The sequence below is a fragment of the Eurosta solidaginis genome, chromosome 1, assembly GCF_040869045.1.
Source record: "Eurosta solidaginis isolate ZX-2024a chromosome 1, ASM4086904v1, whole genome shotgun sequence".
Classification (NCBI taxonomy): Eukaryota; Metazoa; Arthropoda; class Insecta; order Diptera; family Tephritidae; genus Eurosta; species Eurosta solidaginis.
Window position 1 is genome coordinate 304,617,781 of NC_090319.1, and position 72,089 is coordinate 304,689,869.

The following is a 72,089-nucleotide window of genomic DNA, read 5'->3' on the forward strand; positions in this document are numbered from 1 at the left end:
GTAAGTGAAACTATCTTGACATACCTGGATACGGCTTCAACATCCCGTTTCGTATCCGTATTTTAAGATGCACCTGATAATGCTGATATTGGATGTTGTAGTCCCAGGTGTATATCGGTCAAGTTTGTATGCGAGTTAGCTGTGGTTCGAATAGTTCACTTTCGCATGCTTTCTTCCCCTGATGAAATAAGATTATTATGTGGTATCCTATTTTGTATGAGATCTGAAGGATAAATGCATTATAATGGCATTCAAAAATGATTCAAAAATCTCAACCAAAACGATTGAAATATATTCACGAATATGATCACAAAATGACTGTGAAAAGCAGTCAAATATTACTCTAAAACTATTAAAGCTCAATTTTACAATGATATCAAATATGAATAAAAAGCGTTTCGAAATAGGAATCATAAATGATTATTCAAGAATAATCACATTTATAGTACATTTTTCTCCCGACGATACGTTAGTTTTCGAACAGAAAATGCTTTTAAATTTGAAGGTTTTTAATCATCTTGGGGTATGATATTTAAATATTTTTTGATAAAAATTTTCAAAAAATGCTGGCTGGGCGTGTTCTAGATGTCTCGTTGAAAAATAAAATATTGCCAACAAAATTATATGTATAATAAATATGTTTTGAATTAAATGTCATTAAAGCAATATAATCAACAAAAACTCACAAGTAAAAGAACCAAGTGTATAAATACTGTCAATACAGCGATTAAGTAAGAATGTCGAGAGGCTCGCGAGATTTACGAGTACTTCGAGACACGAGAATCTCGCGAGAAGTCGAGTTCTCGATTTCTCAGGTCTCGAAAATCTCGTTTGTGTTCGAGAAGAAATCGCAAGCTCTACTTGGCTCTACTTAGAGAGAAAATCCGGGCTCGGGGGCAAAAAAAATACGGGCTCCCATACTAAAATGAACAAATTCTCAAAATCAAAATTACCACCTTTTACATATTTATGTATATGCATTTTTATATACATGTATGTTTAAGCGTATACATACATGTATATTAACCTGGGTCCATTTGTATGGACGAAAGTTAACCGAAATCGCACCATAGGATTTGGGCTCAGGAAAAAGAAGTTCCACTACGTATACCCAAAAAATAATAATTTTCGAGCCTGCGAAAAAAAAATGGCGAAAGGGTAAAGTTTCCGACCAAAACACTCCCCAAAACACAAAAAGTATTTTTTTTTTTTCAAAAAACTGTTGTAAAAACGTTGGCGATAACAGTTTTTTACAAAAAAAAAAAAAAATTTTTTTGGGTTTTGGGGAGTGTGTTGGTCGAAAAATTGACCCTTTCGTCATTTTTTTTCGCAAGCTCGAAAATTATTTTTTTGGGTATGCTTAGTAGAACTTTTTTTTCCCGAGCCCAAATCCTATCGAAAAATCGATGGCGCGATATCGGTTAATAAATCGCCCCAGTCTAATGTATATCGCTGTATAGGAATTTGCATCATTCCGAATTTTTCTGCTGCAACAGAAAACGAATTCAACTTTATGCTACAAAGCCGACGCCAAAAACCAGCAACACCTTATGCGGGGCCCCCAGCGGGTTAGGGGATCAGAATATACTCGCGGTAGGTATGCCTGTGGTAAGAGGCGACTAAAATACCAGATTGAAGGGGCTGTGTAGCGCAACCCTTCATGTTGCCAGCGCAATATATAGCTTCTCCAAACCCAATTGTCAACCTCACCTATCCGCGGCGAATCCTGTTTCACTAACAGACGAGGCTCTGGCGACCCCAAGCTCCTCATGGAACTTGGGGGTGGGGTGGGAGGGAATGGCCTGAAGGTTTAATGTGGCCACATAAATCGTTCCCGAGATGGTCGGGCTAGCACCTTAATGGTGCTATGGTACCGGAGCGTACCGGATCTGTATCCGGCAAAGGACCATCACATCGATAACACTCCCCAAAGCCTTCGGGGAGCAACCTTATCGCTACAACAACAACAACCTTATGCGGGGTGCAGACCCGTTATGAGATTTATAAAATTTGTTGAAATTTAACATGATTGCTATCTACGAAAGGTGATTAAAGGTGTGGTTTATTTATTGTCTGTACGCAAAAATCGGGGATAGCATTTTGATATACCTGGGCCCCTCCAAGGCCGGGCCCGGGGTAAATGACCCTTCAGCCTCCTCCCCCTCTCGTCGGGCCTGTACAACCGCTCTTTCACGGGCGTTAAAGGGCACTGCTCGCAAACAGCTTTGCAAGGTCCACCCGCTGACCATCGAGCTGTCGGCACATGTACCTCCAATTCTTGGCACATATATGGTATGGTTGTTAGCTAAAAGGCGGATGCGCTGGAAAAGTAGGAAGCAACCATGCTGAAAGAACATCCAAAATTTACCAGTACACCAAGTAGGAAAAAAAATCTACCAGATATTAAATGAGCCAAAAAAGTGGCTACCACACATCCCACACATATATGCACTTATAAAAATATGTTTTTAAGAACTGGTTTCGATAACCCCTCTCATTTTTAGTATTAGTTGTAACTTTCATTATATACATTTTGTTATAGATAATTCAGTCTGAATTAGAAGCCGCTTTAGTACAGTTTGTTTATTTTGAATTAATTTTTTACTTTCCAGTTACTTATTTTTATAATTTCAAAAGTCAAAATGGTCATCAATTTTGCTGCCGGTCCTGCTAAATTACCAGAAGAGGTTAGTTTAAACTGGTTCGGAGTGAACAACATTTTTTTGATGGAGAGACTCAAAGGCCCGCGGTTTATCTCATCAGCGTTTCCTTTGTCAATATTGAATCTGCAAAAGGTGTGCATATTTTGACTTTTTGTGTGATAAGTTTCTAGGCAGCATTAAAATGACTTACTCATCGGAAAGTAACACAGCCTTAGCACTAGAATAGGAGAGGTTAAAAAACCCTCGAAGTGCAGCTTATCAATAAGAATTTAAAATTGAATCGGTCATGGCATTTCAGCGTAAAAGTGTGCAGTTGTAAGCAGTAAAATGGCATTGGGCTAGATCTAGTGCTATAGTCAAATGGTTTAGCTCCCCGCTGGTTTAGAGCTAGTCGAGTTTTTTGTGGGGTATGTGCAAACAATTTGCTTATGTACTTAAGTTATGGAAAACAACAATGTGATAACAACAACGTAGAAATTTAAAAATAAGACCAGAGGTGCACTCCCAAGAAGAGAATTGTTGGAAAAACAATCAGCCCGAAAAACACAATAATAAGTAATTATTTACTTAAGTTAATCGTTATTTGCGTTCAACAATGATATTATGGAAACTGAGGTTTCGGCAGGAAAAACTTTACTTGGCAAGTCCACTTAGCAACCAAGTATAATGCAGTGTTATCGTTCGCTGTGTGAAAACATCAACGTATTCCCAGCGCGAAAATCATGAGATCGCCGCCGCTACCTGGCTAAGGCCCACCAATCTTCCTAAATTATTTTTCCTATAATACTGGCCGGTTATGAGATCCTCATTTCGTACCTCAGGTCAATTACTTGGTCAGATCAAAATTGAGCTGTTGTCAAGAGCTGTTCTGGCTGAGTTTCTATTTTCCAAACTTTGCTTTATGCTGCTTTATCGTCAGATCCAACTTTCGCCCTTCAAATAAGGAACGCAAAACGGGGTGAGTGATAAGCCCGATGTTAGCTATGTTGTTGTTGTAGTTTTTGTTGCAAATTTAAAAACAAATTACGGATATGGGTAGCGCTTTCCTACATATGAATCCGTTGCGAGCGTTTACGATACGGGTATATTCTAGGCCCGTAAGCCACTGGGATAGCGAATATGTCTAATAGCAACTACCAGCAACAGACTTCAGTACCTGTAATAGTATACGTTTTTGAGACTTAACAAAATTTAGGCAACTTCTTTCGTACTATCGAAATGTACGAAAAAAAGTTATACGAGTCAATTCGATCTTACTGGCTTCTGTCCAAGTTTTGGCGTGTTGTGAAAATCTGTTCGTTAGTAAACGAGCCAGGTCTGAAGTCGCACTGACAAGACAGACTACTTGCAGATGCCAACTACCCCCTTTACTTGCTTCTACCCCTCCGGTAAAGATGAATTGAGCGAAGAACTAATTTGTGGTAGTGAATTGATGAACTTGTTGGGAGCTCGAGGTTAGTTGCAAATTCACCTTGCCTGATCACTGTAATGGCTTGCAAGTGGAGGTGGTAGCGTTTAAGGATGCTGTGGATATCATGGTATCCAGTGATCTTACAGTAATTTCGCATTTACTAGGCCAAGCGGTCAGGAACGCTTAAACTGGTAGGTCAATAAAACCCCCTACATAGATGGCAGAGTTAAGTACCAGAACTCATAGTATCAAATCACTAGTTCCTCATCGTAGCACTAGACCTATCAAAAGCTTTTGATACGGTCAACCATGGCTCGTTACTACAAGACCTGGAAGGGTCTACCCTTCCCCCATGTCTTAAAAGGTGGACCGCAAATTATCTGGGTGGTCGGCAGGCATCGGTGCAATTTAGAAACGAAACATCAAAACCAAGGAGAATTAAAAAAGGGGTGCCACAGGGTGGTGTCCTATCTCCACTTCTGTTTAATTTCTACATATATAAGCTACCTTCACCACCGGAAGGAGTCACAATCGTTTCCTACGCCGATGATTGCAGAATAATGGCCACAGGCCCAGACCCAAAGATCGATGCGCTATGCGCTTGTAACAAAATCCTTAAATCCCTCGCTGGCAGTACTTGGAAAAAAGATAAAGAAACGCTCATGACTACATACAAAGTAATTAGCCAGCCGATTACGTGCTACGCGTCACCAATATGGTCGCCAAGCCTAAAAATTACCCACTGGAAGAAACTACAGGCCTGCCAAAATACTGCTCTCAGAATCGCCACGGGCTGTCTTCTTATGTCCCCAGAACACTATCTGCATAATGAGGCGAGAATACTCACCACCAGGGAGAGAAATGAGATGCTGACCAAACAGTTCCTGTTGACTACCCAGAAACCTGGGCATCCCAACAGACATCTGATTGATGAACCAGCACCGCCTAGGGGCTTAAGGAGTCATCTCCGTAAGCATTTTGAAGAAATACGGCACCTGAGAACCCAGCCGTATGAAGCGAAAAAACACAAGCAGGTCCTTGGTGAACTCCATAAACAGGCGTCGGACCTTTATGCCGGGAATTGCCCGGTGAATCCAGTACTTAAAGAAAAGTATCCAAAACTCGCGGAAGAGGAACGCATACTCCCCAGGGAAACGCGTGTCACTCTTGCTCAACTTCGTTCTGGATACTGTAACAGGTTAAACTCTTACCTATCCAAAATCAACCCCGACATACAAAATGTATGCCCCGCTTGCAATGTGTCCCCATATGACACCAACCATCTCTTTCATTGTAATGTGGAACCAACGCCTCTAACACCCCTTTCCTTATCTCCACCCCTGTTAAAACGGCAAGTTTCCTTGGACTCCCGTTAGAGGATATTGATGACAATTTATGATCGGTCGCGGCTATTAGGTGGGGCGAGCATTGCTACAACAACAACAACAACAACTAGTTCCTCTTGGCAATCATAAAAATGTACGACAATAAATATTTTTTAGACCCCTGCAAAGAAAGTGATAAATCCACTCCTCATCCTTTCAGCTTCTGCAGACGGAACTTGTTGGTATTCGCTACCGTCGGGGTATCAAAGCGATAGCACTATATCCTGTCATGAAATTTTCTCACTGTAGATATATTTTGTTTGCTAAAGAAACACGTTCTCTTCCTTTCCGATCATGGCCGCAGGAGTCTTGGGACTTCTCAATAATCCTGGCTGGTCAATTATTCATTAATTTTCGCATGATGTGGGCTATGGTGGTCATACAAAGTTGTCCGTCTCGTTTATTTTCTGTGCATAGCCTTTACGAAGCTCATGGTAAGTTTGTTCCCTTCGATATTGCTATCCCCGCGGAGTTATCAATCAAAAGGTAAAATAGCAGCAATATTCAACACACTCCATACCCTTTCCAATTTTATCAAAGGAAATCCTAGTTCCTTCCATGCATCCTGGCATTCAGCAAAGATCCTTATGATGGCCATTGAGGCCTACTTTCTCTGTACAATCTGCTCTCTCTATGGTTTAGGCTCCCGTTTGACTAACATTGTTAAGTTGTGTGTGCTATTCAGCGATATATCCATCATCCAGTATCCTAAGTTTATTTCCTTCCGCCTTTTGCCCTCTTAATGTGTGTTATACTTGCATTTAAAAGGAATCCTTGTTAGTTACCTGCCTTCTGGAACAATGTCGCTTTGATGCGGATCGCCCGAATTTGAGTACGATAGTAATTGGGGTCACAGTCCTCCCACCACAAATAAAATACCATTTGCGTTCTTTTTTTATAGGACGGTGATTTCAGGCTTACAAAGCAGTCACTACGAATGGGCTCATCTCAAGTTGTATTTACTTTGCATTGGAAGTGGTTTTTATGTGGCAAGTCCTTAAGCGGGAGCAAAGTCCGGGAGTTTATTTTGTTAAACAGACGCTGCGAACTTCAGCAAGACTTGGATACGTACTTATTTTTTAAACTTGATCGGAAAAGCACTAGGGAAATGCTTTCAGGATGATATTATGCTAACTCTCCCGGTGTTACCTCACCAATGACTTTCCTCCGCTAGTTTCTCTCTGGATTTAGCTTTTTGCATATATTTCTAAAATATCGGGATTCTTGATTTTTTGGCACTGCCATGGTTCGCCAAACTGATAAGAGTTATGATGCTCAGAGATACGTTCTAACAGGTTCTCAAACATATTTTTTAACAGGTTCTGAAAGAAGTGCAAGCGAATTTAATCAATTGCAATGGAACTGGTATTTCAGTGATGGAAATGTCACATCGGTCAGCAAATTATGCCGCCATACAGGAGGCGGCTTTGAATGATCTCCGCGATATACTTAACCTGCCAGCAAACTATAAAATATTGTTCATGCAAGGTGGTGGCACCGGACAATTCGCTGCTGTATGCTTTAATCTTTTAGGACGTACGGGAGTAGCAGATTATGTTGTGACAGGTTCTTGGTCTGCCAAAGCAGCCAAAGAAGCGGAACAATATGGCAAAGTTAATTTGGTTATACCAAAAGAAAAGAAATTCACAACAATACCTACAGAAGAAACGTGGAAACTTGATCCGAATGCATCATATCTATATTATTGTGATAATGAGACCGTGGATGGAGTCGAATTCGATTTTGTGCCTGAAATACCAAATGGTGTGCCAGTCGTTTGTGATATGTCTTCGAATTTCCTGTCGCGTCCATTTGATATTACAAAATTTGGTTTGATCTTTGCCGGTGCACAAAAGAATATTGGACCTGCCGGTGTCACGGTGGTCATCGTACGTGAAGATCTCATTGGGCATCATACGAAAGAGACACCGTCCATTTTGAATTTTGCACAAATGGATAAAAATGCTTCGCTACTCAATACGCCACCCACATTTTGGTAAATATTACGTTGTTGGTGTTTTCAATTTTCAAACAATTTTAACATTTTTTTTTACAGTATTTACGTAATGGGTTTGGTATTTAAATGGATTAAGCGTAACGGTGGTGTTGCTAGTATGGCTAAGGCATCTGCGATTAAATCAAGACTCATCTATGATGTTATCGATAAATCGAATGGTTTCTATAGTTGCCCAGTGGAGAAACGCGTGCGCTCCCGCATGAATGTACCCTTCCGTATTGGAAGTAGTGTTGGTGTCGATGCATTGGAAAAAGATTTTCTAGCACAGGCTGAAAGCCAAGGAATGCTTCAGTTGAAGGGACACCGTTCCGTAGGTGGTATAAGAGCTTCGCTGTATAATGCGATTACAGTTGTCGAAACAGAGCAGTTAGCCAAACTCATGACAGAATTTGCTTTAAATAATAAGATTTAAAACTATAAAAAAAGGCTGAATTTAAAATATTTGTTACGAAAAATGATGTATATAGCATGTTCCAATCATTATATTTAACATTAAATATTATTAAGACATTCTTTCCATCATTGTCTTTTAAGTCCTGGCTGACAGAAGCTTTGGTATGTGATTCTTGGGGGAGGCGAGACGATGATATTCTCTACTGATTTTGTTGTAACATCAAAAAGTAAAACCGTTTAAACAATTTTGGCCGTCCAAAAAATCGGGCCCATCGCTTCTTCGTCGCGCCAGTTGAAAACACCAAGGGAACTCAAGTTTACTTTCACTTGGTTCTTCCTGTTTCATTAACTCGAGGTTCTGGCGACCCCAAGCTCCTCATGGAACTTGCGGTGGGGAGGGAGGGATCGCCTGAAGGTTTAATGTGGCCATATAAATCGCTCCCGAGATGGTCGGGCTAGTAACTTGATGGTGCTGTGTTACCGGAGCGTACCGGATCTGTATCCGGCAAAGGGCCAACACATCGATAACACTCCTCAAGGCTTTCTGGGAGTAACCTTATCGCTACAACAACAACAACAACATCAGAGTATTCTATGGAGTACCCAGTATGACACAATTCACATTGCGATGTCCTAGGACTGGGCCATATACTCCAGCTCAGCATGACATAAGAGTAATGGAGAACTCCAGTATGACACAAGTGAACCACATAATCCAACGATTTTTGCAGGGATATGCATATCAGCATAGAGATCGTTCAACTCATTATTAAATCGGATTCGGTACTGGCAGCTGCCAAAGCGTAGCTGATGTTTTCAGTTTTTATGCTTATGCATCGTAATGGATTTTCCTTCTCAATTGCCTGCCTAGTCCGAAGTAGCAATTATTGACAAAAGCAATTCTCCGTTGTAGATATATCTAAGATGATATTGTTATTTGTGTTCATGCTAGTTTTCAAATATTAAAACGAATTACCTTAATATTTTACTATTTTAAAGTTTAGGCTGCCGACAGTAACAGAAGGTACTTCGTTTTGTCCTCGTTCACCATCAAACCCATTTTTCTACTATCTCTATAACTTTGAAGCAAGCAGGGCTTTTGGTGTGAGCGTTAAGTTCCACGCTTGTGCTATATTTTCCAGCATCAAGCTAAGAAATTCTTAAGACAGAAGATCATCCTAAAAGATCCATCTAAACCACGTTCATATTCGAACAGCTCAGAGGGATCCTTTCCAGTTCTAATTAAGCTGGCGGTGTTACTCGACGGCTGTGCAGTATTAATTTTCCAGGAAACTAAATTCAGACAGAACAGCGTGTAGGCAGCTATGTCTTATGCCATGCAAGGCGACCTTATGATCGACAAGAAGATGATATATGTCCTACTTTTTTCCGGACCAAAAGCAGTATACTAACCTCTTGGAAGTGAAAGTTGTTGATATGAGTTTAAGTTGTTTCTGCACTTGATTAAGCTTTTCGTGAGAACGTCATGTAGACTACTGGGAACATTCCGACGCCAACACCAACTTGGCTAAGTTTAGACACACGCATGTCTATGCTATGCGCAAAGTACGCAAGGGATCGTTTGTCATCTAGCAGCTTCTCATGCAACATATATACATATTCCTCATTACTGTACGCTCTGAGGGTACAGGGTAAGGATAGCAGCTCGAAAGAACAACTTAAACAGGTTGAGAGGCTTGGGATACTCCCATTGTACATAAGTTGAAGGTGCTAGTACTAGAACGAACCTGATTCATATCCGGCAAAGGTCCATCCACATCCATAAGCCTTCACTAAATTTTTGGAGAATGTTTTTTCGGTTACAACAACAACTGGTACTTTAATTATTTACCGTGGCATAATCATTTGGGGGGTTCAGACCGAAAAAATCGTGCTTTTGATTTTAAGGAACACCTTAATGTTCAAATATTCATTAGTGTTCTCATATAAACCAATTTACTTATTAAAGTCCATATCTCTCAAATACGCTTTTGCTAAAGTAACCTTGATCTTGTGTGAAAACACTTTTGTATAGGGTGTACCATTTAAAGCTTTTTAAGAACTTAACATTGTATTATCTTACCGTTATAATACTTATATTTTTTTTTGTGCCTTTTAACCTATAACTAATGAGTATATGCCAGCGTCTAACAATCCAAACGATTTTGAGAGAGTCCAATAAAACACGCTATTATCCCATTTCTTCTTGACAATAAGTGATGGTCAAAGGTAACTTCCTTCTCCACTTGATCATTCCAACGCTGGGGTAAGTAAGTGTTGAGAGAATTGTTCTTTATCCTAAGCATTGCCATTGAGCGTATTTATCAAAATGCAAAATTTATGTTTGTTAAGACAATAGCGACCGGTGGGGTAGAAATAAATCTATCGTCGCAAAATGAAGTCGCGTAAATTTCGCTCTTCGCTTTCATTTTGTTCACCTTCATGTAATTACGGGGATTCTATTTTTGACTAGGCGAAGTTCGTCGCGTTTATCGCATTGTGTTTCAAGCATTATAGATAGACACGATCTAAACACCTTATTCTTATCCTTATCTTTAATATTACCGTAAATGAAAAGTAACAGTTTTTGAGACACCCTTTGTTTGGATTTTAGGGCTGATTACATTCAACACGCCGTCTACAGACCACAACCACAATAAAGCAAAGCTTGACGACAACCATAGCCAAGCATTGGATTCTTGATTACTTTGAAAGCGGCAGCCACCAATATAAATTACAGCAAACGGTAGCGAAAAATTTTGAAAAAAACGCCCAAAATAATGATTTTAGCTTTTATTATCTTTTAGTTCCTTTCTATTTTAATTTTTATTTACTGTCGCTTCCCTAAAATAGAATTAGGTTTAATCTGGCTACAACTGCTTTCGTGATTGATTGTCGGCTGCTCTGTCGCGCCGAAAATAACGACAATCATAAGCCGGGGTGAGCGTGAGCTTAGCACCTGCTAAGCGACCATATATGTATACGATAAGCGAGAGCACAATGGCTACTTCGTCAAAATCAACGACAGCCTGTACGGCCATCGAAATCAAACTAAATAAATAATTGATTTTGCTTTCTTGCTCACTACGCGTTCGTGTTTACTAACCCATTCTCAATTTGGTAACCGTGTAAATGTAGTGGTGCCCACCGCTGATCATAAGAACAAGTGTAAAATAATATGACAGATGTAGACGCTACACTGGCGTCGTGAATGTAATCAGCCCTTTTATTACAAAACAAGGTTGGTACACTTTCCATGCGTCTCTCGCTTTGGAAGTTTACTTCTTTTTCCAATTAGTGCTCAAGCAGCTTTTGATCAAAGCGGTTTATTAATCAGTGTTCAGCGGCGACTTATTAAGTGAGATTTTCGTTTATAGATACATATTTCACCATTACATTCCCGGGTTTAACGCGCATTTTTGCCGGTATCATTAGTGAAGCGTTTTTCACATTTAGTGTACTGCATTTATTACTAAATTAAGGTAAATTTTATGTAAAAAAGTTGCAAATAATACCCATATGTATTTGTATAATTCCTTTTACATAAAAACCATTCGATTTCAAAAAGTTTTGTTTCTGTAGTTGGTAAAACTCACCACTGGAAGATGGATCAGTGTATATCAACAAAATTTTATCACTTTGTCGGTGATCTTACATTGGTACTTACATATTTACGTATATCCATACATACATACATACCTAAGTTAAAACGAAATTTTAAAATTTATATTATTTTTGGAGCAACAAATTGAGATAAAGTGAAAACGTGACGCATAAGTTCCTATGCACATACATAATGAATGTCAACGGTACACATAATTTACTACACGCAAAGGTTAAATAAAAGTCATTGTGGAAGTACCCATTGATCAGCTGTGACGATGTCTCCCCTTGCATGGAAACGTAAAAACAAAGTCAGTGTTCAGAGCTTCCAGCGCAGAGAGCAAATATTGCAAAAAAAAATAAAATTTACTTTACCATCACGGTTGCCACACCATGTTTTCATTTGAGACCAAAATTCATCAAAAAAAGGACCAAATTTTTCTATTTTTTTTATTGTGATATAAACAATTCACAAAAGTGTCGTAGTCGTTGTTAAATATAAAATTTCAGGGTATTTTCATGGTTTCTTATACAAAATTTTAATAAACTTAGCGAATAGGAGATTTAATTCAAACTGCACAAATAAACACTACTTTTAGGTATTTTAAAATTTCTTGGATAAGTCTATGCCTTCACTAACAATACGTTTTGAACGTATTTCTACTGACAAAGCTCTTAGTTCCAGCATTATGTTGTTAATTGGAAAGAAATAGAATGTATAGCGCAGTAAGGTTTTTGTAAGAAAAGGCTAAAAAATTTTGCGTTTTGGTGTAGCCAAACTATGAGCAAACTCAGTAAATCATAAATGATGCTTACTTTTTCCCCTGAACGTTGAAATTTCATACCAAAGCGTAGATTTAGTACGTGAGATTTTTGAAAAACTCACATTTACTGAATCTAGCCCCAGGCTTAAATCAAACGTCTTAAAAGTTTCAAATGTGCAATAACGGAACCTGATAACTTCAAATGTGCAATAAAGGAACCTGATAACTTTTAAGTAGGTACTAGAAATTAGTTAACAGCGTTGTTATTGAAGTTTTTGGGGTTCTGTACAAGTTCTTTAAAAGTAAATTTGCTTTATCGCGATTCGTTATTCATTTATAAAGTTACCGCTGTCAAGAAGTATTGCTGCTTTACTTACAGCTAAAATATGCCTTTTGCCAAGATACTTAGTTTTCAAGTATTCGGCGTGCCTTAACACCACAATAATGCTGGAACATCCCAATACTCCTGCAATTTTTACATAATTTTGAAGGTGTTACCAAACAATTAGTTTAATTATTTTACTTAGTTTTCAATTCAAATTTTAACTCAACGGCCATCGTAATTGTTCCATAAGTGGAGCCAATTTCTTAGAGGCACACGGGCATTTGAGAAAAATTTGTTTAGCTCAACTAGTTTTATCACGAAAAGTGTTTGATAACCGACCGAAATATCTGGATACTAAAACAAGATTTTTTTCTGATAAGTCCGTGTAAAGTGTTTGCCCTTAGATCCATGACTTTTCTTATTAATGCCTCGTCTAAAATATCTTCTATGAAATGTCATTGGTCTGCTACATTTTATTGACTGAGCAATTTTTGTCGTAGGATTTCCGTATACATAAGTAAATTGAAAATTATTTGTGGGTTAATGAAAGTGTGCTAAATATTGTGGTCAGAGTTGTGAATTTTAACCTCAGTGAAAAAGGAAGAAAAGTATCAAAATCGTGGCTAATGCCTAAGATGTACCAAAATTGAAAAAAAGGGACCAGGGGAACAAACGGGGTTGGAAGGGACCAAAAGTGGCAACCGCGTTTACAATACACCGAACCAGTGATGCCACAGAAACAAAAATAAAAATTCCACGAAATGAGTTCGATTCCCCTTTTTTCCTTCGTTCCAGCAGAAACTCCCTCATGTTTTCTCATACCGGCAAGACTTTGACAGAAAAACATGGCTAAGCTATAACCGACACTATATCGGGCTCATAAGTCTGATTTAACGTTTTCGAACTCCAGATATTCCGAATCACCTACGATGAACCTGCAGCATTTCCAACTTGCCATAATGAAAGCTCACACTTCATGAAGCATTTAAAGCTTTGATTTCAGCCTCCACAAGCATCAGCCATTGCCCAAACTTTTTCAACCAAATACATTCAAAATGCCTTCATTTGGCCATATTCCTTATCTGTTTTGAAAAGGCTAAATATTTCGATTTAATTCAAGTAGCCTTAAACAAGTTGATGAGAAGTCATTAAAAAATTCAATACTGTGATCTTTGTGTTCAACTGACCAATGATATAGCATGCATTTTAAAACATACCACTTTTTGTTTAGTAAGCCTGCGGAAATCCCTCGTAACTCCAATAACAAATTTTTTTTATTTAAAAATTCACAGAAGGGAGAAAATCCCTCTAACATGGCATCACTACACCGAACTGTGCATTTTGTTTATTTTTATAATTATTTATTTAAGAGAGTGCACAATTTTTGAAATTATTATTTCTCAGTTCTCTCAATTTAGCTTATTAAATCGGATTCACATTTTACTGCTAATGGCGCTTTCTCTTTCTAACATATTGAAAAGAAACATATTAAATTAGTGTACCTCAAATCGTTTCTGATAAATATCCATTAAAAAGAATAACACTGTTCCACTGAAAACAAATTGAATAACATTATGCGAGGCATGCCTCAAGTTGTAAGCCCATTCGAATATATAAAAATTACATACTCAGAATTTAGAATTAACCCGCAAAATCTATTGTAAGGGGCCGCCAAACCCACTTATTAATAGGTTAAGGCCTAATTTACACATAACCTGTTTATCTTCGTTTTCGTACTATATTCCTAATCGATAATTAAATAACTAGATTTCTCATATAGGTAAATATTTTGTTTCGGTAATCGCTAATTGAGGGCAAATTTAAGAAATTGCTATTTTTCCCAGTCCTAGCAACATCGCTAGCAAGGTCGGATTAACCCTCAACGGGGTCCGAGGCTACCATCAATTTGGGGGCCTTTTTCACGTCCGTTCCCTTCTTTTTTCGATTAAAAAATACAAACATATCTTTCATAAAAATTTTATTGTCACAATGTAATAATTTCAATAAAATTACTATCTACATTTTAAACATGTAGTTTTCTACATTTGTTTTCGGCAAATTCATCAATATCGATTTTATTAAATAAATCTGACTCAATGCAAAGTGTACCTAAAATCTCGAGTCTTTGTAGTTCTTTCAGCAGCTTTGATTATTTTTAATTGCGAGAAGGATCGTTCGGCAGAACAATTTGTAATCATTAATGTTTAAAAAAATCTGAAGAGCTATTTCTGTGTTAGGAAAACCATCGGCTAATTTATCTTCCATTAGAATCTTATACAAATGACTATGAGTTTTTTGTGCACCAGTGTATCTGGAATTCGCATAACTTTGTAATTGTTTCATTTCAATGAAAAATTTTTCCAAATCTCTAGAATAAAAACGAACTAAGTTATTTATAGCTTCGTGGAGGTGTCCATCACTTAGAGAAAAGTTGATGAGAAATGCAAATCTCTCTGAAACTTCCATATACACTTTCGCACGTCCTTTGATTTCAATGTGAAGGTTGTTGGTGATTACGAGGAAACCTTTTGTCCTAAAGTTATCGCGAGGCGAAAATTTTACTTCTGAAGCATTTCCGTCATTAGGTTGTTTTTTTCTACGACGAGTACGTTTTACGAGTTCTGTATAACCTACACCAGGTAATCAATCCTTGAACTTTTCACAGGATGAAATTAAACTCTGTTCTAACGATCCGCACAAAAAATATCAGGAAATCCACAAATTCGTTACAATACATTCATTTATTTTTCATCCATCATTAATCATTCACTCATTCATCATTCTTGTTGAAATTTACGCTTGAAGGCTTCTACACCCTCTGTTCCAAAAATAACCGAAATTTTTCAAAATAAAAACAACCAGGGTAGATTTTGAAAGAATTCTTTTTTATTATTCAGTATACTCTCCTTTCACGCTCATACAATTTGTCAAATGAGTCGGAAATGTCCTTTTTATAAACCGTGTCTAGTTCGTCGGTCGTCGCCTTTTGAATGCGGTCAATTGAGTTTTATTTATTTGAGTAAGATTTATTTTCAGTTCTGATTACATTTTTCTTTCACTCTCTAGAATTTTTTGTTTGTAAGAAAATTTTAGAAGTCTTTTTCATTTTTCGGGAGCCCCAGGCAACTGCCTATTCTGCCTACTTGTTAATCGGGCCCTAATCGCTGGGGTCTCATTTCTTATTTAGAAACACATAATAAAAGAGAAACCTAAAAGTTGAAGGGCTAAGCTAATTGTTGTGCATTTATTGTACATTAGTGTAAACGTGGTCCAAGGCAAAATTAGATTAAAGAACCTGTAGCGCTATATATTACGAGTAAAAAGCGCTTCCCTTTCTGGGTTATTATTTCGGCTTCCAATAGGCTGTATTTCATAACATTTACACTGATGTTTGATTCGGTAAAATTGGGTACCCAATAACCTTAAAGTCTTACCGAAATATACAAAAGAGCTACTAACATATTTTAATTGTCCTGTTTAAAAAATATATGTGAGTATAATTCTATGGTGACAAGCAATAGTCCCCTAACTCCTATCCTTTTACATGGGACTTAGACGATAGTTGCTTATAACCACAGAATTATCCCATAATAAAAAATAGGTATGAGGGTAATTGAGTTTATGTCATGGTAGAAGATTTGATGGTTATCTCCAGTGTTGCTATTTAAGCTTTTTTCAAGCTAGTTTTCGCTTCTTTTATTCTCCGTTTAGCTTGAAAAATTATGATTTAACTTGAAGCTTTTTTTCATAAATTTTTTAGCTTTTTTGAAAATTTTAGGAACACTGAATTAATTTGGGATGGATGTTAAAACTTTGAGGTGCTTAATAACAGATATTGCTAGTGCTATGGTAGGCAGAAATCGAGGAATAGTAACTTTAGTATAGCAAGATCAAATTTGTTCCGTATGTTTGCCATTCGATTCAATAGACGGTTTCATCTGCTTCAAAACTAATATCGGGCAAAATTAATATTTTTGATTTCAGAAACATATAACTGATTTCCTAAGTCCGCAAGTGGACAAAAGAGCTATAACGTGCTATTTGCTGCCATTGAGGGTGGGTTTAAACCATTGCGAACTGAATCTACACGAATGAGGAAACATTTATCTAAAAGTCCAAAATATATAAAAAAAAAGTGTTCTGAGTAGCTTTTTAAAAGATTGAAGTTTCTGAAAATGAGGAAAAGAATTCTGCAAAATTACTACCAATTATCACATTTTTCAGATAATTTTTATCCTTTTCAGGAACTCCAGAACTATTGCAAAGTATTTGGTTTTTTAATTCAAATTCAAATAAATGTTAATGTTTGCCGAAATTTTCCTGAACTTTTTTCCTCCTTTTTAGGAACTCCAGAACTATTGAAAAGCTACACAGAATACCAATTTTTTTTTTAATAAAAAATTTTTGTTGAAATTTTTCGACTTTTGAAAAAATGTGATAGTTGGTCGTAATTTTCCAGACCTTTTTCTCCATTTCAGGAACTCTAAAGCTATTTGAAACCTACTTAGAACAGTTTGCTTTTTTTGTTTTGAGAGATATGCTGTAGCAAAGAAGATAAATTATAATAAGAGACGTCTCCCGTTACCCGTAGCTATTTGCTCGATGTTTTCTATGAGGTAGTCGCTGTTTTTTTTTTGGCGAGATGTGCATAAAATATCTTCTATACATTTTCGTGGGGTATTTGTGTTTATTTTTCCCACTGTATTTATTTAATTAATTAATTCTCTTTCAAAAATCACAGTTGCATAGGGCGCCTACAACGCATGGATAAATGGGAGACAATTCAAAAATGTCCCTCATAGAAAACATTCGGCATCAATTTTTTAATTTCCAGCGAGTTACTCGCCATCCGTAGTAAACTGGTGGCTCTTATATTTATCCTCTTTTGCAGTAGTAATAGAAGAAGAGTGTCAAATGCGTCGCTTTACACAATTTTTACAAAACATAGACTGCATCTGTAAATTATTTTGATGATTTCCTAGGAAATTGGAGTACAAACAAATTTTAGTTTTTACTGGAAGTATTTAATGTTTATACTGACACGTTTTGTTATGAAGAAAATGAACAAAACGCTTGAAAAGTTGCCTTAAAGCATTAGTTTTTTTTGCCTAAAAAATATAGAAATAACTTTTCTCATCATTTCTGTTTTATTTTTTTAAGCAGAAGTTCACTACTCATAATAAATCAAAAATTGCCCACATTATTCGCAATGAAAAACCGCAATCATGATGACGCAACGCTTCAGGCCGTTTTCACCTACTCCAGTTAAGTTAGATTTTACCTGGGGGATAGCAATCTATTAGATTGTTTCCTTTAACAGGGTGACCAACCGCCGTTTAAATCGATAATTGTGAATATTTTGTAGAACAAATCGCTACATTATATTTTGATCACACCAAAACTATCGGGCTTTTGTTTAAATTTTTTCCTTGGGCTTAACTGATACACGAAACTTCAGTTAGCATGAAGAAAACGAACATTTCGTTAACTTGTAGATAAGTGACTAACTGAAGATGGTGTAAACAGCCCATAAAAGCGATATCCAGATCACACGCAGACGTTCAAAAAATTTGTTTATATTCTCCTGGTGAAGTTCAAAGAAGGTGCCAGGAAGTACATTTAGGTTGAAATTTGTGGTTGCAGCATTAATATCCGAAGACATTTTATAAAGAAAAAAGGAAAATGTAAATATATTAAAAACAAGTAAAGGTGCCCCAGTTCGGGTGTAAACGAACATTATATACTCCGCGTGAGCTTCAATTTCACATTTGATTTTAGATAAATTAATTTTCTACATAACACGTGGCACCGCCCGTTAAAAAAATGTCTCCCCGTTTATTCTCACAATAAAACTTAATAAGTGAAATATCAATGATTCAAAACTATTTTTTGCTAAGTTATAGCTTATTATTCTAGTCTACGACCCTTTTAAATTTGTTTTATATCTAAGTTGCCGTGGTCTTTAACCGATCCCTTCCATTTTTACTAGAAATATTAACTGCTATAAGGAAAATATGTGTACACAATTTCATTACGATCCGTTAATTTTTCTTCGAGTTATGGCTCTCGAAACATAGAAAATTGCTTAGTCATAAAAGTGTTTTCAAATTTAATGTTATAATTCAATTTAGAAAGTAAAATTATATTGATACAAAGCTCTTTTTCGCTAAGATATAGCTCATTATTTTCGTATACGACTCTTTTAAAAATATTTTATATAAAAGTGGGCGTGGTCCTTAACCGATTTCGTTAATTTTTCTTCAAAGCATTCCTTATAGTAAAGGCAACCTCTGTGCCGAATTTTGTTACGATAGGTTTAACGATTTTTGATTTATGATTAATAAAATTTGTAAAATTGATTTTATCACAAGTGGGCGGTGCCGCGCCCATTTAAATTTTTTTTTTTTTTATCAAGAGTGTCAATATCAACCCACACGTCAAATTTCAAAATTCTAGGTGTTTTATTTACTAAATAATCATGTTTTTTGTTATATATATAAAAAGTGGGCGTGGTTATCATCCGATTTCGTTCATTTTCAATACCAATCTATTCTGGGTCCAGATAAGCTCCTGTACTAAATTTGGTGAAGATATCTCAATATTTACTCAAGTTATCGTGTTAACGGGCAGACGGACGGACGGACGGACATGGCTCAATAAAATTTTTTTTCGATATTGATGATTCCGATATATGGAAGTCTATATCTATATCGATTCCTTTATACCTGTACAACCAACCGTTATCCAATCAAAGTTAATATACTATGTGTGCAAAGCACGCTGAGTATAAAAATCTTCAAGGTTGACTTACAAGAGAGAAAAATCTTAAGCGTTTTCTTATGATCTGGATGCCGTACTTTAGTAATATAATTCAAAAAGGAAATTTTTAAAAAAAACTTTTTCGATTACTATTATTATTATCATCATTTTCGCTACACCTGAAGGAAAAAAACTCTATTAATTATCTGCCTCCCCCTAATACATATGTATGTACATATGGATGTGGGTACATAAAACGCACGTGTTTTATTTGTATTGCTTCGAGACTGATAGCAAAAATTTTTGAATATAAAGATATTGCATGCGCAAACTTCGGTGGAAAGCAGCGGAGCGTAACAAAATTCTAGTAGGTCACTTTCACCACACCAAAAACTTTAACACAATTTTTAACATAATCTAAGCACAGAAATACACTGATTGGAGTTTTAGTGAGTAAAAGTTAAAATTCTGAACACATTAGCTTAATAAAAAGTGTACAAATAATTATTAAATAACAAATACAGACAGTGGTAGTTTAACAAATTCTGCTGTGGTATGTGGTGAAGGTGACCTACTAGAATTTTGTGAAGCTTGCCTCACACGATTTTTCGTCTGTGCAATGTCTCTATAGTATATTGTTTCTGCTGATAGTCAGCCGGCTTTTTTGCCAAATTCGCTGACGTACATGTATACATTTGAATATGGACATGCGTATAAAATAGATAATGGAACGTTGACATATCGCACACCTAGATCAAAACAGCGAGCAACTTAGAAAATCGCAAAGTTCAGAAAACGCGAAAAACTGACTGCCTTTTCCATATGCGCCAATGCAATTTTTATTTTTTACAAAGACTTCACGTTGATTAATAAATCGCGTATACAGTTCGGTAGGTATTGGAATGCAAAGCCCGCTGGTACTTTTAACTTCACAATTTTCGATTTTTGAGTTAGCTCCTTTTTGATCTAGGTGTGCGATTTTCTGAATACCAAACAGCAAGAAAAAAATATAAGAAATGCTGACTCGTCAACGTTTTATTAATAGTCTTATGAATATTAGCAACACTAAGGGGTACTGCCATCTCTAAGCCGATGCTGGGCAGTGACGTGAACGCAGCGGAGAGGTAACGCACAGACACATGCAGATATCTTATCTGAGGTGCTCCTAAAGGTATGCAATTGTAATTGGGGAAGTGTCGCTCACACATACAAGCGCATGGGATATGAGAGAAGCTATAAAAAGTATACATCTGCAGTTGTAGCTGAGAAATTTATAAATAACTAGTAAGTTCTGGAATTAGAAAAGCCTAGAAATATGCAACAAGGAAATCGGACAGTATAAAAGGGCGGCAACAGTAGAAGCGAGAATTCAGTTTCATTTGAGCTAGCAATCAGTTTGGTTATTAAGCAAGCTATTCATTGCAAAGTATAAGTATTATTGTGAAGTACTTTAATAAAGGCCATTTTTCCATTATTCAATATTGGAGTTGTTTATTCAGTTTACCGATAAGAACGTTGGCAGAAGATTGCAAATAAGGGGAATTGCAAGTAAATTCGTTACAATAGGATATTCTTAAAATTCGAATATATAAGTACCTATATATTTTAAAAGTTTTTATCACTTATACACAATTTAATGTAGGCAATATATACTATTTAAAATTTAAAAAAAATCGAAAAAAAATAGTTGAGCTTTTTTTATTTTTTATACTCAGTTGAGCAGAGCTCACAGAGTATATTAAGTTTGATTGGATAACGGTTGGTTGTACATATATAAAGGAATCGAGATAGATATAGACTTCCATATATCAAAATAATCAGGATCGAAAAAAAATTTGATTGAGCCATGTCCGTCCGTCCGTCCGTCCGTCCGTCCGTTAACACGATAACTTGAGTAAATTTTGAGGCATCTTGATGAAATTTGGTATGTAGGTTCCTGAGCACTCATCTCAGATCGCTATTTAAAATGAACGATATCGGACTATAACCACGCCCACTTTTTCGATATCGAAAATTTCGAAAAACCGAAAAAGTGCGATAACTCATTACAAAAGACAGATAAAGCGACGAAACTTGGTAGATGGGTTGACGTTATGACGCAGAATAGAAAATTAGTAAGATTTTGGACAATGGGCGTGGCACCGCCCACTTTTACAAGAAGGTAATTTAAAAGTTTTGCAAGCTGTAATTTGGCAGTCGTTGAAGATACCATGATGAAATTTGGCAGGAACGTTACTACTATTACTCTATATGTGCTAAATAAAAATTAGCAAAATTGGATGAAGAACACGCCCACTTTTTAAAAAAAAATTTTTTTTAATTCAAATTTTAACATAAAATTTAATATCTTTACTGTATATAAGTAAATTAAGTCAAAATTCAACTCCAGTAATGATATGATGCAACAAAATACAAAAATAAAAGAAAATTTCAAAATGGGCGTGGCTCCGCCCATTTTCATTTAGTTTGTCTAGAATACTTTTATTGCCATAAGTCGAACAAAAATTTACCAATCCTTCTCAAATTTGGTAGGAGCATAATACGGTAACTGTTCTCTGTGAAAATGGGCGAAATCGGTGGAAGCCACGCCCAGTTTTTATACACAGTCCACCGTCTGTCCTTCCGCTCGGCCATTAACACAATAACTTGAGCAAAATCCGATATATCTTTACTAAACTTAGCCCACGTACTTACCTGAGCTCACTTTTTCTTGGTGTAAAAAATGGGCGAAATCTGACCATAACCACGCCCACTTTATCGATATCGAAAATTACGAAAAATGAAAAAAATGCCATAATTCTATACCAAATACGAAAAAAGTGATGAAACATGGTAACTGGATTGGTTTATTGACGCAAAATATAACTTTGGAAAAAGCTTTGTAAAATGGGTGTGACACCTACCATATTAAGTAGAAGAAAATGAAAAAGTTCTACAAGGCGAAATCAACAGCCCTTGGAATCTTGGCAGGAATACTGTTAGTGGTATTGCATATATAAATAAATTAGCAGTACCCGACAGATGATTTTCTGGATCACCTGGTCCACATTTTGGTCGATATCGCGAGAACGCCTTCACATATACATCTAAGGGCCACTCGCTTTTAAAACCCTCATTAATACCTTTAATTTGATATCCATATCGTACAAAAACATACCAGAGTCACCCCTGTCCCACCCTAATGGCGATATCTCGAAAAGGCGTCCACCTATAGACCTAATGCCCCCTCCCTCTTAAAATGCTCAGTAACACCTTTCGTTTGATACCCATATCGTACAAACATTCTAGAGTCACCCCTGGCCCACCCTAATGGCGATATCTCGAAAAGGCGTCCACCTATAGACCTAGTGTCCACTCCCTCTTAAAATGCTCAGTAACACCTTTCGTTTGATACCCATATCGTACAAACATTCTAGAGTCACCCCTGGCCCACCCTAATGGCGATATCTCGAAAAGGCGTCCACCTATAGACCTAATGCCCACTCCCTCTTAAAATGCTCAGTAACAGCTTTCGTTTGATACCCATATCGTACAAACATTCTAGAGTCACACCTGGCCCACCCTAATGGCGATATTTCGAAAAGGCGTCCACCTATAGAACTAAGGATTACTCCCTTTTAAAATACTCATTACCACCTTTCATTTGATACCCATATCATACAAACACATTCTAGAGTCACCCTGGCCCACCCTAATGGCTATATCTCGAAAAGGCGTCCACCTATAGACCTAATGTCCACTCCCTCTTAAAATGCTCAGTAACACCTTTCGTTTGATACCCATATCGTACAAACATTCTAGAGTCACCCCTGGCCCACCCTAATGGCGATATCTCGAAAAGGCGTCCACCTATAGACCTAATGTCCACTCCCTCTTAAAATGCTCATTAACACCTTTCGTTTGATACCCATATCGTACAAACATTCTAGAGTCACCCTTGGTCCAGCTTTATGGCGATATCTCGAAAAGGCGTCCACCTATAGAACTAAGGATTACTACCTTTTAAAATACTCATTACCACCTTTCATTTGATACCCATATCGTACAAACACATTCTAGAGTCACCCTGGCCCACCCTAATGGCGATATCTCGAAAAGGCGTCCACCTATAGACCTAATGCCCACTCCCTCTTAAAATGCTCAGTAACACCTTTCGTTTGATACCCATATCGTACAAACATTCTAGAGTCACCCTTGGTCCACCTTTATGGCGATATCTCGAAAAGGCGTCCACCTATAGAACTAAGGATTACTCCCTTTTAAAATACTCCTTACCACCTTTCCTTTGATACCCATATCGTACAAACACATTCTAGAGTCACCCCTGGCCCACCCTAATGGCGATATCTCGAAAAGGCGTCCACCTATAGACCTAATGCCCACTCCTTCTTAAAATGCTCAGTAACACCTTTCGTTTGATACCCATATCGTACAAACATTCTAGAGTCACCCCTGGCCCACCCTAATGGCGATATCTCGAAAGGGCGTCCACCTATAGACCTAATGCCCACTCCCTCTTAAAATGCTCCGTAACACCTTTCGTTTGATGCACATATCGTACAAACACATTCTAGAGTCACCCCTGGCCCACCCTAATGACGATATCTCGAAAAGGCGTCCACCTATAGACCTCATGCCCACTCCCTCTTAAAATGCTCAGTAACACCTTTCGTTTGATACCCATACCGTACAAACATTCTAGAGTCACCCCTGGCCCACCCTAATGGCGATATCTCGAAAAGGCGTCCACCTATAGACCTAATGCCCACTCCCTCTTAAAATGCTCAGTAACACCTTTCATTTGATTCCCATATCGTACAAACACATTCTAGAGACACCCCTGGTCCACCTTTATGGCGATATCTCGAAACGGCGTCCACCTATGGAACTAAGGATCACTCCTTTTCAAAATACTCATTAACAGCTTTCATTTGATACCCATATCGTACAAACACATTATAGAATCACCCCTGGTCCACCTTAATGGGGACATCTCGAAAAGGCGTCCACCGATAGACCTAAGGCCCACTCCCTCTTAAAATGCTCAGTAACACCTTTCATTTGATACCCATATCGTACAAACAAATTCTAGAGTCAGCCCTGGTCTACCTTTATGGCGATATCCCTAAATGGCGTTCATCCATAGAACTATGGCCTACTCTCTCTTAAAATACTCTTTAATACCTTTCATTTGATACACATGTTATACAACCACATTCCAGGGTTACCCCAGATTGATTTTCATTATTTTGTCTCCATAGCTCTCAACTGAGTATGTTATGTTCGGTTACACCCGAACTTAGCCTTCCTTACTTGTTATTTATTTTTTTTATTATTTACCTAGTTACATTTAAGTCTTTTAAATAACTGGATTGGTTTATTGACGCAAAATATAACTTTGGAAAAAGCTTTGTAAAATGGGTGTGACACCTACCATATTAAGTAGAAGAAAATGAAAAAGTTCTACAAGGCGAAATCAACAGCCCTTGGAATCTTGGCAGGAATACTGTTAGTGGTATTGCATATATAAATAAATTAGCAGTACCCGACAGATGATTTTCTGGATCACCTGGTCCACATTTTGGTCGATATCGCGAGAACGCCTTCACATATACATCTAAGGGCCACTCGCTTTTAAAACCCTCATTAATACCTTTAATTTGATATCCATATCGTACAAAAACATACCAGAGTCACCCCTGTCCCACCCTAATGGCGATATCTCGAAAAGGCGTCCACCTATAGACCTAATGCCCCCTCCCTCTTAAAATGCTCAGTAACACCTTTCGTTTGATACCCATATCGTACAAACATTCTAGAGTCACCCCTGGCCCACCCTAATGGCGATATCTCGAAAAGGCGTCCACCTATAGACCTAGTGTCCACTCCCTCTTAAAATGCTCAGTAACACCTTTCGTTTGATACCCATATCGTACAAACATTCTAGAGTCACCCCTGGCCCACCCTAATGGCGATATCTCGAAAAGGCGTCCACCTATAGACCTAATGCCCACTCCCTCTTAAAATGCTCAGTAACAGCTTTCGTTTGATACCCATATCGTACAAACATTCTAGAGTCACACCTGGCCCACCCTAATGGCGATATTTCGAAAAGGCGTCCACCTATAGAACTAAGGATTACTCCCTTTTAAAATACTCATTACCACCTTTCATTTGATACCCATATCATACAAACACATTCTAGAGTCACCCTGGCCCACCCTAATGGCTATATCTCGAAAAGGCGTCCACCTATAGACCTAATGTCCACTCCCTCTTAAAATGCTCAGTAACACCTTTCGTTTGATACCCATATCGTACAAACATTCTAGAGTCACCCCTGGCCCACCCTAATGGCGATATCTCGAAAAGGCGTCCACCTATAGACCTAATGTCCACTCCCTCTTAAAATGCTCATTAACACCTTTCGTTTGATACCCATATCGTACAAACATTCTAGAGTCACCCCTGTCCCACCCTAATGGCGATATCTCGAAAAGGCGTCCACCTATAGACCTAATGCCCACTCCCTCTTAAAATGCTCAGTAACACCTTTCGTTTGATACCCATATCGTACAAACATTCTAGAGTCACACCTGGCCCACCCTAATGGCGATATCTCGAAAAGGCGTCCACCTATAGAACTAAGGATTACTCCCTTTTAAAATACTCATTACCACCTTTCATTTGATACCCATATCGTACTAACACATTCTAGAGTCACCCTGGCCCACCCTAATGGCGATATCTCGAAAAGGCGTCCACCTATAGACCTAATGCCCACTCCCTCTTAAAATGCTCAGTAACACCTTTCGTTTGATACCCATACCGTACAAACATTCTAGAGTCACCCTTGGTCCAGCTTTATGGCGATATCTCGAAAAGGCGTCCACCTATAGAACTAAGGATTACTACCTTTTAAAATACTCATTACCACCTTTCATTTGATACCCATATCGTACAAACACATTCTAGAGTCACCCTGGCCCACCCTAATGGCGATATCTCGAAAAGGCGTCCACCTATAGACCTAATGCCCACTCCCTCTTAAAATGCTCAGTAACACCTTTCGTTTGATACCCATATCGTACAAACATTCTAGAGTCACCCTTGGTCCACCTTTATGGCGATATCTCGAAAAGGCGTCCACCTATAGAACTAAGGATTACTCCCTTTTAAAATACTCCTTACCACCTTTCATTTGATACCCATATCGTACAAACACATTCTAGAGTCACCCCTGGCCCACCCTAATGGCGATATCTCGAAAAGGCGTCCACCTATAGACCTAATGCCCACTCCTTCTTAAAATGCTCAGTAACACCTTTCGTTTGATACCCATATCGTACAAACATTCTAGAGTCACCCCTGGCCCACCCTAATGGCGATATCTCGAAAGGGCGTCCACCTATAGACCTAATGCCCACTCCCTCTTAAAATGCTCCGTAACACCTTTCGTTTGATGCACATATCGTACAAACACATTCTAGAGTCACCCCTGGCCCACCCTAATGACGATATCTCGAAAAGGCGTCCACCTATAGACCTCATGCCCACTCCCTCTTAAAATGCTCAGTAACACCTTTCGTTTGATACCCATACCGTACAAACATTCTAGAGTCACCCCTGGCCCACCCTAATGGCGATATCTCGAAAAGGCGTCCACCTATAGACCTAATGCCCACTCCCTCTTAAAATGCTCAGTAACACCTTTCATTTGATTCCCATATCGTACAAACACATTCTAGAGACACCCCTGGTCCACCTTTATGGCGATATCTCGAAACGGCGTCCACCTATGGAACTAAGGATCACTCCTTTTCAAAATACTCATTAACAGCTTTCATTTGATACCCATATCGTACAAACACATTATAGAATCACCCCTGGTCCACCTTAATGGGGACATCTCGAAAAGGCGTCCACCGATAGACCTAAGGCCCACTCCCTCTTAAAATGCTCAGTAACACCTTTCATTTGATACCCATATCGTACAAACAAATTCTAGAGTCAGCCCTGGTCTACCTTTATGGCGATATCCCTAAATGGCGTTCATCCATAGAACTATGGCCTACTCTCTCTTAAAATACTCTTTAATACCTTTCATTTGATACACATGTTATACAACCACATTCCAGGGTTACCCCAGATTGATTTTCCTTATTTTGTCTCCATAGCTCTCAACTGAGTATGTTATGTTCGGTTACACCCGAACTTAGCCTTCCTTACTTGTTATTTATTTTTTTTATTATTTACCTAGTTACATTTAAGTCTTTTAAATAATAGCTTTTCATGTTTGGAGTTTTATTTCCCGAAAACATTAAAAAAGACTTTGCTCTACTGTCTCGGCCAATATTGCCAAATAATTCACGAGAATCTCAAACGGTTTTTTTGCACGTTGCACACTAAATTTTTTTTCTAGCCTGGTAACGAAATTCTTCTAACCGTTGCATGTATAAATTTTTTATCAACACTGCCCTACTTCTATTATTGTCATGTTATTATAAAAACGAATATTTCAGCCACTGCACTTAATTAAATCATTATTATTTTATTCTTAATACACTTAAAAGTACTAATGCGCCTAAACTAATAAGCTTCGCTTTCTAAACTGCACGCTTTCTTAATTTTCAGCTTTGGACATATACACGCCCACTAAAACAAGAATATTTACCCGCTGCTTCAAGAAATAGGCAAGACATAATTTCAATTACTTTATAATACATATTTGTATTCTAATAAGTATTTATTCAATTATGTAAGTAATGTTATTTAAATTTACAAATAATTTTTATATACTATGTTTATTACTCCATAGCCCGCAGACCTTAAGGCATGCTTTTTGGCCTATTACACTGGTTTACAGCCAAAATGCGCCAGAGATGCCATTATGAAATTCCTATGTAAAATCACCCCATGATTCCGCAAATCAAGGTTATTTTTAATTCTATGGTAACGTTTTTAAGATGTTTACGAATAACCGTCTTTAAAAAAAATGGGTTCACTTAATCTCATATATCTCAAGAACGAATTGAGCAATTCCAAAACGGTTTGAAGCTTTTAAATTTAAAATTTTCTACAAACTGTGTATACAATACTTTTTGCTAGGCCCTGCAGATTCAAAGATAGCGAACGATCATTACGGATTTTTTCAATTTTTTTTGTAAAAATATAAAAAAAACTTGTTCTTTGCGAGGAAGGATCCCGAAAACTTTTTATTTTTTTGAAGAATTTTTTTTTTCTCTAAGCTCTGTTTTATTACAAAAAAAATAAGCTTTCGTTCAACAAAATCGATGAACTAATGCAAAAGTTATAAGCAGAGTCAGACGGAAAAAGCTGATTAAAATGTATGCAGATAGACCAAATTTAGGGCAGAACAACGTCTGCCGGGTCTTCTATTTAGTATATAATTTTCTTAAGCTGGATTTATCTTTCAATTCAGAACAAATCTTTCGTTTACATTTTTCTCGTTCTTGTTTGTTCGAAACTGGACGATGAATTCAGATTTAGGGCTATATATTCTCGTGTAAATTTAAAAACTTTCATACTTTTTTTGTTTATCGGGCAGATAGGTTTTAAAGCTAACTGAGGAAACGGTCTTAAATATGTTTTTTTATTCACCCATTTCCCCATAGTTTTTGATTAAGTCGTTCACTATCATCTCGTAGTTAGGACTTTTGTGTTTGCCTAAGAAAGAAGTAACGACCTTTTCAAAAGAATCCCACGCTGCTGCCTCCATTGGTGGCAATAGAAATCGTTATTGGTCATCATTTTCCTTATTTGCGGGCACACCCAAAACCCCTTCCCTTATTTTTGCTTCTGAAATCTCTGGAAAGATTGTCTTCAAATGATGAAAAGCTTCGCCTTCTTTGTCCAAAGCCTTGACAAAGTTTTTGATAAGGCCGAGCTTGATGTGGAGCGGAGGTATAATTATTTTTTCCTTCTTTATAATATAAGTGGGTAGTATTTTATGTTATCCACCCCAACTTTAAACTCGATTCGTTATGGCCAATCCTTTATGATGTAGTGGGCTTGACGAGCTCGGCTATCCCATTTTCATAGAAAACAACAGTATTTTGTGTATCCACTTTGCACACCACATAGCATTCCAACGACTTTAAGAACGGCACATATTTTCCAATCATGTTCTTCGTATTTGTTTAATTTGAGCAATTTTTGCATTATCTCATACGTTTCCTTCGTGTATGCTGCATGCCCGATCGGGATAGATGGCTTTTGGTTGCCAATATGCAATAATACGGCCTTTAAACCTAATTTATTGCCGTCTATGAACAATCGCCCCTCTTTTGAATCATATGGTTCACCAAACTGTTTGAATAGACCAGCAATGTATTTGCAGTAACAAACACTGTCCTCCTTCGTATAGTACTTGGAAAATTGTTCGTGACGAGTTCTATAATATATTACCTTAACATCGGATGAAACAAATTTAAATTGTTGCATACGAGAGGCGCGTAGTTCGGCATTTTCCTTTGACAACTCCAAATCCCTTATCCAATCATTGAGTTGTGCTTGTGAAAAATAGTTTCTTTCGTTTTCCATTTGAAATCCAGTACAACATGTTGCCGCGTAATCAGATACTGTTGTTGACAATGAAACTGGAGCCGGGACTAAAGTAAAATTTGATTCTGGCAAAGTGGCTTCCGTTGAATTTAGTTCTGGTAATGACACTGTAGATACGCTCGCATAGGTTACTTTTCTTAACTTTCCAACCCCAAGTACTTTTGTAGTACAAATATAGCAGTCCGTTGAATGGCAAGTTGGTTCCCTCTACTTCATTGGTGTAATAAATTTCATATGTCGCCTAAATAGATAGCTTCAGAAATTAGTCAGCTATGCATTAAAAGGGAGCAAATTCCTAATTTTTACAACGCACCTTTTTGTTCCGGTTTCCGAAAAATCAATTCGAATCGACATGTGTTGCACACAGTATTCGGTGTCCATGGTTTTTCATTGTTTTTAGGCTCAATTCCAAAATACTTATAGTATGTAGTTTTCAAAGGATTTGAAAACACACGTCGCATCCTTTTAACGATAAATTGACCACAGATGAAACCGAACATATCTGGATCATTTGTACACTCCAACTCTGGCGCCCTTTTATTCATATTATATTTTTAAGTAAATTACGGGTTATAAACTGAACGGTATCCGGCGAGCTTTGCAGATATTATGAAGGAACAAGGCGCATGTACTATTATTTATACTTAGATCAAGTAAAAATTCAAGCCTACCTGAACAAAAAGGGTTCCTAGTTCTACAAAGAAAACACTACCTGCCATAAAAATGTGCTCTTGCTTGAAATGCACCTAGGTTTGAGAAGAGGACGCTAACAGTTTTTTGTATCTAATAACCCTTCGAAAATCTACCTGCTAACTAACTGATATACGAATACTAACACATATGTGCCAGTAGGGTACTTAAGTATTAAATGGATATATTTACTTGAGTGCTTATAACTTTTGTATTGATCATTCGATTTTGTTGAATGAAATCTTATTTTTTTCTTGTAATAAAACAAAGCTTAGAAAGAAAAAAAATCTGCAAAAAAATAAAAAAGTACATTTTTACAAAAAAAATTGAAAAAATCCGTAATGATTGTTCGTTATCTTTGAATCCGCAGGGCCTAGCAAAAAGTATGCACAGTTTATAGCAAATTTTATTACCTATTAAAACCTTCAAACCGTTTTGGAATTGCTCACTTCGTTCTTCAGATATATATGATTAAGTGCACCCAATTTTTTTTTTTTTTTTCGTAAATATCTCTAAAACGTTATCATAGAATTAAAAATAACCTTGATTTTCGGAATCAGGGGGTGATTTTACATAGGAATTTCATAATGGTGTGTCTGGTGCAGAAAAAAATTGGAATTTGTGATCCAGTGTTATTAATATATAACAAACTGTTTAGCCCGAAGTGTGGAGAAATCGGTAAATTTGAAGAAATATATGCGCCATTCTTAGGAGTGTCTTACTCGTGTAAAATTATAAAATATGAGTTGTTTCCATGCTTTCCAATATAAAATTTGATTAAAGCATAGCATATACATATATGGCAAAAAGAAGACCTGGTGAATTGCCTCAATAGATCTTGATAGTAAATTCTATGCACACGATTAAAATGTTGTGCTAAATTGGAAACCTTTTAATTTACTACAATGTTTCCTTAATTTTTTTCAGTTTAAATATAAACTTAACTAAGCAATAAGTCTTAGTTTTCAAAATTGCTTTAATACAAAATTCAAAAAGTTTAATAAAACTAAAAACTGAACATTGCAGGCTCCTCTGATTTTGAAACAAAACTAAAAAGTTTCCAAAATATAAAAATTGTTACTTTGGTTTTAAAACCAAACAAGACAGTTTAAACTTAAGTCCTAAAAGTCACAAAGTCATAGATACTTTTACAAAACATTTTGCTATGCATATTAAGGGTTATGATATTTTTTTAACACAGATGTCATATCTGAACAAACAAATATGTATTAGTATAGAAATAAACTAGTTTTTTCAATTAGAAAAAAATTCTAAACGGTTTCGCCCCTCAGCAGTGATTTGGCAAGCACTCTGAGTGTATTTGTGCAGTGAAAACTCATCTGACTTGCAGATGCCGTTAGAATAAAACATGTAGCCCAATAAAAAGAATCCATAACGCAAATTGGAAGAGAAGCTCGGCCTTAAATATCTTCGGTGGCTATCGCTCCTTTTCAATGTGATCACTGGTGATAGAACCTGAAGAACGGCTTTGGTTTTGATTATCATGATAGACTGGCAACCAATCTTATGCAAGACAAAATGTGTGTCACCCAGCAAACACAGTTTCTAACGTTAGAGAAATATTGTAATTTAACATTAGAATTCTAATGTAGTTCTCTAATGCATTTTGAATCGAAAATTAGGTTAGAGAACTAGGTTAGAATTCGACTGTGAAACGATTCGAATAACACTAGAAATGCGAAGTTATGATTATTGTCACAGTTATCGATTATTTGCACGACATGATCACTCATTCCTAGTGTTATACAAACAAAATAAAAATAGTGGACATATTACAAGTTGCGAAATTAGTTTTTTTATTTATAATAATAAATACTAGTAAGTGAAAATGAATCAAAAAAAAGTTAAAAAAGGAAAGCGAGCAGATTATTGAAGTGCTATTTGAATGGCATGAAGAAAACGCTTCCTCATCCGTACCTCAAACCAACGCTGAGCTCAATCTTTAAGTACGTTTGATTTTTTATTATAATATAAAAAGCCTTTGAAATATGTTCATTCTTAATACAAAAGATTATAACCAAATAAACGTATTTGATATAATGAAACAATGAAAATTTCGCTGATTTTAAATAATTGAATTAATTGCACATAACTTCAAAATTCTCATTAGAAACTCATTAGAATTTGACGTTAGAATTCGATTAGAATTCTAACCCTATTCTCGATATCGAGAAAGAAGTCCCCTTTTTGTCGAGAATGCTATAATTCGCGACAGTTTCGCAAATCGTCCTCTAACATTCTACCTTAGAGAAATACATTAGAATTCGATTCGCGGTCTAATCGTTTTCTAACCTAAATGTTTGTTGGGCAATAGCCGTCGGCTACATATGTATATACATAATTTTACAAGTTTCGTGGCTTATTAGTTTGATGTCCTTATGGAACGTCTGGAGATAATGACTGATCACCTAAATCAAAAGGAGACATTCTTATCACTCGTTTTAGGTTCCTATCAACATTGTTATCAAATACGATCAATCTGTCAGATGTCTTTTTTATAATTTGGTTGCTCATCATAAAAGCTATAACAAATAAAGAGGCAATTCACAAGATTGTTGTATTCCTTGTAAAGTTTTAAGTTTCAAGTTATTTCTATAGCTTCCAATATAAAATTTGATTAAAACCTAGCACATACGACAAATAGCAGACCTTGTGAAGCGCCTAATTGCTTTGCTTGTTGTACAGAAATTCTCAATAGCCCGATAAATCATAGGTTCATGAATATATCGAAGAACCTTTCTTTCCCTCCACTTATTTTCTGGGCAAAGGCTTAAAATTTCAATATCCTACTTAGTCCAAGGTGGCACTTGTTTGTCAAATTTCTAGTCTGCAATGAAAGACAACTATATAAATACTTCCAAAGTCGGTCGGGCGATCGAACTACTGTTCACGAGGTTGCAGTCGAATTTTTGATAATTTTTTCGTTTAAGGTTTATCGAACTTTGCGTTGGCTGGGTTATTGGCTTTTGTATGCAAATGTATATACATAATACAAATTTTTGTGCACGATTATTTAAACACATGGGTGCCAGAGAAAGCTCTTCAATTTTGCTTAATGAGAGCTTCCGCATTGAGTATCACCAACCCTGAAAGTTTTGCAAAATAATGTATACATCGTGAATTAGATACATACATACATATGTGTATACTATTAAAAAATTTAAATATTTATGTGTATACATAGGTACATACGTAGGTCTATACCCTGTAGTAAATGGATAGCCAAATTTTCTGGCCCGTAATAGAATATGTATAGGGTAGATGTACCAGTAACCGTAAAATTTTCACCTTACTCGTTTGAAATAAGAAAACCGTTGACTTATTTTAAAATTCGAAAAATTCATTGGAAGAAACCACTCATTTATATTGGTTTCGCAATTTTCCTTTGCTTTATTTTCAAAAGAAGCTTTGTTGTTTCACTTTTAGTTTACGTGTGTCTAGTGAAGTGTTAAGACGTGCTACTTTTCAATTTGTTTGCTAGTTGTACCTACTTCAATTCTATCAGGTGAGTTTTTACTAATAAATTGGTGATAACAGTTTAAAATTAGTGAAAGTATGTATATATTTATGTAAATGCATCTGTCCGGATACCGGAATAAAAATAATAGTGTTTTCCAGAATCCGGACAAAGTGTCCGGTTACTAGAAATAGTTAACAACCGCACAATTCTAGTATCCGGACATGCTGTTTCTTTAGCCCTATTTTTAATAATATTTGTTTATATAAAAATTAATTATAATATGTGTGATAATCCCTAATCCAGGGTGTAATATGGACCGTGCCTATTGGACGATTTGCAGCCAGGGGATATATTCGACTGTATTTGAACGGAGCCTTCCCGATACCGGACCGCCACGGGAAGTAATGATGGCCTTACCACAGTAAGGGGCGCTGTTTTGGCGGACGGGTTTCATCCCCATTTTTAACATTAGACCGCTGAGCCCACCTTGTGGGCAGGTGGTCGTACGACCAAGATGAACTCAAAAACTTTAAGAGAAATTAATGATGCGAAGTAAAAGGCGATGGCGTCGCAAGCCGGCAAAGAGGAAATCGCTATCAGCGATGACTCGGACGCGGATAGCGATGATAGTGTGCAGTCAGTGCGCTCGGTAAAGGAGCGACATACTAGCCCGGACAAAGAATTAAGGTTGGAACGGGAACAACGAGATAGGGAGCTTAAGAGAACCTTCTCAAAATATCAGGCTGCATTAAGAATTATGCAGCGCTTGGGCCCAATGGTTCACCCAACCAACGATAAGAGCGATCGCTTCGCATAGCCCCGTGAGACAGTGGAAGAATGCCGAACACAATTCACAGACGGAAGCTTTGCTGCGAACAATTTTACAACCGCATCGAAGAGGAAGAAGTTCATAGAGGCAAGAGGCAGCGATCGGCTGAACCTGACAGGTCTGCTTTTAAGAGGCAGAAGGGGGAGGGTAAGCGCCTCAGTCCAAGAACCAGAAGGCGAATTAGCCGGAATGACAGGAACCAAACCTCAAAGTGGATCGAAGTGGGAAATATAAGTACTGGAAAGCCATGTACCTCAAAAGCTGTAATACAGGAAGAAGAAGACAATAATGGCTTGGGAAGCAAAGACACAAGTGTTAATAAGCTAAAGGGAGATAACAATCAGACTCCAGCTTACTTGATAATACTAAAGGGAGCTAACGCTGAGACTCCGGTTTTCACCGAGAAGAAGATGAGCGAAGTTGCGAAGCATTTGTATAATGTTTAATTACTACTTAGGTATGTTTTCAGCTAAAATGTATTGCAATTAATGAAATATTTATATTTTAATTTTTTATTTATTGGAGTTTTCTGTGTTTCTTTCTTATCCAAGTATATTTAACTGAAAATGAAAGAATGTTTTCGTTTGTTTTCCTTAATGTTTAAATACTAAGTACCTATGCAAGATAAATGAAATTAATGAAGAATGTGCAAAGTTTATTTTTTGTTGTTGTATTTATTTATTTATTTGGTTTAAATATTAAATAAAAGTAAAAAGAACATTATAAAACGTTGTAAAACGTTACAACACAATTATTTTTAATTAAGATCATAGCTTCCGGTAACTGGAATTTTACTGTTCGGTTTCTAAAAAAACTGTCCGGTTACTGGCAAATTCTGACTTGTATCAAATGAATAATTTTTACAAAAAAATAGAGAGTTTTCTATCGAAGTGGCTGATTTTATTAGATTTAGAATTAAGCAATAGTCATTTGAAAACTCAAAGTTTTTTAATATCGCTTATGAAATGTAACCAAGAAGAGTTCTAAAGCAAACAAAAAAGTTAAATGTCCGGTTTCTGGTACATCCACCCCACATATATGTATTTAAGGTAAGACATTCAGGTACTTGTCCAATACAAACTTATTCAATTCAAAATAGACCCGTAGTCCACGATGTAGGCTTCGGGAGGACCTCGACTACAACAACGCTCTCTTAAAACATTGACAACATTGTCTTTCAAATACATGTTCCATTTTCTCCAGTAAAAAAAAAAACAAAAATTGCGTACAGCCAATTCGACTATTCGAGAAGTTTTTTTGTTTTGTAACTTTTTAATGACTTCTGCGATTCGTACAGACGTTGTGAAGTTATTGTAAACCAGCTGCATGTCACATATTTTGCACTTGTCTTTTTTGGCATCCGCGGAATTGGAAAAGGAATTCCAAACCCAGCTACGTTTGCGGAAACTTATTTGCAGTTTTTAATTCGAATGCAAAAAAATTAAATATATGAAACCTTCAGTATTTCAAAAGTAGCAGCTAGTCGATTTTTAATTATTGCGAAAATTGCTGCTCGACTGAATAATCGATTTTAAACAAGAGCCCTAGGAGCTACCACAATGTGATTGATAATTCCTGCGGGGTAAAAATTTAACAGACAATGCCGAAAAATATCTTCCAAATACATATATCTACCTATACACGCATCCATACCCACATATTATTTTCTCACAATTCTATTTCCAAAGCAGACAAAAGTTTATTGTCTTTGCGCAGAATCATGCTGAACTCTCCCAATCTCTTGTCTTCATTGTTTTACGCCGACAAACAACAACAAATAAACTTTGATACCAACCAAATGCCAAATGTGAAATACAATGTTTTGTGCTCTGGGTCGGATTTAGTATTTTGTAACCTCTGGGTTCATGATGTTGTGGGCCTCCAAAATGTATTTACTATTGTAGACCATATTGAAAAAAGTAGCCAGTTGGAGGCAGGTAATCGGTTCCAAAAAGTAACTGGTTCCAAAAATGTATATAAAAAGTAAACAATACAAAAAAGTAACTTGTTTCAAAACTGTAACCAGTCCCAGAAACAAAGCCGGTTCCAAAAAATTAACCACGTACAAAAAAATACCGGCTCTAAAAAAACCAGTTCAAGGAGGTCGATTTTTTCAGCCTTCTATCAGGCTCCTGAGCTATTTTGTTCTTTTTGCCTAGAAATTTATTTTCGTATGCAAATATATTTTTTTTAAATGTAAAGCGTATATCTATAAAAAGTTGAAAATGTGCCCTCGGCTTTTAGAACTTATTCGTGGCCATTTCGGAAATTGTGACACATTTATTTTTCAGCCCGCTGAGAAGCAGGAAAATTAGTTTTTTATTATAGCTTATCTATTTGATAATTGATAACAATAAATGATACACTGTTGTGAACGTATTCACTCACGGTACACCTCTTCCGACGAAGTCATTTACCTATCTAGTCACGTTCAGCTTTTAACGCCGTTTTCCCTAAATCGGCACCCTTTATTCGAGCCATGTTCAAATAAAAACTAAGAATAAATTCAAATATCATTGGTATGTCAATATCTGAGTAAATAACTTCCTTGTTAGTATTTGCCACAATGCAAAATGAAAATCGAAAAAAACGATTGAAAACATAGAGAAGTCCCCATTTTTACTGCTTTTGCAAGGTGCTAAAAATTTATTATTTATATTGGCTGAACTCTTATAACGTAAGCGTTCAAACTCAGTGGACACAATTTTTAACTTTTTCTACTCGATACATTATGATACACTTTAGTGTATTCCATTGGCTTGTGTGAAAAAAGTATCTAAGTAAAAAGATAAAAAAAATCGAAAAAGAGTTAAAATAAAAAAAATCAGAAAATAACAAAAAGGTTTTATAATTATTATTAGGCATCGGAGCACTCCAACCTTTATTTACATCTACCTTGCTTTACCTTTCAGTCTATTTCTTTATGTGGAGGCTTTTACTGCTGCTTTATTTCCCAGCTACTTATGTTTTCCCTAGTTGTGAGTCCACAGAAGGGCTCTGAACCATAGATTGCTACTAAATTACCCTGCTTGGCTAGGTATCTGTCTGTTCATTACCTTCATGTCCCGGATGGACGGGCACCCAACCTAACCAAACTTTTTTTTGACTCCCAGTTTAGTTAGGATTGCAATGCATTCCACCACTAGCTTAGAAGTAACAGTGTAAGACTGCAATGCACGTAAGGCTACCTGGCTGTCTGACATAATAAGGATACTCATCGAGGAAAGTTACTTTGTTGAAGTAACTGTATAAGACTGCAAGGCATGTAAGGCTACCTGGCTGTCTGACATAATAAGGATACCCATCGAGATAAGCCTATTCGTAGGCATTCTACACCGTAAGCTTCTGTTGCATGGATTTCTTCCTTAAAAATTGTGGAGCCACTGAGTCAGGGTCAGTATATGAAGTTTTTTTTTAATTCTGTCCACCATGGACACCTCGAAATTCCGCGAGATTCAGGTCGTAGGGTCAGCACGGGATTTCCTGTGAATTTTGTTATTAGTCTTAGTGCATCCAGTGCTGCCTCTTTCTCTATTAGATTCGGGAAGGAGGTATTTCCACTAAGGTACTAAATGCATCAGCAGCGGACGTTTTCATCGCACCCGTAATACTAATACAAACTAGTGGATGCAGTTTGCTTAATTTTGCCTTCGGCCACAAAATTAAGGAAGCATAGGTGACTGTTACGCTTCTACCGGCAACCGGTTTGTGAACCGAAGTGCTTCGGGACCTTTCCCGACCAAGGGCTGTAATTGCAGTGTAATCCCATTTATTTCTAGAACAACAACAACATTGGCTCCAGAAGAGTTTTTAATGTCTAGTATACTATTTTGGTAGATATGTCATATAGTCGTGTGGAGGCAAAGAAAGCTCTTGTTGCATTGTTTAAGATAGCATCTTGGTAATCATTCCACTTGAGGGTTCCGTCCAGTGTTACCCCTATTATATTTTGCTTCCATCGAAAATCGGATTTTGCAGCCACCCAGGATAGTTTTCTTCTCCTGTTAAAAGACACTAGACCAGTTTTATTTAGGATTGATGGACAATCCTTTGGTATCATGCCACCTTTCTATGATACGCAGGGCTTGTTGCATAAAAAATAAGTGAAAGGCGCGATAACCTCCGAAGAGATTTAAGGCCGAGCTTGGGTAAAGAAATTATAAAATAAAATAAAAGTAAGGCGCGATAACCTCAGACTGATTTTAAGTCGAGCTTCTCTTCCAATTTGCGACGTGCGCCTTTTAATTTTTCCTACAAATTGGAGGAGCGGGACCTATTTGATTTATGCCGACTCCGAACAGCATCTGCAAGGCAGATGAGTTTTCACTGAGAGCTATTCATGGCAGAAATACACTCGGAGTGATTGCCAAACACTGCCGAGGGGCGACACCGGTTAGAAAAATTTGCTTCTAATTGAAAAAACTTATTCTAAAATTGTTTGATGTTGCTTCGCCCGGGGCGTGAACCCATGATCATCGGTGTGGTAGGCGGAGCACGCTACCATCACACCACGGCGCTCGCTTGTTACATGAGATTGGACATTATTTCCTCGTGCATCCCGGCCACATACTGCTCTACTACATATAGATATATATATATATATAACCAAACCAAATTTGGTTTCAAATAAAGATGAAACCGACCTGCCTGAAAATGGGTGCACATAATTGGGTTTTAATTTGAACCTAGAGGGGTCTACACTTGCGGTTATAAAAAGCAGCACTTTAACCAATGAAATTTTTTTTTTAATTTCCAGCATCAAGTTTAAAGTCTTGGGACTTGTTTTAATACCGGAAGTGACTACAAGCTTCCGTTTTTAAATTTTTGAAACGTTTCTAAGCCAAAAACGTTTCAAAAATGTTTAACCAATTTTAAGATTTAACTTATCGTTCAAATAAGTTTTAAATAAAAACTGAACAAAAATAAAAAACACAATAGTTAGTTGAGGGGTTTCCAATAAGGTACAAAAAAATTTAAAAAAATTGCTTAAACCGATGAATGGCTTAAAGTTTAGGTCATGAACCGACCTATTCAAACTAATTGTTTAATAAACCGTACAACTGCTATGCATCCTGCATATGTTGGTTAAGAATAAATAAAATAATTTAAAAAAATGTTTTTCAGTTAAACGGTTTTATTGAAAACAATACTTACATGAAGTAATAATAATAATAAAAGCTAGAAAGGTACTAGTCATCAAAATCCTCATCAATCTAGGGCGTGGATCAGACAATTAAATAAAAGCGTTGTGCGCGTGAAATTTCTAAAAATGTGAGGCGTAGCATAACCTTGTTAAGGTTCAGTTGGTCTTATATATGACTATCAATAGAAATTTGACGCGTTCAACGCTTTTATTTAATTGGCTGATCAACTTCCTAGATTGATGAGGAGTATGATGACTAGTACCGAGGACCTACCTAATTAATTTCTAGCTTTTAGTATTATTATTACTTCATGTAAGTATTGTTTTCAATAAAACTGTTTAACTAAATTTTTTTTTAATTATTTTATTTTTAAGTTTTTAGTCTTTATTTAATTGCCTATTATTTCTGATTATATTTAGCCCGTGAACTAAATCGAATCGAGCTCAAGGCCTAACAATAATTTTTTATCATTATTATTGTTATGATAAATTTTTTCTTAATTGAAAAAATTTTTAAATTAGAATAGAAGAAAGAAAAAATTTTAGACAACTGCCAAAGCTCGTTGTATAGATCCATTTCGGGAACTGCTAAATTCCTTCATCGGCAACGTTTAGGCGCCGCTGCTATAACCATTCAGCCACCACAGCGGTTTTTTGTTTGTCTTCATTAATCCTACTTCCATTCTGGTTCGTGCCAACTGATATTCACAACACTGCGACATCTGTTGCAGAATAGCTGTGAAAATTGGACTTGTTTGTTGGCAATGCTGCCATAGTGTCATATTTTATTGACACTTTTTCCCCGTGCTCTGGGATGTATTAACAATTTTTGTTGTTATATCGGCCTACTGATTTTAAGATCGCTTTATTGTTAGGCCTTGAGCTCGATTCGAACCCGCGATCTTAAAATCAGTAGGCCGATATAACAACAAAAATTATATTTAGTTCATTTATTGACTCATGACACGGACTCTTTCCTGACTATTTGTTACAATCTAATGCCTCAATACATAATCCTTCCAAAGACTTTACTCGACCTTGCGCCACGTATGCTTGTCCCTCCTCGAACTCCAAAATATTTTGATGTCACTTCTACCGAACGGCCACCGTGGTGTGATGGTAGCGTGCTCCGCCTACCACACCGGATGCCCTGGGTTCAAACCCCGGGCAAAGCAACATCAAAAATTTTAGAAATAAGGTTTTTCAATTAGAAGAAATTTTTCTAAGCGGGGTCGCCCCTCGGCAGTGTTTGGCAAGCGCTCCGGGTGTATTTCTGCCATGAAAAGCTCTCAGTGAAAACTCATCTGCCTTGCAGATGCCGTTCGGAGTCGGCATAAAATCATGTAGGTCCCGTCCGGCCAATTTGTAGGGAAAATCAAGAGGAGCACGACGCAAATTGGAAGAGAAGCTCGGCCTTAGATCTCTTCGGAGTTTATCGCGCCTTACATTTATTTATTTTTTATTTTTTTTTTATTTATGAGCCAAATCGGACACCATATGTCGCTTTCTATTCCTGTATGTATTATATATATATTTTTTTGAATATCTCAATCCTTGCGCCACCTGGCGGCGATTTTTTTATAGGTCGCTTTCTATTCTTGTATGTTTTATGTGTTCCAAATATGAACCAAATCGGACCACAAATACGATTTTTTTGAATATCTCGATCCTTGCACCACCTAGCCAGCCAACCAAACAGCCCTGTCAAGTCAAGCTTAATAAAACCGTTGCGCATTGACCAGTTGGCGGTAGGATAATTCCCGCCCTGGCGGTTTTTGTATGTAAAATCTACATTGTAGATACATACATACATATGTAGGTACAGAGCTAACTATTGGTGGTAGTTTGTGTAAGCTCTCGATGCCCATTTCTCCCTAACAATCTAACCCTTGTGCTTAAATAAATAAATACATAAATACGAAAAAAAGAAAAGTTCTCAATGGATTTCGCGTTGCTCTTGCACGTTTTCTGTAATCATGGCTATAAGCGAATATCGTAGATAGTTGAGCGCAGCGAGTTAAACGATCCACTTGTCAAGTAAAATTTTCGGTGTTCTACAGTAGCAGCGATATCCATAATAATATAAATTAAACAAAATCGATAAGCAAAAATTTTAATCGAATATTTTACGCTACGAATTTAATATCAAATTTTGAAATATTAACATTAAACAAACACAATTTCATTTTATCATAGAATTAAATGTCATTATTACATTTTATCTGCACAACTTTTAAGGCAAGAAAGTAAAAAAAATTGCTGCTACTGCATACAATTTTTAACTTCTTTACCGTTTCCGGTTAATTGCAAAGAATTTGAATATCGTAATCTAATAGGAAGGCAATTATTAGCAGCCAAAATGGTTCATACAACGATTTATGATGAAGCACCAAAGCTAAAGGTATATAAATATTCGTAAATGTTTAATTTTTCAAATTGAATGCGGCAAAAGAAATCTAACGATTACACAACCATAATACGTAAAACGTAACGGGAGTGATGGTGGTGGCGGTGGTGACTGCGAATGTTAATTTCGTTGTGTGCTCGTAGCGGCGAGATATGCATTTCGTTTGACCTTGATTTAAGGTCGTGTAGTTTTTTTTTTACCAAGAATACTCGCATAGGTTAAGAAGAGAAGTGCAAATAATGTTTTTTTTTACGTGCAACACAATGTATGCCATATGAATGAAAAGCTCAGCAATGAATTACAATAAGTGCAACAGATTTTTGAGAAAAGCAAAAAAAAGTCTGAACAGTGTAAGATAAGATAAATAAAACGAATTGCGAGAGATAAAAAAATACAGGAAATGTAAAAACGCCGGTAGCAAAAAAAAATTGAGAAGTGAAAAAATGTGCCTCTTTCGTCCCCGAGTGCCACACGTCCTTTTTTGTTTCTATTTTTCGCTCGGAAAATAATAATTATTTTTTGAGTGTTTTATTTTGCTTAGAAAACAAAAGTCTGCATGGTGAAATTATTATTCAGGTGTTCTCATCCCGTTGACGATTTCCCTTATTCTGACAAGTTCGGCATGTATAATTTAGAGGGTTGTCTATCATACATAACTGCCTTTGAATTCTACTAAGATCGGAGTGGATTTTACTATACGTTTAGAAATATAATAACTATGTAAGCAGCTAGCAGAATTTTTTAGACATAAACATAACTTTGTATTTCCCAAAAGATTATAGCCAAAATTTTGCAGAAAACTTAATTTTTGGGGAAATTTGTAGGAAAAATTAGCTATAAAAATTTAGTACTTTTGTAGTACAAGTAAATACTGGCAAATAGAGCTGCCGAAAAAGTGAGGTTATGTTTTTACATCACCTTTATTTTTTCATCATGGTCCTTTGTAGGTTTTCTTTTATTTCGCTCAAAAAATAATGATAAAAAAAATTGGCAAATAACGTATTTTCCAAGCGCAATAAAACAATTTTTCGATTTTTAAAAGAAAAGTCAAGTAAAATTCAATCCTTTGATGGCCTGCGTGCTATGGAACGTGTTGGTGTACTTGAGTGGTTTTTTGGCTTCAATTTTTATCAATTATAGTTATTTCCAATGCTTAGCTAAACGCCTTTAAAATGTCAAACTTCAATCAAAAATCACTGCTTCAAGAAATTTATTAGAGAGCAGAAATCCTGCTATTAGCAGCCTACACTCAAGTTTCCTCGTTTCGCTCAAATCCCCACTACAAATTCCATAGCGCCACAGATAAAGATCCGTTGAAGCACTATCACTACCACGTCACACCACATGAAAGTGCTGCTTTTGGAGAGTGCTTTACCATTGCAACAACAACTGAAATCAATTTTCGTTATACAACTAATAAAAAAACGCAATTTCACATAGATCTGTTTTTCAAGTGCGTGTGTGTCAATTATCACAGAGATTAGCTAATTAGATATTACTTATTCGCAGGCTGTTATAAATAACTACTTAGCTATCGAACGATTATTTAATCCCAAATTGTGATTTTTGTTTTTCAAAGAATTTCAGTAGTAATTTTTGTCATTTCATGTTTCAGTGAAGTGTCTGTCATATATTCGTAAAGTATGAAATCGTGTCGTGTTGGAAGAATTTTCTATAGTACATTGTACCATTATGGAAAAACATTATTTTTGGTATATTCTGATTGTTTATTATTTAATACTTTATAACATATGTGAACTTGTGCAAATAATTATTTTTCTCACAAGCGTGTTGCTGTTCTAGCAGCCTGTCAACTCCGGCTTACGTTGTGTTTATATGTAGATACGAGGGTTGCTGCTTAAGCTGTGTGATAATAATTGACAACATTGTGAATTGCTATAAATGGTGAAAGCACGAGATAACTTAAGCCAGTGTAGTGAAATAGCGCCCGGGAAACGCCGGCGGGCGCTGTTTCCATATTTTTGTGATATAATGCCCGCGTGCCTTATTTACTCTCAAAATAAGGAACAATGATAAATGGAAACAACACCCGAGAGCTTTTTTCTTAAACAATTTTAGGCTATAATTGGAATAAAAATAAACTTTAAATAAAATATATTAACACAAAGTAAATTATTAAATAAATTAAAATAAGATAAACATAAATCAAAGTAAAATAAAAAAAAAAAACAAAATAAAGTTAAATAAAATCAAGAAGAATAGCATAAAATAAAATCAAGTAAAACAAAATAGAATAAAATAAAACAAAACAGAAAAAAAAAATACAAAATAAAATGAAGCAAAATATAAAAAAAACAAAATAAAATTCAATTAAATTAAAAAATTTAATTGTTAAAATCAAATCGAAAGTACAACTAAATAAAATTAAATTAAATTAATTAAATGATAGCCGGTCAGTTATATGGTTTACGACAGTAGAAATAGGCTTTTTGACCATTATTTGCTGAGTGCAAAGTTAAATAAAACTCCAATATTTCGGCACGACGTTTCGCTAAGCACCTTAGCTTCTTCAGGAGCGAAGCTGTTTTTATTTAGTTATTTTTATTACAAACAACAACAATGTGCATAACTTTGCACTAAGCAAATAATGGCCAAAAAGCCTATTTCTAGTGTCGTAAATTAAATTAAATGAAATAAAACAAAATAAAATAGAAATTTAATTAAATTAAAATAAGAGGTAAAAAAAATATAATTAAAAGCAAAATACAATAAAATAAAATGAAAAAAAATTAGGTAAGATAAAATAAATAAAAATAATACAAAATAAAACAAAATTTAATTGAATAAAAAAAATAAATTAAGATAAAATAAAGTAAAATGAAATAAAATAAAATGAATTTTTAATAAATAAAATGAGATAAAAAATTTAAGTATAATTGCAAAAAGAATAAAAAAAATGAAGTACATAGTATAAATTATAATAACATAAAACAAAATTAAATTAAATTAAAATTAAGTAAAATAACATAATACAAAAAAAAAATTAATATAAATGTTTTGGTTTTTTAACGTAGCATTTTATTTTGGATTTATTAATTTCATTTTGCTTCGTTTTATTTAAGTTAATTTTATTTTATCTACTATTTTTTTACTTTAAGTTATAAATTTTTTCTCCAATACATTATGTGAAAAATCTTCATATAAAGAATTAATTTCTGAAATGGTAACTACGCTACGTTAGCAATTTTCCAATAAAAGGGAATAAGCCCCGCGTACCTTAACTCACTGCACCGGCATAAGCCAAGCTGGCAAGTGGGTTGCCCATCTAAAACAGAAATGGCTTTTTTTTATCCACGTTCTTCCAAAAATTTGCTAAATGCATTATACGGATATGGGTATGTCAAGAATAAATCAAAACCATGCACCCTTTTTGTTATTTCAAAGTAACGGGTGGAATATTTCGGCTCATTACAATGTGCAACATCCGGCTGGGTATTGGACCAAACCCACTTTCTTGAAGACATTGAAGCTTATGTAGACAAAATACTATCTCCGTTTTTCGAAGTTAGCCTCAAAAAAAAGATATCGGCTTTCGAAGTTCGAAATTCTACATTTCGAAATTTTATTTTATTTTATTTTTTGTTAACGCGATCAGCAAATTAAAAAACTAAAAATGTGGTATGGGCCGCCTTTTTTTGTTTTTTTTGTTTGAATGGCTAAATTCTTTTTTTGAAAAATTTTGTATAACAGCTATTATACGAGGTGAAAAGTCAGAATTTCGGAAATATGAAAAAAATATGAAGTTCTGACTTTCACCTCGCATAACAGCTGTTATACTAAATCTTTCAAAAAAGAATTCAGCCCTTCAAATAAGGGAAAATAGTGGACCGCGACCACATTTTTACTTTTTTAATTTGCTGAACGCGTTAACAAAAAAAAATAAAAATTCCAAATATATAATTTCGAACTTCGAAAGCCGATATCTGTTGTTACGAATGTTAGCAATACTAAGTGATACTCACATCCCTAGTCTGATGCTAAGTAAATGAAGTCACAACAACAATAAAGCAGACAGTCACTTGTATCTACATAAACGAATAAATAATTATGTCTACACATATGTACGTACACGCAGCAGAGAAGAGATGCACAAACACATGCAGATATCTGAGATGCTCCCAAAAGTATGCAATTGTAATTGTGGAAGTGTCGCTCACAAATACAAGCATATGAGAAGCTATATACGTGCAACTGTAGTCATAATTATATGGCGGTGATTAAGTAAATTCTGGAAGCGCCTAGAAGATGCCACGAGGAAATCACAGAGTATAAAAGCACCAGCGGTAGAGGCGCTACAAGCAGTTTCAGTTAAGCACGCTATCTGTCGGGCAATAGATCAGTTTCATTTAAGCTATCAGTCAGTTTGGTTATTGAGCCAGCTAGTTGCAAACAATAAGTGTTATTGTGAAGTAATTTAATAAAGACAATTTTCCCATTATTCAATATTGGAGCTATTTATTCAACAGTTTAGTGATACGAAGTTAGCAAAAGGGCAAATAAGAGGATTTGCAGTAAATTCGTTACAATTGGTGTCAGAAGAGGAATTGTTGAATAAATTCCAGAGGACAACAAGGACATGGCAAAGTTCAGTGAATTGAAGGCCCAGCAACTGAAGAAGGAGTTGGAGAGCCGTGGATTGAATGCAACCGGCATTAAACTTGAACTTCAGGCACGACTACGAGAGGCAATGGAAGCAGAAGGAATTAACGTGGAAGAGTATGTCTTTCATCTCTATGTCGGCGAGACAACAACAAAAATTGAAGAGAAAAACGAAACATCGCACAGTTACGAGCACAGACTTGAACATGATATTGGCTGCAATAACTGCTCAAACATCGACAGTGGCATCTCAGCTGGAATCGCAGGAGACAAGTTTAACATCCAAGATGGAAGCACAGCAGACACGCATTTCAGAAATGTCGTCACAAATGTCATCTCAACTGGAATCGCAGGAGACATGCATAACATCTAAGATTGAAGCACAGGAGACGCGTATTTCCGAAATGTCGGCACAAATTTCAGCACAGATATCAACTCAGATCTCCCCACAACTAGAAGAGCAGGAAGTACGCATATGGAAGGAAAACTAACCCAGTTTCATGAAGGCTTCAGTGGTCGACAGGATAAAATAGGGGCAGAGATGGATGCTTTGAAAGATAGGATCCAGGAATTACAATTGAACCGCCCAGCAGTTTCAACGAGTAATCCTAAGGTAAAAACACCATCCTTTGACGCTTATGTTCCTTTCCAGGTCTTTAAACTACAGTTTGAGAAGACCGCAGCAGTGAACAACTGGAATGCTGAAGATAAAGTGGCTACACTCTTCGTAGCATTGAAAGGACCAGCTGCCGAAATCTTACAGACTATTCCAGAGTACGAACGGAACAGCTATGAAGCATTGATGGCCGCTGTCGAGAGACGTAATGGAAGCGAGCATAGAAAACAGATATACCAAATGGAGTTACTGAACCGCTTCCAGAAGCCTGGTGAGACTTTGCAAGAGTTTTCGTCAGATGTTGAAAGGCTGGCACATCTTGCAAATGCGGACGCACCCGTGGAATACACTGAAAGGGTAAAGATACAGAGCTTTATAAATGGCATACGGGACGTCGAAACAAAGCGAGCTACATATGCAAACCCAAAGCCAACATTCGCAGAAACGGTGTCACAAGCTCTGATTCAGGAAACAGCGTCGCTTCTATGTAAGCCAGTTTTCAAAGCACGCCGTGTGGAAGTAGAAACGCCAGAGTGGGTAGACGCAATATTGGAGGCGCTGAAAGTATCGCAAAAGCGGAGTGAAAGAGATCAAATGCTTCAAATGCGGGAAGGCCGGTCACATTGCACGTCATTGCGATCTTGGACCTAATAGTTCCAACAATGTGGGTGGCCGTAAACGCAAAGCTGGAGGAGATGAGCAAGAGCATGTCAGATGTAAAGAACGAAAACTTGCCCCAGCTATTAATGTCCCGTGATATCTGTGTCGCAAATTGGAAGAAAATCGAGCAGTCTTGCCGTCGAAGGAAAGATGGATGGCAAGGAGCGTGTACTGACTGTAGATACGGGCGCATCTCATTCCTTGATTCGATCTGATTTAGTCAACAGGAGAGTAAACCCGTTACCTAGAGCAAGGTTGCGTACGGTCACAGGCGAGTATAACCAAGTCCAGGGAGAAGTGATGTGTGTAGTCCTAAATGGGAAGGTCATGGTTCTACACAAATTCGTTGTGGCGGAGATCATTGATGATGTCATATTGGGAGTGGACTTCTTAGTTGACCATGGCATCAGGATCGATATGCCAAGAAAGATTATGCGCTATGAGAACCAGGATGTGCCACTTAACTTCAGTTTGGAAGAAGGGTTCAGCAGTAATCGAGTGCTGGTGAAAGAGATTCGACAAAAACCGCAAAAGTCAAAGGCAGCAGATCGGGCAAGGGTTGATGGAACGAATGGGCCAAATAAATCAAAACCGAAGGTACCTGTGAGAGAAACACTGGCATTGAAAAGCCCTAACGGACGTACTAAAACGAAGGAAAGAATTTCGCAGAAAGAATGCAAGGATGGTTTCAAGCCAGAGCACACTACTGTTGTGAAACGTCGGAACGATACTGATTATGCAAAGCAAATCCGTCCAGCGTAAGCTCTACGAAGTAGTTCATTGGCCAAACAACAGAGAACGAACCAGGGTATTGAGTAGTACGATGAAACACAGGCACGATGAGAACAATAATTCGAAAGGTTTCTTGGCGGGAGATTTGGTACTGTTATACAACCCTCACCGGCGGAAAGGTGTTCTATCCAAGTTTCGGTGCCGTTGGGAAGGCCCGTACAAAGTTGTGAAGAAGATCAGTGACACCATCTACCGCATACAAACCATTTGGAAACCACGAGGTAGAAGAGTGGTACATTTGGAGATGCTGGCAGCGTTTAGATCATTCCGATCAGACTTAGGTGGAGGACAGTGTTACGAATGTTAGCAACACTAAGTGATACTCACATCCACTCACAAGTTATAATTATATGGCGGTGACTAAGTAAATTCTGGAAACGCCTACAAGATGCCACGCGGAAATCACAGAGTATAAAAGCACCAGCGGTAGAGGCGCTACAAGCAGTTTCAGTTAAGCACGCTATCTGTCGGGCAATAGATCAGTTTCATTTAAGCTATCACTCAGTTTGGTTATTAAGCCAGCTAGTTGCAAAGTATAAGTGTTATTGTGAAGTACTTTAATAAAGGCCATTTTTCCCTTATTCAATATTGGAGTTATTTATTCAACAGTTTAGTGATACGAACTTAGCAAAAGGGCAAATAAGAGGATTTGCAGTAAATTCGTTACAATATTTTTTTGAGGCTAACTTCGAAAAAAGGAGATAGTATTTTAGCTACTTAAGCCTCAATCTCTACACAAAAGTGGGTTTGATCGAATACCCAGAAAAAAACGAGTCAAATTTTGAGCACGTACTTTGTGAATTTCAACTGCTTAGATGGTATTGTTTATTTATTCTTTAGTAAAATAATGAAACTTAATAAAAGCTTATACCTGGGATTCATTTTTTAAGTGTTGTTTATTTACTGTTAGAATAAATATTTGTAATGAGACCGTTAATGGAAGTTTATGGGGAAATTCACTTGAAAGAGCATTCATAGAAACAAAAACAAAAGAAAAAGAAAATTAAACAAGTAAGGAAGGTTAAGTTCGGGTGTAACCGAACATTACATACTCAGTTGAAAGCTATGGTGACAACATAAGGGAAAATAACCATGTAGGAAAATGAACCGAGGGTAACCCTGGAATGTGTTTGTATGACATGTGTATCAAATGAAAGGTATTAAAGAGTATTGTATGAGGGAGTGGGCCATAGTCCTATAGGTGGACGCCATTTAGGGATGTCGCTATAAAGGTGGATCAGGGTTGACTCTAGAATTTGTTTGTACGATATGGGATCAGATGAAAGGTGTTAATGAGTATTTTAAAAGGGCGTGGGGCTTAGTTCTATAGGTGGACGCCTTTTCGAGATATCGCCATAAAGGTGGATCAGGGGCGACTCTAGAATGTGTTTGTACAATATAGGTATAAAATTAAATTTATTAATGAGGCTTTTAAAAGGGAATGGTGGTAGTTGTATATGTGACGGCGTTTTCCAGATATCGACCAAAATGTGGACCAGGGTGACGCAGAACATCATCTGTTGGATACCGCTAATTTATTTATATATATAATACCACGACCAGTATTCCTGCCAAGATTTCAAGGGTTTTTTATTTCGCCCTGCAGAACTTTTTCATTTCATTCTACATAATATGGTAGGTGTCACACCCATTTTACAAAGTTTTTTTCTAAAGTTATATTTTGCGTCAATAAACCAATCCATTACCATGTTTCATCCCTTTTTTCGTATTTGGTATAGAATTATGGCATTTTTTCAATTTTTCGTAATTTTCGATATCGAAAAAGTGGGCGTGGTCATAGTCGGGTTTCGGCCATTTTGTATACCAATACAAAGTGAGTTCAGATAAGTACGTGAACTGAGTTTAGTAAAGATATATCGATTTTTGCTCAAGTTATCATGTTAACGGCCGAACGGAAGGACAGACGGTCGACAGTGTATAAAAACTGGGCGTGGCTTCAACCGATTTCGCCCTTTTTCACAGAAGTAAGTTACCGTCCCAGAATCTAAGCCCCTACCAAATTTCCCAAGGATTGGTAAATGTTTGTTCGACTTATGGCATTAAAAGTATCCTAGACAAATTAAATGAAAAAGGGCGGAGCCACGCCCATTTTGAAATTTTCTTTTATTTTTGCATTTTGTTGCACCATATCATTACTGGAGTTGAATGTTGACATAATTTACTTATATACTGTAAATATATTAAATTTTTTGTTAAAATTTGACTTAAAAAAATTTTTTTTTTAAAAATGGGCTTGGTCGTTCTCTGATTTTGCTAATTTTTAATAAGCATACATATAGTAATAAGAGTAACGTTCCTGCCAAATCTCATTATGATATCTGCAACGACTGCCAAATTACAGCTTGCAAAACTTTTAAATTACCTTCTTGTAAAAGTGGGCGGTGTCACGCCCATTGTCCAAAATTGTACTAATTTTCTATTCTGCGTCATAAGTTCAACTCACCTACCAAGTTTCATGGCTTTATCCATCTTTGGTAATGAATTATCGCACTTTTTCGGTTTTTCGAAGTTTTCGATATCGAAAAAGTGGGCGTGTTATAGTCCGATATTGTTCATTTTAAATAGCGATCTGAGATGAGTGCTCAGGAACCTACATACCAAATTTCATCAAGATACCTCAAAATTTACTCAAGTTATCGTGTTAACGGACGGACGGACGAACGGACATGGCTCAATCAAATTTTTTTTCGATCCTGATGATTTTGATATATGGAGATCTATATCTATCTCGATTCCTTTATACCTGTACAACCAACCGTTATCCAATCAAAGTTAATATACTCTGTGAGCTCTGCTTAACTGAGTATAAAAAACTACGAGCAACCCTTTCAAATTGAAATAAATAATATGAAGCTGCATACAGCCAAACCTTTACGCTATAATTTAATACTTTCGAAAGTATCAAATAATATAATTTTGTTTTAGGAACTGCAATGTAAAATTATTGATTTTGTATTTAAAATTTGCTGATGTACTTCAAAAGACTTTGTCTTACAGATGCAACCACTATGTGAAATAAATTAATTAAATTTGAGAAAGCGTCAATTTGATTTTATGAAGTGTATATTGGAACTATTTTCCGTTATTACTTGTCAAATTTGGTATCGAGACAAACCGGTTTCGCGTTGTACCATCATCAGTGTCGATTTTCGTTCTGTTCTGTTGTTGTCGTTTGTCTGGTATTTATAGCTCGTAGGTGCATGAGATAGTATTGTCAAAATAGATGTTTGTTTATGCATATGTGTATGTTTTGCTTGTTCATCAGAATCATATATGTAATACTCCTATATTGCTTATAGAAAATGTTCGCAATGTGTTTTGAATTCGAAATAAAAACAAGACAGCCTATAAAATGTTTATGATTGTAGCAGCATAAGTGTGACAAGAAAAAATTTAAATTTAGGTACATTCGATTATTGAATACAAAAATAAAAACGTTTAAACAGCAATATATCGGCACTCTGATGTTTGGGAATGTACTTAGCTTTTTGTAGCAATATAGGAAGGAGTATTACATACATATATGATCAGAACCGATGGTGGTTGTTACTGATCGATTTGTGGACCGGTTGAGGCAGGTAGAAATCAGTAATTTTAGTTTTTTGTGTGTGTGTGTGTTTTTTTTTTTTTCTTTTGTGCGTTGTATTATTTTGTGCTTACTTTTTGTTGTGTGTCTGTCTGTTGTACCTGTATGATTACTTTGTTTCTTGTAAACATATTTTATATAACATTGCTGCCAACAAAAGATATAAAAAAGCACTAGTAGATAAACCAGAACGAATCAACATAAAACAAAATATAAAAACAAAAAACAATTAAATAAAAAAAGGTGGTCACGATCCGTAGCTTATATTTGCTATAGCATCGTTTCCAACATCAAATGCACAAAACCCCGAACTCTCTTAATGTATAAAATATAAAAATGTATCTACAAGTGACGTCCTGACATTAGCCGCGAAAAGGGCTCAATGGCTTGAAAAAATCAAGCATGTGGAAATCAACCCAATATGGGCACGCGATGACATTAGGCATGACAATGGGACTTAAACGGAATCGCAACTTGCCTAACGTCCGACACACACCATATTACGACATTTTTTGACTTCCTGGAGCAGAATATATGATATCCTTCAAGGTATGAATGGAAATGGGAAATTGAGCTGGAATGTACTCAAAGAATCTGCATCGTAGCGACTTCCTGACTTATTCAGTGTCTTCCAGGCGCAGGTCTATGCCATAATGAGAGCATCCATACAGCTACAGGATAGTACGGTCCCAGATAGAACATTGAAATCAAACAGAAAGAAACAAAGTAATAAAGTGGAATATCGTTTGGAGGTGTCAAGCCTCACTGGTGTCCGTAAATCACACAAATGTCTCCCTTTGCTAGAGCCCGGTGCACAATGTTATTGAACGGAATGAATTTGCAGATGAGATGGCCGGTTATGGTTCCTAAATTATGTGGGTAACCAAATATTTATCCTAGTACATATTTCCTAGGTTAAAAAATAAAGACTTCCAAGCTTTAGAGAGGTCTAAATATTTTCTAAGCTTGTGTATGAACTCACTTCTTATTCGAAACCCCTTATTCATAACAAAAGATTTATAAAGCGTATTTTGACGAATATTAGCATCACTAACCTGATACTAGTATCACTAAGCTGATAACTACTAAGCAGCCACTCGTATGTACGTAAACAAATCAATCAACATTTACACACATATGTACATACAAGGCAACGAAGAGATACTCGCAAACACATGTAATCATCAGCCGAAGTAGTACTCACGCTTACACCCGCATATGGCTATAAGAGAAACATAAACTACAAATAGGTATACATGTATATAGCTAATAACCAAGCAAGGGATACAATTGTTCTGGAATACAGTTTGGCGAAATGACTAGACCTAGGAGAAATGGATGAACGAGAAAACTGAGAGTATAAAAGCAGCACAAGCTGAGGAATCAGCAATCAGTTGATTTAAGCACGCTATTGGTTGTGAAGTATAAGTGTTATTGTGAAGTACTTTCAAAGTAGTCTAATAAAGACCATTTTGCATTATTGAATATTGGAGTTATTTATTCAACAGTTTAGCGATTCAAACGTTAGCAGAAGGTTGGAATTAGCGGAATTTCCCTAAATTCGTTACAGTATCATATCATGGCCTAGAGTATCATGGGAGTACTTCAGAAAAGGGCAAATGTATTTTAGGAAAAGGCTTTCGGACTTTTTACCCTATTTTCAAATATAGGTGGAACCGAGTACACATAAAGCATTTAATGACATGATAAAGCTAAGCTAAGAAGACCACTAGTTTATTCATGCATTAATTATCTCTTTCTTTTTATTTCCTTTCCCCTCGCAGATGAACGAAGTTCCCCAAAAGATGGCCGCTGAAGCTGAAACTCACTTGGATCATATGTGCCGCTTGCAGTTCGATTCGCCTGTACCACATGTACGTCTCTCCGGTATTGTTTGCACCATTGGACCTGCATCGCGCAGTGTTGAAATGCTCGAGCAAATGATGGCAACCGGCATGAATATTGCACGTATGAACTTCTCGCATGGCTCACATGAATATCATGCTGAAACTATGGCCAATGTACGTACTGCTGCCAAAAACTTTGGAGCTAAAATTGGCTATGAATATCCAGTCGCTATTGCATTGGACACCAAGGGACCTGAGATACGTACTGGTCTCATCGAGGGCAGTGGTAGTGGTGAAGTGGAATTAAAAAAGAATGAACTCATTAAGCTATCGACCAATCCAGCTTTCCTAGAGAAGGGCAACAAAGATACAATCTATGTTGATTATACAAATATTGTTAAGGTCATACAACCAGGCAATCGTGTATTCGTTGACGATGGTCTCATCTCATTGGTCGTCAAAGAGATACAAGGTGATGCGTTGGTCTGCCAAATTGAGAATGGTGGCGCTTTGGGTTCACGTAAGGGTGTTAATTTGCCTGGTGTGCCAGTCGATTTGCCAGCTGTTTCAGAAAAAGATAAATCCGATTTGAAATTTGGTGTTGAACAGAAAGTTGACATGGTTTTCGCTTCATTCATTCGTAATGCTGCTGCGCTCACCGAAATCCGCGGCGTTTTAGGTGAAGAAGGTAAAAATATCAAAATTATCTCAAAGATTGAAAATCAGCAAGGTATGCACAATTTGGATGAGATTATCGAGGCTTCAGATGGTATTATGGTGGCACGTGGTGATTTGGGTATTGAGATACCACCAGAAAAGGTATTTTTGGCACAAAAGGCAATGATTGCACGTTGCAACAAATCGGGCAAGCCCGTCATTTGCGCTACACAAATGTTAGAGTCCATGGTGAAGAAACCACGTCCAACACGTGCTGAAATCTCTGATGTGGCTAATGCTATTTTGGATGGTGCCGATTGTGTCATGTTGTCAGGTGAAACCGCAAAGGGTGAATATCCATTGGAATGTGTACTTACCATGGCAAAGACCTGCAAGGAAGCTGAAGCCGCTTTGTGGCATAAAAATTTGTTTGCCGATTTGGTTCATAGTGCACAAATTTCCTCCTCAGTGAATTCGGCACATGCTGTAGCGATTGCTGCTGTTGAAGCTGCACATAAATCGCTGGCTGCCGCTATTGTGGTTATAACGACTTCTGGAAAGTCTGCACATTTTCTAAGCAAATATCGTCCACGTTGTCCAATTATTATGGTGACACGCTTCCCACAAATTGCTAGACAGGCGCATTTATATCGCGGCATCATACCGCTTGTATATACTGGTAATTTTGAGGGCCGACAGAGATGGCTTTTGGTCTGTCATATTTAATCATTAATTCCTTCTTTATTATTTTTCTAGAACCTGCTCTAACCGACTGGCTAAAGGACGTTGATGTTCGTGTACAATTTGGCGTGCAAGTTGGCAAGAAGAGTGGTTTCCTTAAATCTGGTGATCCAGTTATTATTGTTACTGGCTGGAAGCAAGGATCTGGATTTACAAACACCATGCGTATTGTGTGCGTACAAGATGATGATTGTCCTGATTGTTCGTGTTATTGATGATTGTGTGCTTCATTGATTGATTGATTGATGAGAAGAGTGCTTGAAGATTGGTTCGAGTGCAAGTTTAACAAATTAGTTATGTTAAGTTTGGTAGCGATTTAGTTTAGCACCCCCCGAGTTCGGGGTTTAACTTGGTATCAAATGAAAGAGGGAGTTCTCCCGATCACAAATATATATATTTTAAAGTGCGCAAACTTATAATTTAAAAGTTATTTGTTGTTAAAGTTTGCAAATTTCTATGCATAGGCGGCCTTCGGCCGCGCTTATAAAAAAGTCCGGGTGTGTGGTATAACCGTGGCTACCGCCACACCGTGGCTACCGCCACACCCGGACTTGGCATGGCGTAGCCCAGGGTTATTTTTTATAAGCGCGGCCGAAGGCCGCCTACGCGGAAAGATGTTTCAACTTCTCAAAATGAGTAGTAAAAATATATATTTTCCTTTTTCTTTATTAACTGAAAGGTGGTAAGGTAATATTTATATTTGTTTTTTTTTTTTGTTTATGTGGCAGCACAGCTTTGTAATGTCATCAATAAAATATATATGTATATATATGAATGTGCATGTTGCTACGAAAGCGCGATTGATTTAATAAAAACATTTATAATAAGTAAAAACAATGCAAAAATGAAATGTGAAATATACAAAAATGCAATTTAAGTTTATCGTTGCCAATTTATATAGATATTTATGTGGATTAAGGTTTTGAAAGATATGTAAATTTTAATTTAAAGTGCTATAGAAATTTGCTAAATTTGCACTTTAACAACAAATAACTTTTAAATTATAAGTTTGCGCACTTTAAAATATATATATTTGTGATCGGGACAACTCCCTTTTTCATTTAATACCAAGTTTTACCCCGAACTCGGGGGGTGCTATTCTAAAATTTTCCCCTTACAATTTCACTCCATTCGCAGTTTGTTTCCAAAGTGCTGTGTTATAACCACTTTTTTGTCAAAAGTAAACCTAACAAAAATTTGGATTTGTCGGAGGTATTTTTGACATTACTGACTCTTAGTTTTTTCTTTTGACCATTTTTATGGATTTAACGTAACAGACTTCTTTTTCTTTTCTTATACTTAAGATGCGTAATCTTGTATTGAAAACTGCGCTGGAACGGGGGACTGTTCACTCGATGTATGTACATATATACGACGAACGTTCAATCCGTTCTATTAGCATCGGATACTAGTGTTGGCAGAATTGTCAGGTATCGAGGCTTGCTGCCTCATAGAAGCTGCATCATAGAAAGCTTTTAGAATTAGCCAAGAAGAGTTAATTTATTAGATAAGTCCTGGTACATAATTCGTTTTTTCCGTTTGCTCGCCAACCATACCTAAACTTATATCTAGGGAGTTCTACACTATTGTGGATAAGACAAGTGTGATAACTTCTGCATAGACGTAAAAATTACAAATTGAATGGATCACCTGATTTTTAATTGACTATCGCTGTCTCATTCTGTATCTCTTTCTATCACCCGCTGGAGATAGCCGGCCCTATGCGCCGCCATACTGAACATCCTGTCAAAACGCTGCCAAAATGCTAAAAAGTAACCATATTGAACATCCTGTCAGGCAGTTGAGGGATAAGATATCACACTTGTTTTTTCCACAATGTTCTACACCTTTTGAGTACGTTGACGTTCTAAAAGCAAAAGCATGCTCAAGCTGCAAATTTTTTTTTTATATAAGGTTTAAGTGGATGCCGTGAAAGCAGACATAGCTCTGTGTCAGGTGGCCCGTTGTGATACCACAAAAATACACCATTATCTCTACTCTTCGAGCCATTTCGAAAACCTGTTAAAGGGAAAAGCTACCAAGACCTTAATATCATACTCCACGACAACCGGGCGGATATTTACCAATAAACGAGTTCTTAGGCAGCGCTGTCTGGCACTACTAAACGTGGGGCAGTTGCACATGATACCACAACCATTTCCTTTTATGGGTCATGCACCAGTTTGCTTGGCAACTTTACCTCGAGTTTCGCGGATCATCTCCCAGTCTCGCACAAGTACCTACTTCTTATCATAACCTTTTCTGCTGTCTTCCTTGAAAAGACCTTTTGTTTGTAAGAAAATTATCAATAAGCCACTGGATCAGTAACTTAGATCCCTGTGAAACTCTCCTAGCATATTTGGTAATCACTGGCTTCCCAACGGGCTGTTCCTGTAAACAGGGCGATCAGCTGTTGTTGTTGTTGTTTTTGTAACGATAAAGACATTCCCCGAAGGCCTTGGGGAGTGTTATCGATGTTGAAGATTCTTTGCCGGATACAGATCCGTTACGTTCCGGTACCAAGCCCGACCATCTCGGGAACCGACGATCAGAGCACATGTATGCTGTTATAGTTTTTCATCTGCTAATGCGGTACCAGGTTTTAATCGAAGACGATCTCGCAAGTTTACACATGTCGATTCTTACCAACTTTGAGCAATCCATTTCATTCCAGATTGGGTACGCGGGATTTTAATCAGCTTTTATAGCATACATGAATTAAAAAAATAAATACTTGGTACCATTTACCTCTTCTAATGGGGTAGTGACTTGCGAATACATAGCCTCTCCTACTCAATTGTCAACCTCACCTTCCCGTGGTGAACTCTGTTTCGCTGACGAGGCTCTGGCGACCGAGATTGGGCGGTTATAACCCTTACATCAAGCACGGAGGAAATGCCGCTGCCATGCCATGTCCTTCTCATTCTAGAAGGTTGCGTTGGGTTAGTACCCCGGCCGTAAAAAACCCTCACTCAAGAAACGGAAACACACCTCGGATATATCCGCTCTATGCTCCGACTAGGAGCGATAAGTTGTGCTTATGGATGGCTATGGTATTAGTTTTAACTTTTGCGATTGTCAACTAGATGTTCAATTCTATCTAGGAATACAACTACTACCATTTACCTCTGAGGAGTCTTAGATTATCTACCAATTTCCGGCGTGCTCCTTTTTAATTTTTTCTACAAAATAGCGGAAAGGAACCTACATGTTTTAAACTGACTCCGAACGTCAGCTCGGAGTGTTTGCCAAACCACCCGCTCAAAACTTTTTTTTTTATTTTTGATGTGGCTTTCATTTTCAAAACTTTGGTGAGATAGGGCGTATTAAACACGATGGTCAATATTAGCTGGGACTCAAATCTACTATCGTTATATAGTTCGAATCTTATCTTTTAACATCTCGAAAATGTTAAAATTTTGCTGTGTGTAATCTTGATGCATGTGAACACGTCCTGTTTACCTATTATTAAACACTGATTAAAAAATATTATTTTATTCCAACAGATATATTGATTAAATACCACCCTTAGAATTCTACCTCGAACTCAACAAAATGAAATAAGCAAACATACCGGAAAATCAAGCGTTCAATGGTAAGCGCACAACTTCATCCTGCTGCAGCTAAACTGAGTTACACAAACCACTTAATTCAAAAAACTTAGCATTAAACTTTAGATATGTTAATGTTCATTTAGTGAATGCTAATATAATAAAAAGTTGGTATTAATTTCCTTTCACTATTGAAGAGAAATATATTAAATGTTATGAATTAAAGTGCGAATAAAAAAAACTACCATCAAATTGTTGTATTTGTATTGTTCATTATATTAGCTTGTGAATTCTAAGAATTAGTAAGTGATATCTTGCTTGTGTTTTGAAGATAATTTCAACATCTCAGATCTGTTACTTCTTAAATGTGTTAAATAAAAGAAAAATGTCACATACTCGAAGGCTTTATTTTATTTTATTTATTTGATAGCAGCCCTTTCCAGCGGAGTCATCCAATCGTCCCCATTATTTCCTCTTCTAGGGTTGAAAAAGTAGCAAAATACTTCATAATACTTCGAATACAGAATGTAAGCGGAAGTGTAGTCACTAATTGTAGCATAATGCGGGAACAATGTACATGTTGAGCTCATATGGGCGACATCAAACAGCAAGTCAAGGCAAGGAAAGTAAAGGAAAAGAGAAAAGGAAATTAAAGGACAGCCTAGGAAAGGAATGAAAAGAAAAAAAGAAAAGAAAATAACATAAAATGAACGAAAACCAAAAAAAATTTAGAGAAAAAAAATTGAATTAAATCCAATAAAATAAAATAAAAGGAAAGCAAAAAAGGAGGGGAGTATAAAGAAATGATTAGAATTCAAAACAGAGGCCGGAGCTAACTATTTGCTATAGAAGTGTTAACGGTTCGTTATAAATGAGTTATCGGTTCATCATCGACAGATTATGGGTTATTATCAATTTCTTATCGACGACGTATGGCTTGTCATAGGTGCATTATTGACGAGATATACACGAGTCATAGATTTGTTATAGGTTTGCTTTCAAAAAGTAATCCACTGTTTATCGAAATTTAACGAAATGTTATGAAAAAATTGTCGACTAGTTAACGATTCGCTATCGAAAAGTTATCGATATTTTTAAGCCGGGATGGCTTGGTTTTCTTGCGATAAATAAATACACGATACAAACTCGTGTGGTAGCGAACAGTTTCTTTTATTTTTAAAAACTAACGATGCGTACTTATATACTAATCGATATCAATGAACACTTAGAATCGATAAATGATATTATGGATCACAATTAGGGTCTGTTCACATATAAAGGAGTTTACAATATGTTATCAGAAAGCTATAGACTTTTTTTGTGAAAGTTGTCTCTTATTTATCGCAAAGTTATGGATAAGTTATCAAAAAGTTATCAAGTTGTTATTAGAGTTTGCCAATTTATCATAAGCCTGTAATCAGTTTGTTGTCTCAAAGTTATCGTTTATTTAATGAAAATATATCGATTATTTATCGCAAAGTTATCGATTTATTATTGGAATTTTGCCTATTTATCAAAAGTCTATAATCAGTTTGTTATCTAAAAGTTGCCGTTTTTAATTGAAAATATATCGATTATTTATCGCAAAGCTATCGATTTTTTATCGGATTGCTGATTTTTTGTTATCGAAATGTAATCGATTTGCTATCAAAAGGTTATCAATTTGTTATCGAAAAATTACCATTTATATTGATAGGTCATAAAAAAGGTACCGACTCGTTATCGGAGTTTTACAAATATTTTTTCGGCGCGTGTAGATTTGTTATCGAAAAGTTGTATAAAAGTAATCCATTTCGCATTGGAATGCTGCCAACTTTTAATCGACGTGCTATCTACGACTCATCGGTTTGTAATAAAACATACCGAGAACAGTTCAATATAAAATCGATGACTCGGCGACAAACATAACAACCCGATAACTCGACGATAGTAATTCGCTATTGATAATAAGCCGATAATAAAACAATTACTTGTCGATTACCAAAGGCCTAAGTAATTAGTTTCTAGTAAAGTTAGCTTTGTGTGGTTTAATTCAACCCATGGGCGAGCTCTAGTTAACTTAAAAACATTAGTTGTTTAGACGTACAACTTTATGTTTACACATCGAACTTCACGCGTACTTAGTACTCACAATTATTTTCTTGGATATGGGGATACATGCTGTAGCGAATGAAATTGTTTAAAAATGATCAGAAAAGCTTTTAAAATGGATATAAAGGAGATGGACAGCTGTGTACTATCTTCTAAGGAAAACCATTACGACTCGGATTTCTGGGCGCACATTTTTCCCACAGTCAAGCTTAGGTAAAGAAGGTGAGCTTCCACCCAACCCTTCGCTCCTACACCTGACACTCAGCGATATCACGCACAATAATCAAAACTGAACGCAAAATGGGTGTAGCTGTAACGAACGCCTTCTGAGCCCAGCTTATATTCATTGGAACTTTAGTCCTGAATATATCATTGAGGGCCTTCTTCGTCATCTCTAGTTAAGAATTTAGTTTGAGGGTAGCAATCCTTCAGATAACTTCATTTGACATTTTCGTTTTCACCAACATGGGGTGTCAAAAAAAACAGGTTCAAACCCCCAGTTTAATTGATAGCTGTAAATATTTTGCAGAACAAATCGCAAAAATAGATTACGAATACACGAAACCTATCAAAACAGCTGACTTTTCCTTACACCTTTTTCTTGTACTTAACTGACAGACAGAACACCAGAACTCTGAGAACCTATGGATATGTGACACCAGAAGATGGTGAAAACAGTATTAAATAATGCTCTCAAAATCGTAATTATTGTTTTGCAAGAACTTATTTTCATAAAATTGGTATAAAAATAAGGAAATAACATAGCACGATCTTCCCTAAAGGAGATTTCAGTCGAGCTTCCCTTCCAGTTTAAGTAGTGCTACTTTATAATTTATCCTACAAATCGGCGGTCCATAATTCATCCCGACTCCGAACGCCGTCTGTAAAAAGATAAATTATAGTTGAGAAGCTTTTTATGGCAGAAATGCACTCAGAGTTTTTGACAAACCACTTCAGAATGGCGACCGCCTTAGGAAATCTTTTTTCTAATCGAAAACCTCTTTTCTAAAGACTTTGATGTTGCTTTTTCCAGGCCTTAAAACCAGGACCTTTGGTGTGGTAGGCGATTACGCTACCGCAGCTCTACGACAGAGGTCAAAATTCGTGTACCTACCGAAAACCGAGAAACCAGTACCCCCTTTAGATTTAAAGTTCCAACTACAATCAAAAGAAAATCAAAGGTTTCCCACATTTCAAATAAACATTTTCAGACCAAACAAGCTGTGTGACCTGCGCTTTAGCGCCCGTATTGAGCTCCCAGTCAATACTGGCACTGGAAATATCTTCATCGGAACCATCTATTCAGCACTGTGATATGTGGTTGTAAAAGAGCGTAAGGCTTCATTCAAACGGCTTGCTTTGTAATTGTAAAAATATTTCTCAATCCTGAAGATCTAGATGTGTAGAGGTCCTCATGTAAAGAAAATTAACACCAAACCTCTGCTGAGACCATCTTATCTCATGACGATTAATAAGTTAGCCCGATGAACGAAACAAGATTTGACGTCGCTCGGAATGTTTACTATTACTACTGTTACTATTTTGTAGTTGTGGTGGGTGAAAGACTTCGCTTCCGAGTACTGTCGTTTGCTACTATCAAGAAATATCCCACCAAAATGTACATGACAACAAGATTCTTGAACGCTACATTAAGTGGCGCTTTCGACCTAAAATAACGGAAATGATCTTAGCACGAACGTAGTAGTCAAGTTTGACAATGAACTTTTTTTTTTGCTCTACAGTGGAAAAGTTTACCCAACTCTAAGCAGTGAGAGCGTATTCCTCACTCATTCCGCACAACTACTGGGTGTACTATATGGCTGCCTAAACGGCCCTTTTCATTGAGAGATCGAGTTCACTACTTAGAGAAAAGGAAACTAACGCTAATAGACTTGGAGATGTGATAATTTTTGTTCTTTATTACGAGATGGCAACTATGGGCATAATTTGGTCAAGTAGCTAATAATTTAGTTGCCATAGTACATTCAATCTTAGGTATTCTTACGGCTATAAAACCACATCACTAATTTCACGTATTTATATAGGCGTTACTGACTGCTTGCGCCTAGATGGAGAGCGTCACCTGGAGACATTTCCCCCATTGTGTTTATTTAAATGCAGGTTATTGCAAAAGCGGGAAGGATCGGGCGTGAATAAATCTTTGTAGTAGGTTAGGTTGAATAAAGACCTCACATAGAACGGAAAACCCCCAGTTAGGCACCAGAACTTATGTTATAGAACAACTTCGTCCTCTTGGCAAATACTAGACGTTTTCAAGGACCTAGCTTAATTGCTGCTTTGAGATCAGGCACCTCTGCCGCACCTAGTAACTGGAGCCTTGACCTCGGGAGCGCAGGACACCAACAAAAAACGTGCTCAACCGTTTCTTCCTGCAGCCGGCACTTCCTGCATCTGCTGTTATTGACGAGGTCTAACTTATAAGCAGGTGACACCAGAAGGCAGTGTCCAGTTAGTATGTCCATCGTCAGCCTTGTCTTGTCTCTTTACAGATATGAGTAATATTGTGAGTTTAACGTCTTATGATTTACACATGATCTTGAAAATTTGGAAGTGCCGCGCTTCTCTTTACGCCTTTCCTGCTTGTTGGATCATATACAACTTCTACCTGCTTTTCATTTCTCCCAAACGGATTGAGACGTCTACCGTTCATTCTTCGAGTGCTGCACCCTTTCTATGGCCGATAACCCAGTTTAGATGTATGGTCCGGCCTGAGCGAAGTCTCTGCAATGCTTCTTTGCATTCCATGATACTTCTTGATGAAGTAATATTTTAGATTATTGCCTTGATCGCCGCCTGATTATTATATAGTACTTATTGACATGAATGCGGCTTAATTAAGCACGCTTCCTTCAGAACTTCTTCTGCTTCCTTTAGTGCTACAATCTCGGCCTGAAAGGCACTGCAGTGATCTGGCAGCCTGTAGTGTATATTTATTTCAGGATCGACACAGTAAGTATCAGACAATTTGAGCAGTGATTCTTATAATTTTTCTTAGCTTCCAAAACATATATACTATCAACGAATAGGCAATATTTGTCATAAGACTCTTAAAAATTTGCACCTACTCAATAATCTAAGACCTGGAATACATCCAAAACTGTTAACCCATCAACCCAACCTACAACTCTTTGCCGTCTGGTCAATCATTTCGCTTGTTCTTCTGTTATGCATACTTCTGTGGATGGAACTTATTGTATTTAACTTTTAACCGACTAATGAACAGAATTGTTATTTATGACAAGTTAAAAAAAGTGTATGTGATATGACTGTTTCCACATTAGCGTGGCTCTTAAAAACGAAATGATTTTTTTAGCATCACTCTTACAAATGGTAATACCACCGACAAAAAAAAAAAAAAAAAAAAAAATAAAGGTAAGGCGCGATAACCTCCGAAGAGATCTAAGGCCGAGCTTCTCTTCCAATTGGCGTCGTGCTCCTCTTGATTTTTCCCCACAAATTGGCCGGACGGGACCTACATGTTTTATGCCGACTCCGAACGGCATCTGCAAGGAAGATGAGTTTTCACTGAGAGCTTTTCATGGCAGAAATACAATCGGAGCGCTTGCCAGACACTGCCGAGGGGCGACCCCGCTTAGAAAAATTTGCTTCTAATTGAAAAATCTTATTTCTAAAATTTTGATGTTGCTTTGTCCGGGAGTTGAACCCAGAGCATACGGTGTGATAGGCGGAGCACGCTACCATCACACCACGGTGGAAGCTAGTAAAATCAACATATCAGGGTTGTTGTTGTGGAATTAACAGTTATTCAATAAAATTTATCGCATTCAACGGAGCTTTTTGTCGAGAAGACAAACTTGTATGGTCATTTCAACAGAAGCCAAACTGTTGATATCAATTTAAGTAGATCGGGTGATTTTACTAAATTTAAGACTCTGCAATGGGGACTTAAATTTTTTTTTATCTAACGCCCAAAACCGATAAAGCTTTGGTTGATAGTATGATAGACTTACTGTGGTCCGATTGAAGACGACTTAACCGTGCCGCGCATAGGTCAAAATTCAGACTACCCTTTGAAAGTGTGTCTTAACCGTCTCCTAATCGATTGGTTCCTTAGGATCACTCTAATGTACATAAGTATATCAGTTTGTATATAATTGGTTTCTATTCCAGAAAGATCTGAAAATTTAGAAGCGTATAAAGTTTTGTACAGCATATGACCCTACAGGAAAAATTTAAAGTAACGAGGTAGGGATTTGTTTTCTTTTTTCAAGGAAAAAACAAGGGGCTTTTCACGTCATATGTTCCCAGTCGAAAAACTTAATGTCTAAAAAGTTCCACAAAGTTGGTAAAAATATTGTCATTGTAGGTAACATTACCTATACAAAAATTGTGTTAGAAATATGAACGTATTGTGATTGATACAGGGTGTCGCCAATTAGCCTCTTTTACATGTGCTTTTTTTTAATAAAAATTAAGACCATCAAATTTCAAAATACAAAAAATAAATTTAAGTGATTCTTGAAGCATTTCTTCCGACGTTTAAAAAGAAAATATTTAAAATAAAATTGATGAATTTTTGCATGCGTTTTTTCAAATCTTTTCATTACGAGCCGGTTTACATTTTTTTAGTGTCGCTCAAAATAAAGTCCAATTATTCCCTAAAAATATATATATATGGGTCACTTTGTGGGGTTTTAGGTATTCTCGCTGTCCAGAAACTATAGAAAATAAGAAATTTTTCCATTTTACTGTCAAAAGTTGTCTACATGCAACAACAAAAACACACCTGTCAATAATTTTCTAGGGTTTCTTCATTCTCTATACCCAAACTAAAAATGGCCTAGGGTGTGTGGCTTGGAATCTATTCGCGTGTTCTTAGATTCAAACTTCCGTTATACTGTATTGTATTTCAGGCAGAAGTCGTCGTCATTTGGCAAGCAAGGTATCCGTAATCTGGGCGCCGAGTAATAGGAGTTGCAAAGAAAACGAGATGGCGGATAAGGCGGCACGTAATGGCGGAAGAAAATAAGGAATAACATATCCCTAGACTGAGTAGATCCAGCGCGAACAGCCATACACTTATAGCGTTCTACACTGGTCATGTGCTTTAGGCAGTTTTATGAAGTTTTTGCATACATAAAATATACAATTTACATTTAACTTTTGGTGCCACTTGCAGGATCAGATCGAAGTGATATCACTGGTGTTAGGGGTGCGTTCCCTGGGTGTTCTGCATTTGGTCTAGAAAACGTCGAATATTTTCTATATTGACTAAACTTCGTAGACTGAGAGATTTTCCCTGATATAAAGTTTAGATTATTTCATTTAATTTGCTTTAAAATCGGATTTTTTGAGTGATGATGCAATTGAGGTAAATAAGAACTGAGGTGTTTTGAAAGAGCCGGGTACTTTTTCTGATCCATGTACTTTCTTAGAGCCTTGTACTTGTTCCGAACTGGGTACTTTTTAGAGCTGAGTACTTTTTCCGAACTTGGTACATTTCCAAAAATGAGTAGTTATCGGAGCCGGAACCATTTTCAAAACCTGGTAGATTTCGGATCGGGGTACTTTTTATACCCGTATACTTTTTAGAATCGCATAACCTTTTGGATTCGGGATAACCGTACCCCGTAACGGCATAAACTAATCGAGATAGATATAGACTTCTATATATCAAAATGATCTGGGCGAAAAAAGAAATTCACATAGCCATGTCCGTCCAACCGTCCTTCCGTCTGTCAGTGAACACGATAACTTGAGTAAATTTTGAGGTATCTTAATGAAATTTGACATGTAAGTTTCTGGGCACTCTTCTCACATCGCCATTTAAAATTAACGAAATTTGACTATAACCACGCCCACTTTTTCGATATCGAAATTTTCGAAAAACCGCTAAAAGTGCGATAATTCATTGCCAAAGACGGATAAAGCGATGAAACCTGGCGAGTAGGTTGACCTTATGACGCAGAATAGAAAATTAGTAAAATTTTGGACAATGGGCGTGGTACCGCCCCCTTTTAATGGGAGGTAATTTAAAAGTTTTGCAAGCTGTAATTTGGCAGTCGTTAAAGATATCATGAAGAAATTTGGCAGGAACGTTACTCCTATTTGCAAAATCGGATGACGAACACGCCCACTTTAAAAAAAAATTTCAAAAGTCAAATTTTAACAAAAAATTTAATATCTTTACAGTATATAAGTAAATTATGTCAAGATTAAACTCCAGTAATTATATGTTGTAACAAGATACAAAAATAAAAGGAAATTTTAAAATGGGCGTGGCTCCGCCCTTTTTCATTTAATTTGTCTAGAATACTTTTAATGCCATAAGTCGAACAAAAATTCACCAATCCTTGTGAAATTTGGTAAGGGCATAGCTTCTATGACGATAACTGTTTTCTGTAAAAATGGGTAAAATCGGTTGAAGCCAAGCCCAGTATTTATACACAGTGGACCGTCTATCCTTCCGCTCGGCCGTTAACACAATAACTTGAGCAAAAATCGACATATCTTTACTAAACTTAGCTCACGTATTTATCTGAGCTCACTTTATCTTGGTATTAAAAATGGGCGAAGTCTGACTATGACCACGCCCACTTTTTCGATATCGAAAATTTCAAAAAATTAAAAAAATGCCATAATTCTATACCAAATACGAAAAAAAGGATGAAACCTTGCGATTGGATTGGTTTTTTGACGCAAAATATAAATTTAGAAAAAACTTTGTAAAATGGGTACCATATTAAGTAGAAGAAAATGAAGAAGTTCTGCAGGGCGAAACCAAAAGCCCTTGGAATCATGGCAGGAATACTGTTCGTGGTATTGCATACATAAATAAATTAGCGGTACCCGACATATGGTGTTCTGGGTCACCCTGGTCCACATTTTGGTCGATATCTCGAAAACGCCTTCACATGTACAACTAAGGGACACTCCCTTTTAAAACCCTCATTAATACCTTTAATTTGATACCCATATCGTCCAAACACATTCTAGAGTCACTCCTGGTCCACCTTTATGGCGATATCTCGAAAAAGCGTCCACCTATAGAACTATGGCCCACTCCCTTTTAAAATACTCTTTACTACCTTCCATTTGATACCCATGTCATACAAACACATTCCAGGGTTACCTTGGTTCATTTTCCTACATGGTGGTTTTCCCTTATTTTGTCTCAAAGCTCTCAGCTGAGTATGTAGTGTTCGGTTACACCCGAACTTAGCCTTCCTAACTTGTTTAGTTAATCGCTGTTTAGATCTAGGTAGACAATATACAGAATAAAGTTACTCATACGCCCCGACAACCATATGTCTCATGAACCAAGCATTCGTTCATTGTGGACGAAATATTGGCTCTACTAAATTGAATGTATATGAATGAAATAGAAGATGAACAAAATAAAAGTCTATATTGCTTGCAGCGTTATAGAAGCTTAATATGCAGTGTTACCTTTAGTGGTTACGCGTTCGACTGACCGATTTCTCCAAAGGTTTCAATGATGGAATGAACACATACCATCTTTATGGAAGGAGTGCATTAATGCCAGGAGGAAATTCCAACGCTCAAGAGGAAGACAGAATTGTGCGGATTCACTTAAGACTGCAATAAGAGAGTGCAAATGCCAATGCTTTCTCAGACTTTGCGATGACACGGAAAATGATGGGGTTGATAAGCGCAACTCAAAGCTTCCGCAACCCAATTCTCATAAGAGAGTTCATCAATATGGTCATATTAAATCATTCCCGACATGGTCGGGCTAGTACCTATATTTTTACTTCAGAAGGATCATACGCTGATACTTGCAAAGCGGTATGTTAGAATATAAGACATCAGATGGCATGTAAAAGCTTAATGTTACAGGTGGTGTTCCACAAGGGTCCGTGCTTGGTTCATTGCTTTGGAACGTTATGAATGACGGGGTGCTGCGCCTCAACGGCAGTTTTTATATAGACACACTGCCAGCAGCTGAGTACCTGGGGATCAGGATGGACAGGAGGCTATCATAATGCCTACGATAAGGCCCGATTATGCTTACGATAATGCATCAAAAACCATAACATCATTATCGAGAACAATGTCAAATGGACGACAGCCAAGGCAAAGGCGACGCCAATCACACACAGGCGTAGTAAACAGCCAAATACTTTACGGAGCTCCCGTTGAGCACCAGGCCGCAGAGTGTGCGTCATACTTCTGCAGTGTTAATTTTTATGTGCGCTTCGCGCGTGCTGCGTTTTGAAAAGAGTCTCAGATAAATCTGCAAATTAAGGTGTGACATAATAATTACTGGGATAGGGGTTGCAGACTACACAGGTATATACCCGACTTGAAACGTGGCTTTCACGAACCCACGGCGAAGTGCAGTTCTACCTAACACAGTTAAAATACAGAAAAAATAACATAAGCGACCATTATGGAGGCGAAGCAGTAGAGAATGTATACCACGTTGTTGTTGTTGTAGCAGTGCTTCGCCCCACCCAATAGGTGCGACCGATCACAAATTGTCATCAATATCCTCTAACGGGAATCCAAAGAAACTTGCAGTTTCAACGGAGTTGGACGATAATGAGAGGGGTGTTAGAGGCGTTGGTTCCACATTACCATTAAAGAGATAGTTGGTGTCATGTGGGGAGACATTGCAAGCGGGGCATACATTTTGTATGTCGGGGTTGATTCCGGATAGGTAAGAGTTTAACCTGTTACAGTATCCAGATCGAAGTTGAGCTAGAGTGACTCGTGTTTCCCTGGGCAGTATGCGTTCCTCTTCCGCTAGTTTTGGGTACTGTTCTTTGAGTACTGGATTCACCGGGCAATTCCTGGCATAAAGGTCCGACGCCTGTTTGTAGAGTTCGCTGAAGAACTGCTTGTGTTTTTTGGCTTCATACGGCTGAGTTCTCAGGTGCCGTATTTCCTCATAATGCTTACGGAGATGAATCCTTAGGCCCGTGGGCGGTGTTGGCTCATCAATCAGATGTCTGTTAGCATGCCCAGGTTTCTGGGTATTCAACAGGAACTGTTTGGTTAGCATCTCATTTCTCTCCCTGATGGGGAGAATTCGCGCCTCATTATGTAGGTGATGTTCTGGGGACTTAAGAAGACAGACCGTGGCGGCTCTGAGAGCAGTATTTTGGCAGGCCTGTAGCTTCTTCCAGTAAGTAGTTTTTAGGCTTGGCGACCATAAAGGGGACGCGTAGCATGCAATCGGCTGGCCAATTGCTTTGTATGTGGTAATGAGCGTTTCTTTGTCTTTTCTCCAAGTACTGCTAGCAAGAGATTTGAGGATTTTATCACGGCTCTGGATTTTCGGTGCAATTGCGGCTGCATGCTCACCAAAATGTAGGTCCTGATCAAACGTCACACCCAAGATTTTGGGGTGTAGGACAGTCGGTAGCGTAGTGCCATCGACGTGGATGTTGTAAATAAGGTCGTGGAGGATTTAGTCGGTAATAATGCCAGGTTTCGCGAGGCGAAAAACTGGAGAGATCAGGGAGTTAGTCGTTTATTCTGTTGCAAACTTCATCGATCTGTGGGCCTGGGCCTGTGGCCATTATTGTACAGTCATCGGCGTAGGACCGATAGTAACTCCTTCTGGTGGCGAAGGTAGCTTTGATATGTAGAAGTTAAACAAAAGTGGGGATAGGAAACCACCCTGTGACACCCCTTGTTTATACCACATCTTCATCAGATGTGTATACCACATCTTCTTTGAGTGCTCAAGGCGCTACAGCAGACTGCGCAGTATAATTTGGAATGATAACACCCCCGAGACTTTTGTTTAGCATATGCTCGAAAGTAACGAAAAATGGGCAAAGGAATGCAATGTCATTGCAGATACCATGAAGTGAAGAAACATGTAAAGGTTTAAGCTTTGTATCAGCCGTAACTAGGCAACAATAAGTGAAACAGAGCGCGGATTGGAAACAAGTTTTCTAACACACTAGTAGTAAATTGCAAAACTAGCCGTGAAGTTATAGGCAAGGATTGGAGACACGGCCTCATCAAACGTCCAAATAACATCATTGAAGTGAACACACCTTTCTTCTTCAGATAATAGAAAGGTACGTATTGCCTCGTCAACCGTCTATACCCCAGAAATACGAATACGCGTAGTTTAAAAGGAATTTAAAGAAACGAGTGCTCGTTAAAAGGGTAGGTCATAGAAGGACTTTTCCGAATGATGCAGTGAATATGCTGGGATATGATTCACGGTCTTTTCGACCGTCACTTGGAAAAGAGTAAGCAGCAAGCACCATAATTTAGTACGTATGCATATATATAATTCGTATACTTTAAGAGTGTAGGAAAGTGGAGCTAAGTTGAATATTGAAATTTCATTCTGGCTAGACATGTCGAATTGATTCGGATTGATGTTTTTATACTCCCTCTTAACTTTAGTTTAGTGACTAGTTCGGCGTGGTGCTTTATGTTATACAGTTTACACAGATTTCTAACACGTGTGCTACGTAAATCA

At 37.1% G+C, this 72,089-nt stretch overlaps 2 protein-coding genes across 5 annotated transcripts; both read left to right on the forward strand.

Annotated features, from left to right (window-relative positions):
• Positions 1–2,531: 2,531 nt before the first annotated feature.
• LOC137243801 (probable phosphoserine aminotransferase) lies at positions 2,532–7,995 on the forward strand. Of its 2 annotated transcripts, none has more exons than XM_067771936.1 (3): positions 2,532–2,687; positions 6,779–7,455; positions 7,516–7,995. In XM_067771936.1, exons 1-3 carry the CDS (start codon positions 2,643–2,645, stop codon positions 7,886–7,888), a joined length of 1,095 nt encoding a protein of 364 aa, XP_067628037.1. In that variant the 5' UTR covers positions 2,532–2,642; the 3' UTR covers positions 7,889–7,995. The 2 variants fall into 2 exon arrangements, with proteins under 2 accessions (XP_067628037.1, XP_067628026.1); XM_067771925.1 differs by having other exon boundaries at positions 2,594–2,795.
• Positions 7,996–11,172: 3,177 nt separating this feature from the next.
• On the forward strand, positions 11,173–59,797 carry LOC137237556 (pyruvate kinase-like). Of its 3 annotated transcripts, XM_067761318.1 has the most exons (5): positions 11,173–11,351; positions 27,955–28,013; positions 54,534–55,932; positions 56,010–56,166; positions 59,501–59,797. In XM_067761318.1, exons 3-5 carry the CDS (start codon positions 54,534–54,536, stop codon positions 59,511–59,513), a joined length of 1,569 nt encoding a protein of 522 aa, XP_067617419.1. In that variant the 5' UTR covers positions 11,173–11,351; positions 27,955–28,013; the 3' UTR covers positions 59,514–59,797. The 3 variants fall into 3 exon arrangements, with proteins under 3 accessions (XP_067617419.1, XP_067617420.1, XP_067617418.1); XM_067761319.1 differs by lacking the exon at positions 27,955–28,013; XM_067761317.1 differs by lacking the exons at positions 11,173–11,351; positions 27,955–28,013 and adding an exon at positions 42,038–42,448.
• The last annotated feature ends 12,292 nt before the right edge of the window (positions 59,798–72,089 follow it).

Excerpts from the sequence above, each read along its gene's own strand:
- LOC137243801 (XM_067771925.1), top strand. The coding sequence starts at position 2,643 with ATGGTCATCAATTTTGCTGCCGGTCCTGCTAAATTACCAGAAGAGGTT. Across the intron at positions 2,796-6,778 it reads CAATATTGAATCTGCAAAAG|GTTCTGAAAGAAGTGCAAGC; the intron begins GTGTGCATATTT and ends ATTTTTTAACAG. Across the intron at positions 7,456-7,515 it reads AATACGCCACCCACATTTTG|TATTTACGTAATGGGTTTGG; the intron begins GTAAATATTACG and ends TTTTTTTTACAG.
- LOC137237556 (XM_067761317.1), top strand. The coding sequence starts at position 42,407 with ATGGTTCATACAACGATTTATGATGAAGCACCAAAGCTAAAG. Across the intron at positions 42,449-54,533 it reads ATGAAGCACCAAAGCTAAAG|ATGAACGAAGTTCCCCAAAA; the intron begins GTATATAAATAT and ends TTCCCCTCGCAG. Across the intron at positions 55,933-56,009 it reads CATACCGCTTGTATATACTG|AACCTGCTCTAACCGACTGG; the intron begins GTAATTTTGAGG and ends TTATTTTTCTAG.